This window comes from Taudactylus pleione, unplaced genomic scaffold (genome assembly GCF_031769625.1).
Source record: "Taudactylus pleione unplaced genomic scaffold, aTauple2 ptg000518l, whole genome shotgun sequence".
Classification (NCBI taxonomy): Eukaryota; Metazoa; Chordata; class Amphibia; order Anura; family Myobatrachidae; genus Taudactylus; species Taudactylus pleione.
Genome location: NW_028284920.1, coordinates 6,720,205 through 6,792,293, shown reverse-complemented (window position 1 = coordinate 6,792,293; position 72,089 = coordinate 6,720,205). Strand labels below are relative to the sequence as shown.

General features: G+C 44.5%; 1 protein-coding gene across 1 annotated transcript; it reads right to left on the bottom strand.

Moving 5' to 3' along the window:
• Positions 1–12,810: 12,810 nt before the first annotated feature.
• LOC148501445 (uncharacterized) lies at positions 12,811–33,298 on the bottom strand. The gene is made up of 2 exons (XM_088450415.1): positions 33,238–33,298; positions 12,811–16,765 (listed from the first exon to the last, which is right to left on the bottom strand). The coding sequence occupies exons 1-2, from the start codon at positions 33,296–33,298 to the stop codon at positions 13,368–13,370; spliced, it is 3,459 nt and encodes a 1,152-aa protein (XP_088306541.1). The 3' UTR covers positions 12,811–13,367.
• Between the last annotated feature and the right edge of the window lie 38,791 nt (positions 33,299–72,089).

Sequence of the window (72,089 nt, the reverse complement as noted above, 5' to 3'; positions counted from 1 at the left end):
GTATTATTTAACTCAATAACATTAATTTCTAATAATTTCTAGTCAATTTTAACACCTCACAGCTCATAATATTGTTGTTACCAATATGGGCCAAAGGCTACAGCGAGCTGGCTGGATAAACTAAGCGACAGAGCACCGGCACAAATGCACAGCAGTATAAAATAATATAGGGCATATATGAAACATTGCCACACAGCAGTAGCAGACAGGATGCCAGTTTAAAAACTATAAAAATGTTTGTCGTCTATGGAAAAAGACAGCAATGCCCCAAACAGCACATAATGCAAAGAATAGAGGTGTCTTTGGGTCTCCCACTCAACTTTATGCACAGTTTAACAAACCAAGCACTTCAGCTACAGGGACTGACACTCTTGTGGCTGCAGTGATTGGTTTGTTTGGGCCCCCACAAAAAAAGCTACCAATGGGCTTAAGGCAGCTAACAGTCTTGTTGTTAATGATCAGCTTAGGGCAGCTAACAGTGCTGTTAATGTATTCTACTATGGCAATATGCCATCTTTCTCCTCCTCCTCCTCCTCCTCCTCCTCCTCCTCATTAGTGTTACCATTATCTTCACACAATATTAACTCATCCTTGCTGGAATCCACCATTACAGAAATCTCTGTGAGTACTTTGTTGTAATTAGTGGATAAGGTCTACCTCATGGAATTTGCAGTTCATTTTGATGAACATCATGTTTTCCACATTTTAAAAAAGTAGCCTCTTATGATGATTGCTGACAAGGTTCTTGGCTGTGCTGAAAACTCTTTCCAAGTACTCACTGGAGGGTGGGCAGCTTAAGAAAAGCAAAGCAAGTTTGTATAAAATCCTCCAAATTGCTATTTTTTCCTCCCAGTAGACAAAGGGACTGTCTGATATGTCTATTTGTACACTGTCATTAAAATAATCCTTCAACATTATATGGATGGTGACCATATCAGATTGAGTTGTAGTAGAGGTGTCACTAATTTTGTGCAATTCTTTTAGACCTGACCAGATTTTAAAATGTTGTGTTGACTCAACTGCATCACCAGTGGCTCTCTTGGGAAAATTATTTTTCTTCCTAGCAGCAGCAGTTGCCAGAGAACCTGAAGGAGGAGATGTTGTCATGTTATGAGCCACTTGACCTGACAACTTGCTCGCCAGAAGCTATTTTTATTTCTTAAGATCTGAGTGTTATGTTCTGGGTTGTTTGTGGACCCGGGGTGGTAGCAGGAGCGATCACAGAGGCAGATTTGAAAATAAAACTAGGATTTTTAATAAGTGCTTGAGTAGACATAAAATATGGCAGTAAATAAAAGTCCAGGTATATATAAATGTACACAAGAGTTCTGTGGTGGGAGTAAAAGGGTTAATGTCCAAGTAGAAACAATTAGAGCTGTCCAGGTGTGCAGGTAGTGAAACTGAAAATAATCAAACCAGATATGCAGGTAGTGAACTGAAAATAATCAAGCCAGGAATGCGGGTAGTGAACTGAAGCATAGGACGTCAGCAGGCTCAGGCACTCAGGTATGGGCAAGGGTGATGGAGGAAGCGGGGTAGTCCAGTGGGAGCTAGGAGCTGACAGGCAGACTGGCAGACAGAGAATTCACAGGAACAGGATAAGCACAAAGAACTCCCTCTCAGCTAGGCTGAGATACACGTTGCACTGGCAAAGAAGGAAGGCACTGACCCTTCCTAAATACCCCATGCCGTGCTGTTACAGGCCGGAGGGAACATGTGACTCACCAGGATTGGCCAGCCGTATCACATGGCCAGAAGGCAAGATGGCGGCGCCCATGCCAAATGGAATGGAGACGCAGCCAGGCCTTACCAGAGCAGAGTGACAACAGGCCTGCACAACAACGCGCGCAGCCAAAGCCCCCCACCAGACACCAGCTCCACCACCAGACAGCCCGTGCCACAATGATCTAACAGGTAACACTCGCCTAGCGCCATGCTGAAATACCCTGGCCGTGACAGTACCCCCCCCTTTTGGGGTGGCCTCAGGACACTCACCAGGCTTCTCCGGATGGGCAGAATGGAATCTCCCGATGAGCGTGGGAGCGTGGACATCACGAGCATCGGTCCAGCAATGTTCCTCTGGACCGTAACCTTTCCAGTCCAGCAAATACTGTAGATGACCTCTGCGTAGACGAGAGTCCAAGATCTGGGTGACCTCAAACTCAACTCCTCTCTCCGTCTGGACTCGAGGAGAAGCAGGTAGAGCACTATGGAATTTATTCAGGACCAGGGGCTTCAATAAGGAAATATGGAAGGAGTTAGGGATTTTTAGGTATGGGGGTAACTGTAGACGATAGGCCACTGGATTAATGACTTCTGTTATGGAGAAGGGACCAATGAAGCATGGTGCAAATTTCATAGAAGGAACCTTCAGACGAAGATTCCGGGTGGATAACCAGACCTGGCTTCCAACTTGCATGCATGGAACTATTCTACGCTTTCTATCAGCTTGGGTCTTATAGCAAGAGGATGCCTTCAACAAATCAGACCGTACTTGAGTCCAGATGGCAGCAAAATTCCGCACCGTGTCCTCCACGGTCGGAACATCGAAAACAGGCAGGCTTCGGAATTCGGGAACACGAGGATGAAGGCCATATGCAACCTGAAATGGCGTTTGGTTAGTTGACGAGTGGTAGGAAGCATTATGTGCAAACTCAGCCAACGGCAGCAAGGCAGCCCAATTGTCCTGGGAAGATGACATAAAAATTCTTAAGAAAGTCTCTAGATCTTGATTAAATCTCTCGGTGGAGCCATTGCTTTGCGGATGGTAGGCCGTGGAAAAGTTTAACTTCACTTGAAGAACAGAATACAAAGCCCTCCAGAATTTTGCAGTAAACTGCACACCACGGTCAGAGACAATTTCAGCAGGAAGGCCATGTAGACGAAATATGTGTTGGACAAACAACTGTGCCAGGTCAGGGGCAGAAGGTAACTTCTTCAACGGTATATAGTGGACCATCTTAGAAAATCGGTCTATTACAACCCAGATAGTGTTGAAACCTTGAGAGACTGGCAGGTCTGTGATGAAATCCATGGAGAGATGCGTCCATGGATGTGATGGAGTAGGTAATGGAAGCAATTCCCCAGCTGGAGCTTGTCGTGATGATTTATGCTGGGCACAGGAGGAGCAGGAAGAGATGAACTCCATTATATCTGCCTTCATAGAAGGCCACCAATAGTGTCTTTTCAGGAACTCCAAGGTTTTCCGAGTGCCTGAGTGCCCTGCGAAGCGAGAGGAATGTGCCCAAGTGAGAAGCTGCTTCCTTAATTCCGGGGCCACAAATGATTTTCCCGTAGGAGGCTGAAGTTGTAATGCGGCGAAAACTCTTGATTCCAAGACAGGGGTATTGCTTTGATTTTCAGATTGATCATCACAGAGGAGAGATCTCGATAGGGCATCAGCCTTCTGATTAAGTGCTCCAGACCAGAAGGTCAGGGTGAACTGAAACCTGGCAAAGAATATTGCCCAGCGGGCCAAACGAGGACTCACACATTGGAGGTTTTTGAGAAATAGGAGATTTCTATGGTCCGTAAATACAGTAAATGGAAACTTAGCACCTTCTAGTAAATATCTCCATTACTTCAACGCCAACTTTACAGCTAGTAGTTATTGCTCACCTATGGCGTAGTTCCTTTCGGCAGGTGAGAATTTTTTAGAAAAAAACCCACACGGGTGGATTCGGTTGTCCTCATAATGTTGAGACAAGACTGCTCCCACAGCTTCAGATGATGCGTCTACTTCCAACAAAAAAGGCCTGTCCAGATCTGGTTGTCGAAGAACTGGTGCTGAGATAAAGGCCTGTTTTAGAAGATGAAAGGCAGACTCTGCCTCAGGTGACCATTGGGCAGGATTAGCATCTTTGCGGGTTAAGGCTGTAATGGGAGCCAGCAGTTTAGAAAATCCCTTAATGAAGCGTCTATAATAATTGGCAAAGCCCAACAATCTCTGGATGGCTTTCAGTGTCTGAGGTCAGGTCCAATCCAGAATTGCTTGTACCTTCTTGGGGTCCATTTCTAAACTGGAGCCAGATATTACATAGCCAAGAAAAGGTACACTGGGCACTCCAAAGACGCACTTCTCCAGTTTGCAGTAAAGGTGGTTTTCTCTCAAATGGGTCAGAACTTCTTTAACATGTTCTTGATGTTTAGTCACAGAGGGTGAAAAAATCAGTATGTCATCCAGATAGACAACAACCGAAACATATAACAGATCCCGGAAAATCTCATTAACGAAACTTTGAAAGACAGCAGGGGTGTTACACAATCCAAAAGGCATTACTAAATACTCAAAATGTCCATCTCTGGTATTAAAAGCGGCCTTCCATTCATTGCCAGCTCGGATACGAATGAGGTTGTAAGCCCCTCTCAGATCTAATTTAGAAAAAATGACAGAGCCCTTGACCCTATCAAACAACTCAGTAATCAGGGGAAGAGGGTATCGATTCTTTACAGTAATGTCATGAAGGCCTCGATACTCGATACATGGTCTTAGACCACCGTCCTTCTTGCCAACGAAGAAAAACCCAGCTCCGGCAGGTGAAGTAGAGGGGCGAATGAACCCCTTTTCCAAGTTGTCCCGGATGTACTCGGTCATGGCTTGAGTCTCAGGCAAGGACAGTGGATAGGTACGACCACGAGGTGGTATCTTATCAGGTATCAATTCAATTGGACAGTCCCATTCCCTATGAGGGGGTAAGATATTTGCTTGTTGTTCAGAGAAAACATCGGCGAACATCTGATATTCCTTGGGAATGGCAGAAGAAACTAATGGAACTGTCTTTCTCACAGGTCAAATTTTTGGAAGACAGGATTTCTGACAGTCCATACCCCATGACAGAATCTGCATAGAACTCCAATCAATCCTGGGATTATGTTGACGTAACCAGGGTAGACCAAGAACAATTTCTTGAGAGACCTCTGATATCACCAGGAATTTGAAGGACTCAGAATGAAGTGCCCCAATTCGGACCAATACTGGTTGAGTCTCTTTGGTGACTATCCCGTTAGTTAGAGGGCGTCCATCTATAGAGGTCAGAGAGATGGCATGGTTGAGAGACAAACAAGGAATCTGAAATTTATCTATGAAACTAGATGTTATGAAATTTCCGGCTGCTCCTGAGTCGAGTAGAGCAGTAGCAAAGACAGGTTTGGGTTTAAGATCAAAGGCTAGGGTAATCGTGAAATCTTTAATTTTTGGAGACAGGTTCATAACTCCTAACTTGATGTCTCCAGGGTCAGTTAGGATTTGGCATTTCCCGGTTTACGGGGGCAGGAGATCAGCAGGTGACCGGACTCTCCGCAGTACAGACATAGGTTCTTTTGCATTCTTCTCTGACATTCTTCTTTGGAGAGGTGTGTATGATTCACCTGCATAGGCTCCTCTTCAGTAGGAGAAGGAATAGGATGGGTAGAAATGGAGTGTGTAAATGACCTTTGCCGGTCAGTTCTGTTTTTTTCAGCCTGACATTCCCTGAAGCGTAGGTCAACTTTGATACACAACGAAATCATGTCGTTCAGATTAGTAGGAAGCTCTCGAGTGACTAGATCATCCTTTAGTCGGTCTGACAACCCATGCCAGAATGCCGAGGTGAGGGCTTCCTCATTCCATTTGAGCTCTGATGCTAAAATTTGAAATTGCACGGCATATTGACTGACAGGACGGACCCCTTGTCTCAGTGACATGATGTTTGATGATGCTGATACAGTACGCCCAGGATCATCGAAAATCCTCCTGAAAGATGACACAAAGCCTGCGTAATTATCCAGCAGCAGATCTGAGCGCTCCCAGAGTGGGGAAGCCCATTCTAAGGCCTGGCCGGATAACAGAGAGACTATATAAGCCACTTTAGTTCTTGCAGTTAGAAAGTTGTCAGGCTGCAGGGTAAAATGTATGTCACACTGATTTAGGAATCCTCGGCAGAGTTTAGGATTGCCGTCAAATTTATTTGGTAAAGGAAGATGTAAGCGGGGAGATGATCTGCCTCCTGTATTCCCAGACACTGATGCGGATGTAGATGCTGGTACTTCAGGGGTAGAAAAGGAAGTTTGCAAACTATCCTGTCGCTTGGACATCTCTTGCAGAAATTGAGCCATCTGATGCTGCATGTTTTCCAGATTTTCTAAACGACCAGAAATGCACCAGAACAAATCCACTCCTGACTCCTGATCCATGGCCGGCTCCATGGGGCCAGTGCAAACTGTTATGTTCTGGGTTGTTTGTGGACCCGGGGTGGTAGCAGGAGCGATCACAGAGGCAGATTTGAAAATAAAACTAGGATTTTTAATAAGTGCTTGAGTAGACATAAAATATGGCAGTAAATAAAAGTCCAGGTATATATAAATGTGCACAAGAGTTCTGTGGTGGAGTAAAAGGGTTAATGTCCAAGTAGAAACAATTAGAGCTGTCCAGGTGTGCAGGTAGTGAAACTGAAAATAATCTAACCAGATATGCAGGTAGTGAACTGAAAATAATCAAGCCAGGTATGCAGGTAGTGAACTGAAGCGCAGGATGTCAGCAGGCTCAGGCACTCAGGTATGGGCAAGGGTGATGGAGGAAGCGGGGTAGTCCAGTGGGAGCTAGGAGCTGACAGGCAGACTGGCAGACAGCGAATTCACAGGAACAGGGTAAGCACAGAGTGCTCCCTCTCAGCTAAGCTGAGATACACGTTGCACTGGCAAAGAAGGAAGGCACTGACCCTTCCTAAATACCCCATGCCGTGCTGTTACTGGTCGGAGGGAACATGTGACTCACCAGGATTGGCCAGCTGCATCACATGGCCAGAAGGCAAGATGGCAGCGCCCATGCCAAATGGAATGGAGACGCAGCCAGGCCTTACCAGCGCAGAGTGACAACAGGCCTGCACAACAACGCGCGCAGCCAAAGCCTCCCGCCAGACACCAGCTCTGCCACCAGACAGCCCGCGCCACAATGACCTCACAGGTAAGACTCGCCTAGCGCCATGCTGAAATACCTTGGCCATGATACTGAGTTAGTGGGAAACAAAGATGTGATGTACAACTTAAACCTAGGATCAAGCGTGGTCGACAAAATGTTGTGATCCAATTTCAAGATGTTGACAACCCTTGGATCCTGGCGAAGTGAATAAAAGACTGGACCTACAAGTCTGAGATACTTAGCGGAATCATCTCATTTCATCTCCTCCTTCAGTTTCTCAAGCTGCTTTTCCAAAAATCTAATTAGGGGAATCACCTAACTCAAGCAGGCACTATCTGAACCCACTTCATAGTTGACTACTTCAAATGGTTTCAGCACCTTGAACAACACAGAAATTATTCACCACTACACTGGCCTAAAGTACATTACCCTCCCTTCCTTATGTCATGGCTTGTTGTGTAGGTTTGGATGCTTATTGCTGTTCCTCCATTCGCAGAAGCATGCAAAGGGTGGGATTTCACCTTGTTACTACCCCTTGTTCAGTTGGTGGCATGGCACATTAAACTCTTCTTGCAGGTGCTATAATCTTCTACACGCAGTTGCTAAATGGTGAAAATGTCCCAAAAAATGTTCAGGTCACAAGCAGCATGCACTTGACATTTAAAAAAAAAAATCTGTACCACCAAATTGATTGTGTGAGCAAAACATGGGATGTGTTCAAATGCACCCAGCTGTAATGCTCTCACAATATTTGTAGCGTTATCAGAAATAAAAAAATCCTGAGGAGAGTCCAAGTGGGTTAAGCCATTTTGCTATGACATCCCTTAATTTTTCTAGCAATTTGACATTGGTATCTTTGCTTCTTAGTGAAGCCAATGATACAGAGAGTAGTCTGCCTGTGAATGAGCTGGCATTTTGTGTTACCTACTGCTGCTACTGCTGAAGGTGATACACCCACCCAGTCAGCGGTCACAGTCATGCAGTCTTTAGTTTGACCAGTACCGCTTTTTCACATATCTGTGGTTAAGTGGACAGGGCGTACAATGGCAATTTGTAGGCCAAGTATTCATTTATTTTTAACGTCCTGGTACAGACAAGGAATTGCTTTTCTGGTAAACTAGAATTAGGATGGAATTTGGTAGCCGGGACACAAAACCTCAACTGTCTAAAACCAGATGCATTAATAAGAGATATTGGATGCAGATCTAATACTAGCATAGCTGTCATGTCTAAGTGATCTGTTGTGCAACTGGATAGCAGCTGTCATACTTGCTTCATCTTGCAAAGGGTTATTTCACAGCCAATTATTTTTTAAAGTTCTAGTAGTCTTCTTGGTCCACTTCTGGGATGAATATTCTCCCCCAGCAGCTGCAGGTCTAGTGCTCAAGGATTCTTTTGAGGAATCCTGGAGAGAGGAGGAGTCAATTAGTCTTAGCAAATTGGATGCAGGACTACCTCCGAATATTAATCAGAAGATTGATGATGATGATGAAGGTGTTGGTGGTGAAGATTGCAGGTGCTGGTAGCTAGTTGACAGAAGGGAGCTTGCTGATGCTGGACTGCTTGTTATTACATTAGCATTATTTTCAGATTTTGCCAAAAACTTTTCATGAAATCGCTGCAAATTATGTAACAGGGAGAAGGTTGTTAGATGGTTAACGTCCCTACCTATACTTATTTTGGTTTTACAGATGGCTTGACAATTTTCAGGAGTTGGGTAAAAATTATTTCACACATAAGAGGTGGATTTTTTGGTCTTATGTCCAAACATGACAATGGTCTTCTTCTTATCATGGGCAAGAACTGTTTTTACTGGTGCCTGACAAACCACATAATTAACATCCACATTAGCACCAACATCAACTACACATATACCCCCCTCATCCTGTTGTACTTCCTCAGTAGATCCTCAATTTCTATGTCACCATCTTTGTATGTACTGCTCATCTCCACATTGGCAGTGGGTGCAGAAATGGTGGAATGAGGCTTCTCTTTGAGTACAGTATTCTAAAAGTCAGACTCACTCGTGGACACCCTTATACTCTCCTCAGTGATTTGTGACATTCTGAACACATAGTTTGTTCTTCAGCCTGAGTGGTTTTTGCACTGATTTGCCTGTTTTAAGTTCAACACCTCTTCTAGACTGTGAGTGAGAAGGTGTTGCATCGTCACATGAGGTTACAGAATAATATGCCTGACTGCAGTTGCAGAACCACAACTCACAAATAAAGACCAAGGCCTGAGCCTTTCCTTGCCACTACTTGTGGTGTATGGCATGTTGGCAATTTTATATTTTTCGGCAAGAAACTTTTCCTTTATTAAAGGTAGTGTTATTTTCTTTAACAATGTCAAAATATTATTTTGATTTCAGATGCCATGACTTAAACCCTCATGTCATTGAGCACTGGCTTTTGTAAATGTTGAATGCCTAGTATCTTCATGACTGGTGACAGCAGCTGCAGCGCTAGTACTTGGTTGCTTCTCCTGCCCTTCCATCGACTGATCATGATGCATATCAACTCACATCACTGATATTAACAGTGGACTGCACCCATTATACATTATTTTATAATGTTTTCAAAGCACTGGTCAGTGAACACACACACATGTTAAAAAATACTTTTATGGTTTCTTTAAAACTTTGGCAAGAAATGACAACTACACAACACTGATATAAATGGTGGATGCACCTATGTTATTTTATAACATTTATAATACACTGTCCAGTGAACACACATTTTACAAAATAAAACTTTTTCTGTTTTTTAACAATTGACAAAAACTTCTCACTGTTACTCAGACAGTGCTTATATTATTAATGTGGTGGCACAGCCTGGTCCTGAACACACACAAGTTTTTGTAATATTTTTTTAATTTAAAAAATATATATATATGTATATATATTTGTTTTTTACACACTGCTGTGAATCACTATGCTTATATTTATAACAATGGTGGCACACACCAAAATCTTTTGTGGGCACCAGTGTGCACCAATAAAGGGTTAATGCTGTCCTGTATTAGGAGCTCTGGGCTGCACTGTGGGCAGTGACCAAAAACAACACCATTGTGCACCAAGGGTTAATGTTGCCCCTGTATTAGGACTCAGGACCTCTCGGTTGCACTGTGGGCAGTTAAGTTACAGCACTTGTGCAGTGCAGGAGCGCCAAGAGGGGGGGAGTGGGTACAGATTACCTGGGCCCAGGTTTCCTGAGGGGCCCGGCAGGGGCCTGGGTTCGGCGCCGCACCCCCCTCCCTCACAGCAGCTCAGCACACAGTGGTCTCCTATGCCTGTGGGGGGGAGCAATCACACTGATTGTGCCCCCCCTGGCTTTGCGCAGGGCTGAGGGGGCTGAGAGCACCCCCTTCGCCAGCGCTCAGTGCCGCTTCATGTAGCTTAAAATCTGTCTTGTGTTTTTTCTCGAAGGGGGCATGGCCACACCTCCCATGATTAGGCCACACCCCGTTACATGGACCCTGCTGCGGCTCCTGGCGGGCCTGGTGCAGAGCACTAGTAAAAGGTGAATGCCAATGAATGCTGCCTGTATATTAGCAGGAGCTCTGGGAGCTGTGTGCACCAATAAAGAAAAAAAATAATGTTGGCTGCCCTGTATAATGCTACTTGCTGCCCAGTATGGAAACTGAACATTCTCATCTCTACCATACATATAGAATTAAAATATATATATATGATCTCTATATAGATGCAAGGGATACATTCCTGCTTCCTGTTGTTGGGCAAGGTAGCAGTGGACAGCAAGTGAGTGATATTTCCTGCATACAGTGATCAGAGTTAAAGAAAAGTGATAATATACCCAGGACCTAGGTTCAAATTCTGTGTGGACCTTGTTGAAAATTCAGCGCAGGGTCTCACTTTGCCAGCACGGGATCTTGCGTAACATCTTTTGGCCAATTTATAGCAGGGAGGGAGAGGAGACTGTTTATGCACAGCAGACCCTCCACAGCCATGTGCTGGGCTACGGAGGGAGACTGATGTGTTGAGCAGCAGCAGTATCCTCTCTCTCTCTGTCCCTGCTATACAGCGGCCATTTATCAAAAGTGAGGCTCTGTCACTGGACACCGGGCGGCAGGTGCCCAAGGTGGCCAGGAACAGCAGAGAGCAGCAGCAGCTGGCCTGGCGCATTGAAAATTTAACTCATTTTGGAGAAGCAAGGTTGATCTTCTGGAACTTCGCCGGGACAGGCCTTTACCGCAAGGTTTGTCCCGGCATCCACTTTAAACTAAATAGAGCAAAAATAGTGAAGAAATATGCAGTATATTTGAAACTATTTTCATTATTTCACTACATAGAGCCCTAGGTGTGAAGACAGGGGCATATCTATAATAGGTGCAAGCTGTGTGGTGCACACGGGCCCCTAGGTCTAGGGGGACACACACCATGCACCCATTTATTAAATACTTACCTCTCAGGAGTCCCACGCCTGCAGTAGCATCCCTGTACAAATCGCCTGGAAAATGGCTGCTGTGCCATTTCCCCGGTGACCTGCACATGCACAGTAGACTCTGGCATGGAACTGGAGGCTACTCTAATGCCCGAAGTCGGCTGCGCTCTAGTGCACAGCAGGCCACCAGGGAGAGAGGAGGGGGCCCCCGGACAAAGACTGCTCACGGCCCTCTCCTCTCTTAAAACACCCATGTGTGAAGAGCAATATTCTGGTAACCATCTCTTGCCAGGGGAAGGGTTTTACAGGCACAGGATTCAATCCTGCCAACCTGCCAAGTGATGTATAAGAATCAAGAATAATTTATCAGGAGAGATACCATAAGCTGAGGATAACACAGACAGTATCTGAGGAGAATATAGCCCAGCGATTCTTGTCTACAGACAAAGGGCCTGATACAGTTAGGATCACTACTGTGATCGCAATAGCGATTACGCATGCAGTCTCACTACGAAGATATGCTAATTATTACAATTGCAATGCTGTCACAGCCTAACATAAGGACGCCCACTTTACCTTAAACACACATCTCTAATACGCAGAACACAGCAATCGGCCGATTGCATGCGTAATTGCAGTAGCAATCAGTAATGAATTAGGTCCAAAGTTATAACCCCACTGTTTGCATTCGTACCCTAAATACACAAAAAAAATATTTATTTCAAGATATCTATAACTGTTTTAGCATTTCTTAGCTATAACATTTACTCAGCACAGAAAACCCTTTTGGCACCACCCTTTGTGGGATATAGTTATGATCCCGGCGGTCGGGATGCCGGCACTCAGAATGCCGGCGCCGGAACCTCAAGTCATGCGAATTCAGTTGCATCTCTACATGTGACTGAAGATGCGTACATGGGCTGTAATGGGGCATTCTCACATAGGCAATGTTCAGTGATGGCCTTTCAAAGTAATGGGCTATGCAGTGTCGCCTGTATGTGACCTGTTTTCAGAAATATCTATTGCACCAAGGGTAGGTCTGGTGCAAATGTCCTTGATGATGATGAAGGGTATCAAGAGTATATGCATAGGGGGAGGTCCACTCACAGAGATTCGTACAACTCTACATGCAGCTGAACATTTAGTTCCTTCCACGCAATGCAGGAGCCATTACAGCTAACTTGTGCGCAATTCCCCACCAGCCTCTAGATGTGAGAGCATCACATGATGCAACGTGCAACATTATGACAACTTTATATTTTACGCAATCAGGATCATTTCATAAATGTGCCTCTGTTTTGAGCCATGTCCTTTTGGTCTGCAACATTTTTATAAACTATATTAATCATTTGTGCTGACAATGTCACAGTATTATATAATGCAGTTGCGTTGTTTCATCATTATGTGTCAGTAACAAAATGTCTTACCTGTCCATTGAATAAACAGGCGTGAGCAACATTTGTACTTTTATTTATTTAATGTTTATTGCCATTGACATTAACTTGCTGCATTTTTAAATAAATTCTATGATATCTACTTTTGCTATTTTTGGCTTTGCTCGTGTAGCTTTCCTTGTTATGCTATGTCCAGTCCATGCTGTGTAAGAGGTACATCAATGCGTATTTCACTGCACTTTTTGCTGGTGCAGCAAAGAATAAGGAAATCTAATGCATGGAAGGAACTATGTAACCCAGAGGTTCCCAAGCGCGGTCCTCAAGTCTCCCCAACAGTTCAGGTTTTAGAGATATCCATGGCTGAGCACAGGTGGTTAAATCAAATTGACTGAGGTACTAATGAAGTCACCTGTCATCAACCATGGATTTCTTTAAAACTTGAACAGATCATTTATTTATTACCAAAATACCCCTATAATATTTTCTTCTAGTTTTGTCTGGGATGCTTCATTTCCATTTAGCTCTGTCTATGAATTCTTAAATAACATTTAGCTCTGTTTTGGATTCTTCTTTACTTCCGTTTGGCTGAGACTGAGCTTCGTCTTTATTTCCATTTAGTTCTGTCTTGGATTCTCCTTTATTTTTATTTATTTCTGTTTGGGATGCTTCTTAATTTCATTTTATCTCTGTCTGGGATGCTTCTTCATTTCTATTTAGTTCTCCCTGAGATTCTTCTTCATTTTCATTTAGCTTTTTCTGGGATTCTTCTTTATTTCCATTTGGCTTTGTCTGGGATGCTTCTTCACTTTCTTTTAGTTCTGTGTGGGATGTTTCTTTATTTTGATCTAGTTCTGTCTGGGATGCTTCTTCATTTCCATTTAGCTCTGTTTTGAAATCTTTTTTGTTTCCATTTAGCTCTGTCTGGTATGCATCTTCATTTCTGTTTGGCTCTGTCTGGGATTCTTCCTCATTTCCATTTAGTTCTGTCTTGGATTCTTCTTTATTTTCATCAAGCTCTGTCTGGGATTCTTCATTTCTATTTAGCTCTGTCTTGGATTCTATTACATTTCCATTTAGCTTTTTCTGAGCTGCTTCTTCATTTCCATTTAGCTCTGACTGGGATGCTTTTTCATTTCCAATCAGTTCTGTCTTGGATTTTCCTTTATTTTCATCTAGTTCTGTCTGGGATGCGTTTTCATTTCCTATTAGCTCTGTCTGGGATGCTTCTTCATTTCCATTTATCTCTGTCTGGGATCCTTCTTCATTTCTATTTAGCTTTTTCTGGGATGCTTCTTCATTTCCATTGATCTCTGTCTGGGATCCTTCTTCATTTCTGTTTGGCTCTGTCTGGGATTCTACATTTCCATTTAGCTCTGTCTGGGATGCTTCTTCATTTCCATTTAGTTCTGTATTGTATTTTCCTTTATTTTCATCTAGTTCTTTCTGGGATGCTTTTTCATTTCTTTTTATCTCTGTCTGGAATTTTTCTTCATTTCCATTTATCTCTGTCTGGGATCCTTCTTCATTTCCATTTTTCTTTTTCTGGGATGGTTCTTCATTTCCTTTTGGCTCTGTCTGGGATGCTTCTTCATTTACATTTTGTTCTTTCTGGGATTCTTTTTTATTTTCATCTAGTTCTTTCTGTGATTTTTCTTCATTACTGTGCAGCTCTGTTTTGGATTCTTCTTTATGTCCATTTAGTTCTTTTTGGGATTCTTTTTTATTTTCATCTAGTTCTTTCTGGTATTTTGCTTCATTACCATGTAGCTCTATTTTGGAATCTTCTTTAATTCCATTTAGCTCTTTTTGTGATTCTTCTTTATTTCCATTTGGCTCTGTCTGGAATGCTTCTTCACTTTTATTTAGTTCTGTGTGGGATTTTTCTTTATTTTGATCTAGTTCTGTCTGGGATGCTTCTTCATTTCCATTTAGCTCTGTTTCGGAATCTTTTTTGTTTCCATTTAGCTCTGTCTGGTATGCATCTTCATTTCTGTTGGACTCTGGCTGGGATTCTTCTTCATTTCCGTTTAGTTCTATTTTGGATTCTTCTTTATTTTCATCAAGTTCTGTCTGGGATTCTTCATTTCTCTTTAGCTCTGTCTTGGATTCTTTTACATTTCTATTTAGCTTTTTCTGAGATGCTTCTGCATTTCCATTTACCTCTGTCTGGAATGCTTCTTCATTTCCATTTAGTTCTGTCTCTGATTTTCCTTTATTTTCATCTAGTTCTGTCTGGGATGCTTTTTCATTTCCTTTTTTCTCTGTCTGGGATTCTTCTTCATTTCCTTTTATTTCTGTCTGGGATTGTTCTTTATTTTCATATAGTTCTGTCTGGGATTTTTCATTTCCATTTAGCTTTTCCTGGGATGAATCTTCATTTCCATTTGGCTCTGTCTGGGATGCTTTTTCATTTCCATTTAGTTCTTTCTGGGATTCTTTTTTATTTTCATCTTGTTCTTTCTGGGAATTTTCTTCATTACTGTGCAGCTCTGTTTTGGATTCTTCTTTATGTCCATTTAGTTCTTTTTGGGATTCTTCTTTATTTTCACCTAGTTCTTTCTGGGATTTTGCTTCATTACCATGTAGCCCTATTTTGGAATCTTCTTTAATTCCATTTAGCTCTTTTTGAGATTCTTCTTTATTTCCATTTGGCTCTGTCTGGAATGCTTCTTCACTTTTATTTAGTTCTGTGTGGGATTTTTCTTTATTTGGATCTAGTTCTGTCTGGGATGCTTCTTCATTTCCATTTAGCTCTGTTTTGGAATCTTTTTTGTTTCCATTTAGCTCTGTCTGGTATGCATCTTCATTTCTGTTGGACTCTGTCTGGAATTCTTCTCCATTTCTGTTTAGTTCTATTTTGGATTCTTCTTTATTTTCATCAAGTTCTGTCTGGGATTCTTCATTTCTCTTTAGCTCTGTCTTGGATTCTTTTACATTTCTATTTAGCTTTTTCTGAGATGCTTCTGCATTTCCATTTACCTCTGTCTGGAATGCTTCTTCATTTCCATTTAGTTCTGTCTCTGATTTTCCTTTATTTTCATCTAGTTCTGTCTGGGATGCTTTTTCATTTCCTTTTTTCTCTGTCTGGGATTCTTCTTTATTTTCATATAGTTCTGTCTGGGATTTTTTATTTCCATTTAGCTTTTCCTGGGAAGATTCTTCATCTCCATTTGGCTCTGTCTGGGATGCTTCTTCATTTACATTTTGTTCTTTCTGGGATTGTTTTTTATTTTCATCTTGTTCTTTCTGGGATTTTTCTTCATTACTGTGTAGCTCAGTTTTGGATTCTTCATTATTTTCATTTAGTTCCTTTTGGGATTCTTCTTTTTTTTCATCTAGTTCTCTCTGTGATACTTCTTCATTTCCATTTAGCCCTGCCTGGGATTTTTCTTCATTTCTTTTTAGTTCTGGCAGGGAATCTTCTTCATTTCCATTTGGCTCTGTCTGGGATTCTTTTTCATTTCCATTTAGCTCTGTCTTGGATTCTTCTTCATTTCCTTTTGGCTCTGTCTGGGATGCTTCTTCATTTCCATTTGGGTCTGTCTGGGATGCTTCTTCATTTCCTTTTATTTTTGTCTGTGAGTCTTCACTTCCATTTGGCTCTGTCTGGGAGATTTCTTCTTTTCCATTTAAGTCTGTCTGGGATTCTTTTATATTTTCATCTAGTTCAGCCTGGGATTTTTTTTCATTTCCATTTAGCTCTGTCTTGGAGTCTTCTTTATTTTTGTTTGGCTCTGTCAGGAATTTTTCTTCATTTACAATTAAGTCTGTCTGGGATTTTTCTGTTTTTTCATCTAGTTCTGTCTGGGTTTTTTCTTCATTTCCATTTGACTCTGTCTGGAAAATATTTTCATTTCTATTTGGCTCTGATTGGGATTCTTCTTCATTTCCATTTAGTACTGTCTGGGATTCTTCTTCGTTTCCATTTGGCACTGTCAGGGATTCTTCTACATTTCCATTTGGTCCTGCCTGGGATTCTTCAATGCTATCAAACTCTTGATCAAAATTTTCATGGGAATCCGATTTCAACACAGGATCTGTTGCATTATCTCTTAACACTTCATCCTCGTGAACTGCATAGGCAACAAATAAAGTAATATTAGACTGGTTAAAATGTCCATCACTTTATTGTAATTAACCATAATAATAGACCTCTTAACTAATGTATATATTAGTGTATAATAATAAACCTCTTAACTAATGTATATTAACTAAAAATAAAGAAACAAATACAACTGCATTGGGTATTAATTAATTGAAATGACCAGATTGCAATCTCTAAGTGCCTGGCCAAAAAGAAGCTACAACACACTCAACTTTTTGGTGCCCTGTGCCAGAAAAAGCATTGGCACCCCCCCTCCCTTTTTTAAATAGGGACATAAGATAGTGCACCCGAAAAAGGTCATGGCCTCATGGTGAAGGGCCAGGGAAGAGATAGGGGCGGTCAGGAGATGCTGGGGATAAAAGAAGAGGAAGCTACAAGTGAGAATGATAATAAACAGGAAAACTGACAGACCCAAACAGTGCACCCTGCCCTGCTATGCCCTGTGCCATGGCACAGGTCGCACTACCCTAGTTACGGCCCTGACTTTCTTATCATAGAGAGATGCATTTGACACTATAATTCTCCTGATTCACACTACTATTTTCATCTGCTTAGAGTCTATGGGTCTGATTCAGCAAGGATCGCAACTGTGATTATGCACGCAATCGGCCGATTGTTGCATGCATATGCATTACAGTACACAAACCAAGCACTGCAATCAGAGACTACGCAGACCAATAACAGAGTGATTGACAGGAAGTACCATTTGGGGGAGGTGACGTGGGTGGTCGGCAAAACACAGGCGTGCCACTGAGTTTGAATGCCGTTACAGGGGTGTGCATAAATTAGGCACTGCAAAGCCATATGCAGCTTGGGCTTTCACTTCATGCGGTGGGGTTAGCAATTCCCTTGTGCAAGTGTGCATGAGGCTGCGATTGTACTCAATGTTTCGCAGTCTTGCTAAGTATTACGGATGTGTGTAAGGTAAGGTGGGCATCCTGATGTTGTGCTGTGATGGCATAGCGATTGCAGAGGATTAGCTTGTCTTCGCAGTGAGACTATGTGTGTAATCGCTCTTGCAATCACAATTGCGATCCGTACTGAGTGTGCCCTGTGTCCCTTTCAGCTTTCTAACTTATTTATCTATAACCCTTTTTCTTACTGGGTCAATAAAATGTGCCTCCACCCAAGCTTTATTTTATAATGATTCTCAAGAGGATGGCTTGGGTCGTCCACCACCAACACATTAATAAGACACTTTCTTATAATGTTAGGACAACTCACAAAAGAAATATTATGACTACAAGAAATAATAGTTTATTTGTCTGGAACACTTCTCCTCTGCGATTCACCTAGGATTAATAATGGTAACATGCAATACAAGGTTATTGAATAGTACAACAATAATAATAATTCAGATACTTTAAATTAATATAGTTATTCCCCTCTAGTTTTCATCTTACACTGCCACACCTATAATTCTACAGTGCATTGGTGAACTTTATATTAAGTAGGCTTTACAACTCCTGATAGGATCATTTGATCCCCTTAGCGTCTTACTTAGTTATATGATACCCTTCAACTTTTGACATATACAAAAAACAGAGTTGCAGATGCACTATGCGATCATTACTGTATACATTTAAATTTATAATATAGAATTTCAGAGGTAGTTTGCATATCAAGGGCCACTGATACGGGCCTGCCCACCAGTGTCAAGGTCACCTCATTGAGCAGGTCCCTAACACTCTGGGGTTCACATCTGGGACGCAGGGCACCCCAAAAGTCAGATCAGCCAAAGACCTCCCCAGGGCATCACACAAAAAAAAGGATGTCAGTGAAGTGTTAAAGTATCAGGTGTGTAAAGTAATTAACAAGTGTTATAATAATGATAAGGGTAGAATATGTGTGAAAAAATACATAAATATTAAACAAACATGAAAGTGATATACAAAGTGACTATATGTATTAAATGGTGATGCCCTGGAGAGGTCCAGCCAGAACAGCTCAGGGGGCCCCACACCCAAACGCTCACCCCAAATAAACTGACACTAACAATATAAATAGGACTTACTTGTAATTATACCTGTTGCCTTGTGCAGTCAAATGCTAGGTCCCTGCTTAAAAACAAATGAGGGAGTGGGGGAGGGGTGCAAATCTAGACTGGAGCAATCTCAGGCTTCAGATGTGTGTATAAATACTAGGGGTGTGCACCGGCCACTTTTCGTGTTTTGTGTTTTGGTTTTGGATCTGGATCTTTCTTCGTGTTTTGGATCTGGATTGGTTTTGCCAAAACCACCCTTCCGTGTTTTGGGTTCTGGGTTTTGTGTTTTGGATCTGTATTTTTTTGAAAAAAAGCATAAAAACAGCTAAAATCACAGAATTTGTAGGTTTTTCTGCTCCTATGCTATTATTAACCTCAATAACCTTAATTTCCACTCATTTCCAGTCTATTCTGAACACCTCACACCTCACAATAGTGTTTTTATGTCCAAAAGGTTGCACCGAGGTAGCTGGATGACTATGCTAAGCGACACGAGTGGGCGGCACAAACACGTGACCCATCTAGGAGTGACACTGCAGTGGCAGGCAGGATGGCAGTTAGAAAAACTAGGCCCCAAACTGTACATAATGCAAAGAAAAAAAGAGGTGCAAGATGGAATTGTCCTTGGGCCCTCCCACCCACCCTTATGTTGTATAAACAGGACATGCACACTTTAACAAATCAATCATTTCAGCGCCAGGGTCTGCCACACAACTGTGGCTGAAATGATTGGTTCGTTTGGGCCCCCACAAAACAAGCTGGCAATTAATGTGTCCCTGCACAAACTGGCTCTACGGAGGCAAGATGTCATCCTCATCCTCCTCATCCACCGATTCCTCACCCTCTTCAGTGTGTACATCCTCATCCTCACAAAGTATTAACTCGTCCCCACTTGAATCCACCACCACAGGTCCCTCTGTACCTTCTGGAGGCTGGTCTCCCTGGAAGAGCTGATAATTCATTTTGATGAACATCATCTTCTCCACATTCTGTGGAAGCAACCTCCTACGCCTTTCGCTGACAAGGTTCCCGGCTGCACTAAACACTCTTTCGGAGTACACACTGGAGGGGGGGCAACTCAGGTAAAATAGAGCCAGTTTGTACAGGGGCCTCCAAATTGCCTCTTTTTCCTGCCAGTACAGGTATGGACTGTCTGACATGCCTACTTGGATGCTGTCACCGATGTAATCCTCCACCATTCTGTCAATGGTGACAGTATCATATGCAGTGACAGTAGACATGTCAGAAATTGTTGCCAGGTCCTTCAGTCCGGACCAGATGTCCAAACTTGGTCCTGCCTGCCCTGCATCACCGCCAGCGGGTTGCTTAGGATACCTAAGTTTTTTCCTGGCAGCCCCAGTTGCGGGAGAAAATGAAGAAGGAGCCGTTGACGTGTCACGTTCCGCTTCAGCTGACAGTGTGTTCACCAGCAGGTCTTTGCACCTCTGCAGGCTTGTGTCGGCCGGAAAGAGAGACACCACATAGGCTTTAAACCTAGGATCGAGCACGGTGGCCAAAATGTAGTGGTCTGATTTCAACAGATTGACCACCCTGGAATCCTGGCAAAGCGAATGAAGGGCTTCATCCACAAGTCCCACATGCCGAGCGGAATCGCTCCGTCTTAGCTCCTCCTTCACTTTCTCCAGCTGCTTCTGCAAAAGCCTGATGAGGGGAATGACCTGACTCAAGCTGGCAGTGTCTGAACTGACTTCACGTGTGGCAAGTTCGAAGGGCTGAAGAACCTTGCACAACACGGAAATCATTCTCCACTGCGCTTGAGTCAGGTGCATACCCCCTCCTTTGCCTATGTCATAGGTGGATGTATAGGCTTGTATGGCCTTTTGCTGCTCCTCCATCCTCTGAAGCATATAGAGGGTTGAGTTCCACCGCGTCACAACCTCTTGCTTCAGGTGATGGCGGGGCAGGTTCAAGAGTGTTTGCTGGCGCTCCAGTCTTCGGCACGCAGTCGCTGAATGGCGAAAGTGGCCAGAAATTTTTCGGGCCACCCAAAGCGTCTCCTGCACGCCCCTGTCGCTTTTCAGAAAATTCTGCACCACCAAGTTTATTGTGTGAGCAAAACATGGGACGTGCTGGAATTTGCCCAGATGTAATGCCCGCACAATATTGGTGGCGTTGTCAGATATCACAAATCCCCAGGAGAGTCTAAGTGGGGTAAGCCACTGGGCGATGATTTCCCTCAGTTTCTCTAAGAGGTTGTCGGCGGTGTGCCTCTTACTGAAACCGGTGATACACAGCGTAGCCTGCCTTGTAACGAGCTGGCGTTTCTGAGATGCTGCTACTGGTGACGCTGCTGCTGTTGCTGCGTAAGGTGATACATCTACCCAGTGGGCTGTCACAGTCATATAGTCCTTAGTCTGCCCTGTTCCACTTGTCCACATGTCCGTGGTTAAGTGGACATTGTGTACAACGGCATTTTTCAGGACACTGAGGACACTTTTTCTGACGTTTCTGTACAGTCTCGGTATCGCCTGCCTAGTGAAGTGGAATCTAGACGGGATTTGGAACCGGGGACACACTACCTCCATCAATTGTCTAAATCCCACTGCACTAATGGCGGATACCGGACGCACGTCTAACACCAACATAGCAGTCAAGGCCTCAGTTATACGTTTTGCTTCAGGATGACTGCTGTCGTACTTCATCCTCCTCGCTAAGGACTGTTGGAGGGTCAATTGTTTAGTAAAAGTAGTGGTGTTCCTACTTCCTCTCTGGGATGATGAACGACTCCCAGCAGCAGCAGCAACAGCAGCAGCGGCAGCAGTAGGTGTAGCAATGCAGGATCCTCCGGAGGAATCCCGGATAGGAGAGTCAGTCATGCCAGTGATATGGCCTGCAGGACTACTTCCGATCCTGACTAAGGAGGAAATTGACGAGGAGGGAGTTGACGGTGTGGTTTGCAGGCGCTTGGATACAACAGGACAACGGGATTTAGGTGTCCCTGGACTGCTTACGGTCTGAGCCAAAGTTTCTGAACTTGACAGTAACTTTTTATGAACGCGCTGCAGGTGCCGTATAAGGGAGGATGTTCCTAGGTGGTTGACGTCCCTACCCCTACTTATTTCACCTTTACATATGGTACATATGGCAAGACAGTTGTTGTCCGGATTTGGATAGAAATATTGCCAGACCAAAGAGGTGGAATGTTTGGTCTTCTGCCCAGGCATGACCGTGATGGGCTTTTTCATCCCACGGACAACAACTGTCTCCCCCGGAGCCTGATTTAAACAAACCACATCACCATCAGAATCCTCCTCGCCAACTTCCTCCTCAGCGCCAGCTACACCAGTATCCTCATCCTGTTGTACTTCAACAGTGACATCTTCAATTTGCATATCAGCAAGTGGACTGTGGGTGCTCCTTTCAGCACTTGCAGGGGGCGTGCAAATGGTGGAAAGAGCCACCTCTTCCCGTCCAGTGCTGGGAAGGTCAGGCATCGCAACCACCACCACACTTGAACTCTCTTTGGGGATTTGTGATATCTTCTTAGAAAGCACAGTTCTTCGCTGTGCTTTTGCCAGCTTAACTCTTTTGATTTTTTTAGTGGGAGGAGTGCTTCCATCGTCATGTGAAGCTGAACCACTAGTCATGAACATACTAGGGATCGACCTTAGCCGTTCCTTGCCACTCCGTGTCGTAAATGGCATATTGGCAAGTTTACGTTTCTCTTCAGCTGATTTAAATGTCTTTTTCAAGGTCATTTTCCTGAACTTTGCCATTTGGGATTGTATGTGCCCTCTACTATGACATTGGGCATCGGCCTTGGCAGACGACGTTGATGGCATGTTATCGTCTATGTCATGACTAGTGGCAGCAGCTTCAGCACTAGGAGGAAGTGGTTCTTGATCTTTCTCTATTTTATTTTTATCGGAGAAAGTTTGGTCCTCCATTTATGTTATATCGATTTGATATATACGTGCGGCTAAACACAGAAAATAATTTTTTTTTTGGTTTGGACTGGAGTGTACTTTGTGGGTTACAGCACCCTTTAACGGTCAAGCCAGCCGGCCCTTTACTTATGACACAGGCGCACTCTTGGCACTACTTTGTTGATGCACGTGCGGCTACTGCGCACACAATTCACAAACACAGAAAATAATTTTTTTTTGGTTTGGCCTGGAGTGTACTTTCGGGGGTTACAGCACCCTTTAACGGTCAAGCCAGCCGGCCCTTTACTTATGACACAGGCGCACTCTTGGCACTACTTTGTTGATGCACGTGCGGCTACTGCGCACACAATTCACAAACACAGAAAATAATTTTTTTTTGGTTTGGACTGGAGTGTACTTTCGGGGGTTACAGCACCCTTTAACGGTCAAGCCAGCCGGCCCTTTACTTATGACACAGGCGCACGCTTGGCACTACTTTGTTGATGCACGTGCGGCTACTGCGCACACAATTCACAAACACAGAAAATAATTTTTTTTTTGGTTTGGACTGGAGTGTACTTTCGGGGGTTACAGCACCCTTAACGGTCAAGCCAGCCGGCCCTTTACTTATGACACAGGCGCACGCTTGGCACTACTTTGTTGATGCACGTGCGGCTACTGCGCACACAATTCACAAACACAGAAAATAATTTTTTTTTTGGTTTGGACTGGAGTGTACTTTCGGGGGTTACAGCACCCTTAACGGTCAAGCCAGCCGGCCCTTTACTTATGACACAGGCGCACGCTTGGCACTACTTTGTTGATGCACGTGTGGCTACTGCGCACACAATTCACAAACACAGAAAATAATTTTTTTTTTGGTTTGGACTGGAGTGTACTTTCGGGGGTTACAGCACCCTTAACGGTCAAGCCAGCCGGCCCTTTACTTATGACACAGGCGCACGCTTGGCACTACTTTGTTGATGCACGTGCGGCTACTGCGCACACAATTCACAAACACAGAAAATAATTTTTTTTTGGTTTGGACTGGAGTGTACTTTGGGGGTTACAGCACCCTTAACGGTCAAGCCAGCCGGCCCTTTACTTATGACACAGGCGCACGCTTGGCACTACTTTGTTGATGCACGTGCGGCTACTGCGCACACAATTCACAAACACAGAAAATAATTTTTTTTTTGGTTTGGACTGGAGTGTACTTTCGGGGGTTACAGCACCCTTAACGGTCAAGCCAGCCGGCCCTTTACTTATGACACAGGCGCACGCTTGGCACTACTTTGTTGATGCACGTGTGGCTACTGCGCACACAATTCACAAACACAGAAAATAATTTTTTTTTTGGTTTGGACTGGAGTGTACTTTCGGGGGTTACAGCACCCTTAACGGTCAAGCCAGCCGGCCCTTTACTTATGACACAGGCGCACGCTTGGCACTACTTTGTTGATGCACGTGCGGCTACTGCGCACACAATTCACAAACACAGAAAATAATTTTTTTTTGGTTTGGACTGGAGTGTACTTTCGGGGGTTACAGCACCCTTAACGGTCAAGCCAGCCGGCCCTTTACTTATGACACAGGCGCACGCTTGGCACTACTTTGTTGATGCACGTGCGGCTACTGCGCACACAATTCACAAACACAGAAAATAATTTTTTTTTGGTTTGGACTGGAGTGTACTTTGGGGGTTACAGCACCCTTAACGGTCAAGCCAGCCGGCCCTTTACTTATGACACAGGCGCACGCTTGGCACTACTTTGTTGATGCACGTGCGGCTACTGCGCACACAATTCACAAACACAGAAAATAATTTTTTTTTTGGTTTGGACTGGAGTGTACTTTCGGGGGTTACAGCACCCTTAACGGTCAAGCCAGCCGGCCCTTTACTTATGACACAGGCGCACGCTTGGCACTACTTTGTTGATGCACGTGTGGCTACTGCGCACACAATTCACAAACACAGAAAATAATTTTTTTTTTGGTTTGGACTGGAGTGTACTTTCGGGGGTTACAGCACCCTTAACGGTCAAGCCAGCCGGCCCTTTACTTATGACACAGGCGCACGCTTGGCACTACTTTGTTGATGCACGTGCGGCTACTGCGCACACAATTCACAAACACAGAAAATAATTTTTTTTTGGTTTGGACTGGAGTGTACTTTCGGGGGTTACAGCACCCTTAACGGTCAAGCCAGCCGGCCCTTTACTTATGACACAGGCGCACGCTTGGCACTACTTTGTTGATGCACGTGCGGCTACTGCGCACACAATTCACAAACACAGAAAATAATTTTTTTTTTGGTTTGGACTGGAGTGTACTTTCGGGGGTTACAGCACCCTTAACGGTCAAGCCAGCCGGCCCTTTACTTATGACACAGGCGCACTCTTGGCACTACTTTGTTGATGCACGTGCGGCTACTGCGCACACAATTCACAAACACAGAAAATAATTTTTTTTTGGTTAGGACTGGAGTGTACTTTCGGGGGTTACAGCACCCTTTAACGGTCAAGCCAGCCGGCCCTTTACTTATGACACAGGCGCACGCTTGGCACTACTTTGTTGATGCACGTGCGGCTACTGCGCACACAATTCACAAACACAGAAAATAATTTTTTTTTTGGTTTGGACTGGAGTGTACTTTCGGGGGTTACAGCACCCTTAACGGTCAAGCCAGCCGGCCCTTTACTTATGACACAGGCGCACGCTTGGCACTACTTTGTTGATGCACGTGCGGCTACTGCGCACACAATTCACAAACACAGAAAATAATTTTTTTTTTGGTTTGGACTGGAGTGTACTTGGGGGTTACAGCACCCTTTAACGGTCAAGCCAGCCGGCCCTTTACTTATGACACAGGCGCACGCTTGGCACTACTTTGTTGATGCACGTGCGACTACTGCGCACACAATTCACAAACACAGAAAATAATATTTTTTTTGGTTTGGACTGGAGTGTACTTTCGGGGGTTACAGCACCCTTAACGGTCAAGCCAGCCGGCCCTTTACTTATGACACAGGCGCACGCTTGGCACTACTTTGTTGATGCACGTGCGGCTACTGCGCACACAATTCACAAACACAGAAAATAATTTTTTTTTTGGTTTGGACTGGAGTGTACTTTCGGGGGTTACAGCACCCTTAACGGTCAAGCCAGCCGGCCCTTTACTTATGACACAGGCGCACGCTTGGCACTACTTTGTTGATGCACGTGCGGCTACTGCGCACACAATTCACAAACACAGAAAATAATTTTTTTTTTGGTTTGGACTGGAGTGTACTTTCGGGGGTTACAGCACCCTTAACGGTCAAGCCAGCCGGCCCTTTACTTATGACACAGGCGCACGCTTGGCACTACTTTGTTGATGCACGTGCGGCTACTGCGCACACAATTCACAAACACAGAAAATATATTATTTTTTTAGCACTTGGGGGGAGCACCCCTGATGGACAGAGCACCCCCTGGACAACACTACAGCACTCCTTTAGGACTGGGACACTGCACAGGACTTTGGAGTGGACACAGCCCCTATGGAGAACTGACTGCACAACACAGTCCAGCCAGCCCCTATGGACTTTGAAGTAGTGGACACAGCCCCTATTAACAACAGCAGCACAGCACAACACAGCCAGCCCCTATGGACTTTGAAGTAGTGGACAACAGCAGCACTACACTACACTACACTACACAGCCCTAACTCCCACCCTCCCTCTTCACTGTCCACAGCCGAGTGAGAAAATGGCGCCGACGTGTGTACCTTATATAGGATCCAAAACCCGCGAGACTCGGAAGGCGGGAAGATGACGTTTTGCCTCGATTTCAGATCCGAGTCAGGCGGGAAAAGTCGAGCCTGACTCGGATCGGACTCGGATCGGGGGGGCTCGGGGGGGTTCGGATTTCAGAAATCCGAACCCGCTCACCCCTAATAAATACACAATATGGAGTATAAGGAGGGGCTCTAGACTGCACACCCTAATAGTAATGAAAGGTGCCATCATGCTGAGATTTCAAAGTGACGTATACAAAAAACAGAGTTGCAGATGCACTATGCGATCATTACTGTATACGTTTAAATTTATAATATAGAATTTCAGAGGTAGTTTGCATATCAATGGCCACTGATACGGGCCTGCCCACCAGCGTCAAGGTCACCTCATTGAGCAGGTCCCTAACACTCTGGGGTTCACATCTGGGACGCAGGGCACCCCAAAAGTCAGCTCAGCCAAAGATCTCCCAAGGGCATCACACGAAATAAAGGGTGACAGTGAAGTGTTAAAGTATCAGGTGTGTAAAGTAATTAACAAGTGTTATAATAATGATAATTATCCAGTGCGCATGCGCACGAGGGAGCCGGCTCCTTCGTGCGCATGCGTGAGACCCGCTACGACCGACAGCGCCGGTCGTAGCAGGTCTCTTTCCAAAGGGGGCAAGCTGTCGATGTTGATTGACAGCTCGCCCCGTTTGGAAGGCGGGCCGGGGGGGGTGGCAGCCCAAATGGAGGCATTCCCATGGGAACGCCTGCCGTTTGGGGGAGGCCCCACTGACATCACTAGTGATGTCAGTGGAGAGCTTCTGGCTCTGACAGAGCCAAAAGCTCTCCGGGGCTTACGACAAGTGAGACCCTACCCTAGGGTCTCGTCGTAAGCCCCGATGGTCGCGATGGTCTATGACCATCGCGACCATCACCCCAGCGGTCGTTAGAGCTGTGGGTGTAAACCCACAGCCTTACAACCGAAACAGAGGCGGCCGGTCAGGATGCAAGCGGCCGCCCAGTTTCTGAGCGACCGCTTGCATCCTCCTACCGCCTCTGAATGAGGGCCAATGTCTTTCTCTGTATGGGCTTAGTATGTGGGAGTTGGTTTGGTGGAGCTGTGCTTAGTATCATTCCCTCTCCTGAGGTAACTGAGGTCACTATAGTGCGCTACCTGATCGCCCTACGAATATTAGTGAGGTAGTCTGACTTGATGTACTAAACAATCCTGTCACAGAATTATATAAATGACAAAGGGCAGTAAGGGGTCTAGTTACTAAGCAGTGTTAGGAGACAGAGTGAAAAGTGATGAGTCTGTGATAAGGTGCCAGCCAATCAGCTCCCAACTGTCATTTTTCAAACACAGCCTGTGAGATGACAGCTGATTGGCTGGCACCTTATCAAAGACATCACTTTTCACTCATAACACTGCTTAGAAAATAGACCCCTAAGTCTGTTAACACTAGTGACTCATATGTCTATGAATTTGGGGCCTGATTCAGAGCCAGACGCAATTAGCGCTCGCTCGTCCAGAAAATAGGGGTGGCTATTCAAATGAACCGTTCGCTCTTTGCGGTCTGTTCACGCCTCTAGGTCTGAACGAGCGAACAAAACTTGCGGTCGTTTTTTGGAAAAATACGCCCCCTGGCCGCTCGCATCCTACGTCATGTCCGCTATTTATTAGATTAATCGAGTACATCGACCAGCGTATGAACTGCTCGCTATTTTGGGGGTTGGTTTTTGCTACCACAATCTTGCAAGCAGTTCTGGCTATAAAATAACCCAGTGACGTGGTCAATGACGCTGCTGCTTTAATTATGCACACCCATAAAACGCCCGTTTTAACCTTTAAGCACGCCTGCGTTCGGATCTCCACTCCCCGTTTTCAAGCACCTTCCCCTGTTACCACCCACATACGCCTCTTTCTGTCACTCAAATTTTCAGGCATTTGCTATTTTGCGAGCACATGAATTTCGACCACACTGACTGGTTTGCGCATGCCTATAACAATCCGCATGCATGCGCAGTTGGGCAAACATCGCTCGGAGCGAACGAGCGGCCGCTTACGAGTGGCTCTGAATCAGGCCCTTGGTTTGCTGAGGGGCTATATACATATATATAATTTGTTGATGCTATGTCCTAATTTACCAGCAGATAACAGGATGTGCGTGGCTGCTTTAACCACTTAACTGATGAATTATTTTTCCAAAAAACGCTCCAAAATTGTCGGTTTCTTTTATGATTGAATTAGGTCAAGAACATAATTTTAAACTTATCCCTCACTATTTTATTTTTTTTTTTAATTTTAAAACACAGTATACCATAAAAATAGCAATTTTTATGTTATACTGTAGTAATGGCCATTGACGGCTGTACCATCAATGGTTCAACCATCGTTAGAAGCCATCAATTGTTTAGCGATTGGTCGAGATCTGTGTAGACCACAACTGCCGATGTTTCCTAAACATCGATTGACGGCCACCAGCAAAGGCAAACCACTTGTTTTCAGTCAGACCATCGATGGTTTGCAAACCATCGATGGTCAGTTGCCATCCCTAATCAGAGGCTCTGCGATATATATATATACATATACGCATATATATACATATATATATATAAATACGCATATATATATATACACATATATATACACACATACACATATATACACACACTTGTATATATATATATATATATATATACACAGACACACACATATATATATATATATATATATATCTATAGACATACACACATATATCTATAGACATACACACATCTCCTTGCTAAGTTCCCCTGCGTTAATTTCCACACTCCCCATACATTAGTATGGGGATGTGGAAATTATAGTATTCATCAAATTCCGAAAATTAATTTGCTGCAGTTACTATTCGCCACTGTGAGGTGGCAAATAGCAGTGGAAACTTACCTGTATCCGCGTGTGCAGGTCCCCCGACGAGTCCATCCGGCGCTCTGCTCCGTCCTCAGGCTCCGGAGGCTGGTCGGACATGTGTGCTCCCCAGCAGAGCACAAGAAAGTTTAGACAAAAAAAAAAAAAAGTTTTTTTTTTTCTAATCTGTCATGTGGTCTGCTGGGAAACCACATGACAGACCAGCAGGACGGAGCCGGAGGCTGCTGCGCGGACAGGTAAGTCGGGGGGGGGGAGGGGGGGATTGGGGGGGTACACAAACTTAACGCATCTGTAGGCAGTGCTGCGCATGCGCTGGTTTTACAGATGTAACAGCGCATGCGCAGCACTGTTTCCAGATGCGATAAGGTAGTGTAGGCAGGGAAAAGTATCTATTGCCTGAAAAGCTGTCATCGCAAAAATGACAGCTTTTCGGAATAGATACTTATGGAGAGGTGGAATGATGAATTCCACCTATAATTAGGTAGAACTCCATGCAAGTTCTAAAGCTAATTATCTCCAGAGAATTTTTAGGTTTAATGAATAGGCCCCTGAAACAGTTATTTTCTGCTAATGCTCTTTCTCATAACGTGACTCACTGCTAATGTCACTTGCTAATGTCTCTGTCCCCACAGACACTTCCACCCTGTCATCCATCACACCTGTCCCTGTAGACTCTCTGACCCTGTCACCTACCACACCTGTCCCCGCAGGATTTCTCACCCTCTCACCCACCACACCTGAATCAGCAGGATCTCTCACCCTGTCACCCACCATACCTGTCCCCACAGACTCCCTCATCCTATCACCAACAAGATGTGCCCCACAGACTTTATCACCCTATCACCCACAACACCAGTTCTTGCAGACTCTCTGACCCTGTCACCTACCACACCTGTCCCCACAGGCTGTCGCCCCCTCACCCACCACATCTGTCTCTGCAGACTCTCTCACCCTGTCACCCACCACACCTGTCCCCACAGGCTGTCGCCCCCTCACCCACCACATCTGTCTCTGCAGACTCTCTCACCCTGTCACCCACCACACCTGTCCCCACAGACACCGAGGCTGCAACTGCTGCCGGTGCTGGTGCCGTCCACGACTGAGTGTAAAGGAGGGACTGGGAGCTCCACTCTTTCTTCCTTTCTGCTACCTATAGGTCAGGTCAGTCTTCTTTGGTGGGCTGGGGCAATTAATGTGTGATTTATCTTTCCTGTGGGGGTCAATGTGTGTTATTTTTTCCTGTAGGGGAAATGTGTTGTTTCTTTCCCTGTGGATACCAATGTGTTTGTTTTCCTATAAGGGCCAATATGTTTGTTTATTTTCTTGTGGGGGCCAATGTGCGTGATTTATTCCTGTGGAGGCCAATGTGCGTGATTTATTCCTGTGGGGCCAATTTGTATGTGTATTTTGTAATATTAAAAATAATAATAATGAAAGTATAAATGATGGATATAGTTGGATGGGGGGGTGCTCCAAAATTTCTCACATAGGGTGCTAGTAGACCTGGGGCCATCCCTGCTGTGATTGACTGCTAATACTCTCTCTGAATCTCTGATTGCTTACTAATGCTCTTTCTTAGAGTCAGTGAAATGGTGCTAATGCTTTTTCTCTGAAATATTTAATACAACAACTTGTAAAAAGCTATTTTGTTGATGTATCTTGGAATACGTATTATGGTTATTATTATTATCATCGTTTATTTATATGGCACCACAAGTGTTCCGCAGCGCCTTACAAGGTACATAACCAAAAAGTGACTTACAGTAAAATACAATACAATGAAGGACAAGGACATGGATAATATACATTGATACATAGGTGGCCATAACACCCACATAAGCAACAAAGCATAGGCACCAAGTGTTAGGTGTCCTAGTGGTGAGTAAGAAGTAGATGAACATAAAGTAGGGAGAAGCACAAGAGGCTAGAGGGCCCTGCTCGCAAGAGCTTACATTCTCAAGGGGAGGGGTAGACAGATGGGCATGATACAGATGGGGAAAACAGGGAGGAGGGAGCATGTAGTAGCAAGATAGGATGAGAGCTGGAAAGCATTGATGAAGTAGTGGGTCTTGAGAGCCCTGTTTGAAGGATTGTAGAGAGGTGGAGAGTCTGATGGGGAGAGGGAGAGAGTTCCAGAGGTGGGGCGCAGCACGGGTAAAGTCTTGGAGGCAGGAGTGGGAGGAAGTAATCAGTTGGCATGAGAGGCGGTGTGCATTTGTTGAACGAAGAGGGCGGACAGGAAAGTGAAGGGAGATGAGGTCAGAGTTGTAAATGGGAGAGGAGTGTGTGTGAGGGCTTTGTAAGCAAGTGTGAGAACCTTGAATTGGGTTCTGAAGGGGAAGGGGAGCCATAGGAGAGGGGAGGCAGATGTAGAGCGTTTGGAGAGGAAGATAAGCTGTGCAGCAGCATTAAGGATAGACTGGAGAGGAGAGAGATGGGATTTGGGGAGGCCAGATATGAGAAGGTTACAGTAATCCAATCTTGAGATGACCAGTGAGTGGTTCTCATATGTCCTAGATTTCCAAAGACAGTTCATATTTTTCATCCAAAATCTGTAACTTACAATGCTCTTTTTCCATCATTTAAAAACTTGAATAACACAAACGAACTAGACATGTTGGAAAAAGTTCCAATATTCCTTTTATCTTTCATTGGATCGTTGGAGGTTTTAAGTGGAATTTATGACCGAAACAAAGGGGTGTATTAAGAAACGAGGGGGCTAATGTGCAAGCTATTATTAATCATAAACCTTCCATCCCCCAAACAGTAAAATTATTTACACACCCAAAACCTATTCTCCAGATAGAATACTCATTAAAACCCCACCTTCAGCACAGTCATTACCCCCTATGAACATATTCATTAACCTCTCCTCCTGATCACTAAACTTAACTCACACTCTGCAGCAGCCATTGCTTAGACCAACACAAAACTTACAGATCTATCACATATGGAGAGAAGGGAATGTGTGAAGCTTCCTTCTGCTTAGTTAGCCTGTCTCTCCACCAATGCTCTTTGAATGGCAGTGTTAAGCCATGCCGCTTGAAAGTGGCTCAAGTGGCTGTTGTAGGACTTCTAAAACTTGGGACATCCTTCCCCAGGCCAGTTTAGGACCTGGTTAGGAGGTATAAATATTGTGGCTGTAATACTGTTGGAGAAGGAAGGGCTTACAAGCCAAGCAGCCCCTTGACTCATGGGCCCATGTGCACTGTACACCCTGCACCCATGTTGTTACCCCACTGATAAAAACTTCTTCTGGAGAAAATATTCAAATATGCCCTTATGGTTGGGGATAAAAAAAAATAAGACCACAGAACTATAAAGTCTTTGAAGGACACATATAAAAGCAGTCAAGCAGGTGTTGTGACGTCTCTGAAATTGCAATCATGTCTCATGTATTGCTAGCAAAGTGTTTTGAAAAATTTTGCAGCCAGATTTTTCACTCCCAATATGAGGTGATGAGTCAATTATCATTCCTGTTTTAAAGCACTGCACCTCCGTGCATAAATATACACTCCCAATGAAAGCATAGGGGTATATTTACTAAAGTGCGGGTTTTTAGAAGTGGAGATTTTGCCTATTTCAAATTCTAGGCATTATCTTCTAGAAGGTGCTAGATAAATGTTAAGTAGAATCTTATTGGTTGCTATGGGCCACATCTCCACTTCTAAAACCCGCCGTTTAGTAAATATACCCCATAATGTGGTTCCCTACCGCGCACTGAAGATGTTGCATATCTGTAGCACTAGGCCAAAAGAGAAATCATACCGTCACTTTTAAGGAACACAGGTTTTTGTACGTCTTATATAATTTAGAAATTAGCATACAATGATCTACTAGTAATAACTTTTATATTCTAATAATTTTGAAGTTTATCTAACAGTGGAAGACTTACCAGCCAGTGAGCCATGTATCAGCGCCAGACCAAGAACAAGAGCAGCAACTTGCCCCTTCATGGTTCCAAGAAACACAGTCCCCTAAAATCTAACTGCCTCTCAGGTACTCAATTATATACTCTAGCCTGGTGACATGCCACATCTACGAAGCCACTTCCCCTTTGTAAAACAATGCTTCAGATTAAGTAGTGAAAAGGATTAGATGTATTTGTATAGCTGGCAGTACCTTGGGTAAAGGAAAAGCGAATTACCTGCTAGTCAAAAGGATAATAAAGGCATATAATTATTGTATATAAATATGTGTTCTATAAATTAAATATCCTCATCAGTTTGTCTTTTTAGGTCCTCATGTAATCCTCCTCAGTGGGTATCCAGTCTGCCTTAAATTGACAAATAGAGTATCCTTCATTTGAATCAGAGGTACAGTGTGGTTTTCTCTTTTTATTCCTCTTATGTGCAATGAATGCATCAATTGATCTCCCTTCTACTAAATGTAAAATCAGCTACCAAAAGAGGTTTATTACTAAAAGTTTAAACTCTTGTGATGTGCAGTTTGCCCAACTACATTTGATCACAAACTTGATCAAAGAGTGTGATATCTCCAAAATGTTGCTGGTGATCCATATGTTCTAAAGAAATCCAGATAAGTCATTTGACTGTCTTCTTGTTATACATATATCTATCTATCTATATATATATATATATATATATATATATATTAGGGATGTGCAGGCTCGGATAGGTTCGAGTTTGCACGTGGAGTTCGGATTTTTCCCTCCAAAAAAACGGAACTCAGAACGAGGCAAAACGTCATCTTACATGGACGAACATCATCATTCCTGGTCTTTTGTCCAGGAATGATGATGTTCGTCCATGTAAGATGACGTTTTGCCTCGTTCTGAGTTCCGTTTTTTTGGAGGGAAAAATCCGAACTCCACGTGCAAACTCGAACCTATCCGAGCCTGCACATCCCTAATATATATATATATATATATATGGTCCAAATGAGACCGGCAGCACACATCTTTTGAATGAAATAAGGAGTGCAAGGCACATAAAGGTATAGGCATGTAGAGAAAGTGCCAGCACATCCAATTTATTCGATAGAAAAAGGTTTATCCATATAAAAAGTGCATTAGTAAGCTTTCGGTGCATCCATATTAAAGTGCATATTCAAAAGGAGGGGCATAGGGTAACCGGGTATATACAATAACATGCATCAAGCCAGAGGGTACTCATTATAGCAGCATGAACCCAGGTCCCTCAGATCAGTGATGCCCGACAGCAGCCGCTTCAGTTAGGGGTGTGCACTGGCCACTTTTTGTGTTTTGGTTTTGGATCTGGATCTTTCTTCATGTTTTGGATCTGGATTGGTTTGCCAAAACCACCCTTCCGTGTTTTGGGTTCTGGGTTTTGTGTTTTGGATCTGTATTTTTTGGAAAAAAGCATAAAAACAGTTAAAATCACAGAATTTGTGAGTTTTCTGTTCCTATGCTATAATTAACCTCAATAACATTAATTTCCACTCATTTCCAGTCTATTCTGAACACCTCACAATATTGTTTTTAGGCCAAAAGGTAGCACCGAGGTAGCTGGATGACTATGCTAAGCGACACAAGTGGGCGGCACAAACACGTGGCCCATCTAGTAGTGACACTACAGTGGCAGACAGGATGGCAGTTTGAAAAACTAGGCCCCAAACAGTACGTAATGCAAAGAAAAAAAATAGGTGCAAGATGGAATTGTCCTTGTGCCCTCCCATCCACTCTTATGTTGTATAAACAGGACATTTCAGTGCCAGGGTCTGCCACATGACTGTGGCTGAAATGATTGGTTCGTTTGGGCCCCCACAAAACAAGCTGGCAATTAATCTGTCCCTACACAAACTGGCTCTACGGAGGCAAGATGTCGTCCTCATCCTCCTCATCCACCGATTCCTCACCCTCTTCAGTGTTGTGTACATCCTCATCCTCCCAGAGTATTAATTTGTCCCTGCTGGAATCCACCACCACAGGTCCCTCTGTACTTTCCGGAGGCTGGTCTTCCTGGAAGAATTGATATGTAATTTTGATGAACATCATCTTCTCCACATTTTGTGGAAGCAACCTCCTACGCCTTTCGCTGACAAGGTTCCCGGCTGCACTAAACACTCTTTCAGAGTACACACTGGAGGGGGGGCAACTTAGGTAAAATAGAGCCAGTTTGTACAGGGGCCTCCAAATTGCCTCTTTTTCCTGCCAGTACAGGTATGGGCTGTCTAACATGCCTACTTGGATGCTGTCACCAATGTAATCCTCCACCATTCTGTCAATGGTGACAGTATCATATGCAGTGACAGTAGACATGTCAGAAATTGTTGCCAGGTCCTTCAGTCCGGACGACATGATGTCCAAACTTGGTCCTGTCTGCCCTGCATCACTGCCAGCGGGTTGCTTAGGATACCTAAGTTGTTTCCTGGCAGCCCCAGTTGCAGGAGCAAATGAAGAAGGAGCTGTTGACATGTCACGTTCCGCTTCAGCTGACAGTGTTTTCACCAGCAGGTCTTTGCACTTCTGCAGGCTTGTGTCGGCCGGAAAGAGAGACACCACATAGGTTTTAAACCTAGGATCAAGCAAGGTTGGCAAAATGTAGAGGTCTGTTTTCAACAGATTGACCACCCTGGAATCCTGGCAAAGTGAATTAAGGGCTTCATCCACAAGTCCCACATACCGAGAGGAATCGCTCCATCTTAGCTCCTTCACTTTCTCCAGCTGCTTCTGCAAAAGCCTGATGAGGGGAATGACCTGACTCAAGCTGGCAGTGTCTGAACTGACTTCACGTGTGGCAAGTTCGAAGGGCTGGAGAACCTTGCACAACACGGAAATCATTTTCAACTGCACTTGAGTCAGGTGCATGCCCCCTCCTTTGCCTATGTCATAGGTGGATGTATAGGCTTGAATGGCCTTTTGCTGCTCCTCCATCCCCTGAAACATATAGAGGGTGAGTTCCACCGCGTCACAACCTCTTGCTTCAAAGTGATGGCAGGGCAAGTTCAAGAGTGTTTGCTGGCGCCCCAGTCTTCACCACGCAGTTTCTGAATGGCAAAGTGGACAGAAATTTTTCGGGCCACCCAAAGCATCTCCAGCACGCCCCTGTCGTTTTTCAGAAAATTCTGCACCACCAAATTTATTGTGTGAGCAAAACATGGGACGTGCTAGAAATTGCCCAGATGTAATGCCGGCACAATATTGGTAGCGTTGTCAGATATCACAAATCCCCAGGAGAGTCTAAGTGGGGTAAGCCATTGGGCAATGATTTCCTTCAGTGTCTCTAAGAGGTTGTTGGCGGTGTGCCTCTTACTGAAACCGGTGATAAACAGCGTAGCCTGCATTGGAATGAGCGTGTCTGAGATGCTGCTACTGGTGACGTTGCTGTTGTTGCTGCATAAGGCGATACATCTACCCAGTGGGCTGTCACAGTCATATAGTCCTTAGTCTGCCCTGTTCCACTTGTCCACATGTCCGTGGGTAAGTGGGCATTGGGTACAATCGCATTTTTTAGGACACTGAGGACACTTTTTTTCTGAAGTCTCTGTACATTATCGGTATCGCCTGCCTAGCGAAGTGGAATCTAGATGGGATTTCGTACTGGGGACATACTACCTCCATCAATTGTCTAAATCCCACTGCACTAATGGCGGATACCACACATCTAACACCAACATAGCTGTCGAGGCCTCAGTTATCCGCTTTGCAACAGATTGACTGCTGTCGTACTTCATCCTCCTCGCTAAGGACTGTTGGAGGGTCAATTGCTTAGAAGTAGTGGTGTTCTTACTTCCTCTCTGGGATGATGAATGACTCCAAGCAGCAACAGCAGCAGCGGCAGCAGGAGGCGTAGCAATGCAGGATCCTCTGGACGAATCCCGGATAGGAGAGTCAGTTATGCCAGTGACATGGCCTGCAGGACTACTTCCGATCCTGACTGAGGAGGAAATTGACGAGGAGGCAGTTGACAGTGTGGTTTGCAGATGCTTGGATACAACAGGACAAAGGGATTTAGGTGTCCCTTGACTGCTTTCGGTCTTAGCCACAGTTTCTGAACTTGACAGTAACTTTTTATGAACACACTGCAGGTGACGTATAAGGGAGGATGTTCCTAGGTGGTTAACATCCCTACCCCTACTTATTCTACCTTTACATATGGTACATATGGCAGATAGTTGTTGTCCAGATTTGGATAGAAATATTTCCAGACCAAAGAGGTGGAATGTTTGGTCTTCTGCCCAGGCATGACCGTGATGGGCTTTTTCATCCCATGGACAACAACTGTCTCCCCCGATGCCTGATTTAAACAAACCACCTCATCATCAGAATCCTCCTCATCAACTTCCTCTTCAGCGCCAGTTACACCAATATCCTCATCCTGTTGTACTTCAACAGTGACATCTTCAATTTGAATATCAGGAAGTGGACTGAGGGTGCTCCTTCTAGCACTTGCAGAGGGTGTGCAAATGGTGGAAGGAGCCACCTCTTCCCGTCCAGTGTTGGGAAGGTCAGGCATCGCAACCGTCGCCACACTTGGACTCTCCATGGGGATTTGTGATATCTTCTTAGAATTAGAAAGCATAGAAAGCACTGTTCTTTGCTGTGCTTTTGCCAGCTTAACTTTGATTTTTGTAGCGGGAGGAGGGCTTCCATCATCATGTGAAGCTGAACCACTAGTCATGAACATAAGGAAGGACCTTAGCCGTTCCTTGCCACTCCGTGTCGTAAATGGCATATTGGCAAGTTTACGTTTCTCCTCCGATGATTTTTTATGGTAATTTTCCTGAACTTTGCCATTTGGGATTTTATATGCCCTCTACTATGACATTGGGCATCGGCCTTGGCAGACAATCTTGATGGCATTTCATCGTCATGACTAGTGGCAGCAGCTTCAGCACTAGGAGGAAGTGGTTATTGACCTTTCCCTATTTTATTTTTAATCGGACAAATTTTTGTCCTCCATTTATGTGATATTGATGCACGTGCGGCTAAGACGCACACAAACACAGAAAAAGATTTTGTTTTTGTGGAGCGCACTTTGGGGATTACACCACCCTTCAACAGACGAGCCAGCTGGCCCTTTACTTATGACACAGGCGCATGCTTGGCGCTACTTTGTTGATGCATGTGCAGCTAAGGTGCACACAAACAGAAAAATATTTTTTTATTATATTTTTCAAGCACTTTGGGGGTTACACCACCCTTCAACAGACGAGCCAGCCGGCCCTTTACTTATGACACAGGTGCACACTTGGCGCTACTTTGTTTATGCATGTGCGGCTACAGCACACACAAACAGAACTTTTTTTTTTTTGCACTTGGAGGGAGCACCCCTGATGGACAGAGCACCCCCTGGACAACACTACAGCACCCATTTAGGACTACAGCCTTTATGGGACACTGCACAACACAGCCCGGCCAGCCCCTATGGACTTTGGAGTGGACACAGCCCCTATGGACAACAGCAGCACAACTCCAACCCTCCCTCTTCACTGTCAACAGCCGGAGTGAAAAATGGCGCAGACGCGGGGACCTTTTATTGAATCCAAAATCTGCGAGAATCCGACACCAGGATGATGACGTTTTGCCTCGATTTCAGATCCGAGTCAGGCGGGAAAACTCGAACTCGAATACAGCTCAGATCGGGGGGGTTCGGATTTCAGAAATCCGAACCCGCTCATCCCTAGTTTCAGTGTTATCCAAACACCTTAGTCAATTCTTTGTAAGAATTTTCACCATGTCCTGATGAAAATTCTTACAAAGAATTGAAACGTTGACTGTGACTAGCGGAGCTTCCGTGTCTTCATTCCATTAACTGTCTGAGTGCCGCCTGATTTTTGTATACTGTTCTTATTTTTCTGGAGGAAGGCACCGACCACTGGTGTACATTGCTAGGTAGTAGTGCCGAGTATCTAGACTGCTAATATATGTATATATATATATATATATATATATATATATAGATTGATATATTTAGATAGATATATATAGAATATAACTCTATATTACATGTGCGAACGGCTCCAGATGGAGTTGAAATGTTGACATTCAATACAATTGTGGGGCTCTTCTGTAACAATTAAGTTCACAATAAATGGATTACTCTGGTGAGTGCCCTCTTCTTCACTGTATGTGTATATATAAATATATATATATATATATATATATATATATATATATATATCCAGGAAAGTGTCTGCACTCACATCTCCATCATAGATGACTTTTTTGGTATGCTCCTCCTACAGCAGCAAAATGATCCAGAGTAATACAGTCAATTTGCAAAAAAAAGGGGCACTCACCAGAGCATTCAGCAGGCAAAAGTAGGTTTAATACTTACATGTATATTCCAAATAGTATGTTGACGTTTTGGTCAGACATGACCTTCTTCAAGACCATCAGCAAATCAGCAATCTAGCAAAGACAGCATATATCAAAGTACAGTAGTTTTGAGACAGATATACTTTTAGGGACTGTTTGACAAAAATATTTTTTATAGGAATTTGCAGAAGCTCCTCAATTCCAAAATGACTATATGTATATAAATATATATACAATATACAGATATTGCACACCCCAGGCGCAGTTATATTTATATATATATATATATATATATATATCTCAAGATCTATTTCGCAGGAAAATCCAACTATATATTAAGCACTGCTCAGGCAGCTTATCTTGACTCATGAATTTGAAGTATACATGTCAATCCAGTAGATGGTGCACCAAGACAAATACTACATATCATAGAGTCGCTGCCCATGTTACTTGCAACCTTTCAGTGTTACTGTAGGTTAAGTAGCAATGGATTTAGGATCTACAATATAGTGCAGCTGGACTTCCAGCGCACAGCATTGCAGTGAAAGTTGGTGTCCGATCATGCTTTTGCTGAACTTGACTCCACTCAAGTTATGCAACTGAACCTGACTTATAGTCACTGCTCTACAAAGGAACCTAATGGGATCTGGTGCAGGTAAGACTGTTTATACCATGTACAGTATACCCCTTATGCCCAACAATTTTCCTTTTCAATTCAAGTGCCTGCAGTTTCCTGTAAGCGTCTGCTTTGCTACGACGATTAGAGGTGCCGAGAGGGGGGGGTACAGATTACCTGGGCCTCCCGCAGCACATCACCATTGTTTTTTCATTTTTTTCAACCTATTTTTTTTCTTCTTTACTAAACCACCAAGGCCGGCGGCGGGCGTCAGTTCGGGGGGTCGGTGTAACCGCACTGTCTGTGTGTCAGTGTCACAGACAGTGCCACTAACTACTCAGTACTCACCCTGCCTCACCTTCCTTGTAATACAGGCAGCAGCCGTGCCGCTGCGGAGCTGATGCTCTCGCGAGATGATGACGTCATCATCTCACAAGGCTCTCTCTCAGCAGGCACCAGTACCAGGCTCTGGGAGGCGGCTGGCAGAGACTTGGAGGGAGGGATTAAATAAAGGTAGGTAACGGTTACAGCGGGCATATATATGTGTCTGTGTGTATGTATGTATATATATATATATATATACTGTACATGTATGTGTGTTCATATATATATATATATATATATATACACACATATGTGTGTGTGTATATATATATATATATATATATATATATACACGCACATACACATTATACATGCAGGGGCATATTAAAAGAGGAGGGGGCCATGTGCATTCAACGTCCGGGGCCCCCTCCTCTCTACCCAGCGGACGCAAGCAGACTGAAGGCTGACCACCGGCGGCCACAGCACCGGTAGACTCTGTGCACTATTCTGTGCCCAAAGTCTATGTGCAGGACGCCGGGGATGTGCACGCCCCTGTATGTGTGTGTGTGTGTATATGTGTATATATATATATATATATATATATATATATGCTCCTGTGGGTGAGTGCTTCTCATATGCTAGGCATGCCCCCAAAGCCCTGCCCCTAACATGCTGTGGCCACACTCACTCTAGGGGGGCACTGGGAAGTTGTTGTACCGGGGCCCAGTATTTCTCTTGGCAGCCCTGATGACGATCAACAAGTCACAGGGACAAACGCTCAGGGCTGCAGGCGTAGATCTCAGGACCAGCTGCTATATACTATATATCTCTCTTTCTCTATCCATCTATCTATATATATATATATATATATTTATATATCGATAAATTTGAATATAAATGTACTGTATAGATCTATATGTGCTTATTAACATTTATTTATATATCACCAGCATATTCTGTTTTGTTTTACAATTGTGAATATCAATCTATGGGTCTGATTCAGACCCTCTCGCGAGTGCACAGCGCTCGCAAGCGGGTCGATGGTGGGGTACTGCGCACGCACGCCGCGCGCATGCGCAAGCCCCGGAGCGAGAGAAAAATTATCTCGCTCCGGGACTCACTACAAAAGGAGCGGTTGTCTATTTTGATCGACAGCTTGCCCCATTTTGTAGGCGGGGCGGGGGTGGCTACACAAACGGAGGCGTTCCCGAAGGAACGCCTGCCATTTGTGGGAGGCACCACTGTGGGGCTTGTGACGGATGAGACCCTACCACAAGGGTCTCGTCGCAAACATCGATGGTCGCGACCATCGCCTGGCCGCCCGCAAGAGCTGTGGGTGGTCACCCATAGCTTAGCGAGCGGCTAGGAGGCCGCAACAACAACAAAAAAAATCAGGCCCTATATCTCTCCCTCTCTACATATAATATACTGCATATATATTGAAGAGTGATAAATTGCGATAAATAAATTGTTACGTTGGTATGTAATGTCAATTGATATGACCTCTGACACCTCCAACAAGTGTCAATTATGTTATATAATATAGACATATACATACATATAATGTGCATGTATACAAATATGATGTGTATGTGTGTATGGGTCTAAATATGATGTGTATGTGTGTATGTATATATGTATTTATAATGTGTGTGTATATATTTATGTGTGTATATATATACCTAGATGTGTGTGTAATATATATATATATATATATGTATGTGTGTGTGTAACGGGAGATTACAGCGCCAATTTAGGTACAAATCCTCGTAGTTTATATTTAAATATATTTTATCTCACACATATATTCTTTGAACATACAGAGATGAACAACGGGTTATCGTGCACTGCCCAGGAATATGGGTGTCAGCTCAACCAGTAAAAACATGTATCAGTGGTAATCTGCTACATACACAAAAATGCGACTATTGGAACTGGAATAGAGTGCCTCATGTGCTTATATACCCTTAAATAAATAAATATATATATATATATATATATATATATATGTAAAAAGTTATGGTATTATAAATCAAAGTGCTTTAAAGTGCTAAGTGCAAAGGAAAAAATATAATTCATTCAGAGAAATCTCAACCGAGAAAACAATTAGCAGCGGTATATATCACACCCACACCCCCAGGACCTATTATCCGGCTTTTACCAAAAGCCGACACTCAAATCTGCTTGGTAAAACAGACTTTTCCTGGGGGGTTTAAAATACATACGACAGGAATCTGGGATATACATACATGCCATCCCCAACTTCTCCAGTGCCTCTATCACATATCCCCCCCCCTTTGTTTTGACCTATGGACGGAACAACTGCAACCCCCAAACAATGGACACATGACAAAGCATCTGTATTGGCAAGCTGGCTTCCTGGCCTGTGTTCTACTGTGAACTTGAAATTTTGCACTGCCAAGAACCACCTTGTTACTAAGCTGTGGCTTTATTAAACCTCTGCCAATGGTGTAAAGATACTTTACTTCTTCCATCTCTAGGCAACATTTCTTTGGGTTGGCTGTCAATCCTGCCCTAAAGATAGAGTCCAAGACTGCTTGTACTCTGGGCAAATGAGACTGCAAATCAGGACTATGAATGACTACATCACCTAGACAAGCAGCAGCATACCGTTTATGGGGTCTTAGAATTCTGTCCATCATCCTTTGGAAGGTAGCTGGTGCCCCACGTAACCCAAAGGGCAACATTTTGTATTGGAACAACCCTTCTGGTGTCAAAAAAGCTGGCACTCTCAGTTAACGACACTTGCCAATACTCTTTGGTTAAGTCTAGAGTGGTTAAATACCTGGCTGTTCCTAGCCCTTCAATTAGTTCATCCACCCTTGGCATTGGGTAGGCATCGAACTTTGGCACACTGTTCAATTTTAGGAAATCATTGCCAAAATGTGCACTCTCGTCACGCTTTGGAATAAGCACAATGGGACTTGACCACTCACTATGCGATTTTTCAAATTACACCCAGTTCCAACATTTTTTTACTTTCTTTAGACACTGATTTTCTTTGGGCTTCTGGTAACCTATAGGGCTTTAGATTAATCTTAACCCCTGGGACAGTGATTATGTCATGTTTAATGACTGTGGTTTTGCCCAGGTACATCTGAGAACAAATCCCTATTTCTGATAAGAAATTACCTAACTTCTTGTTGTTGAATGGTCAACAGGGTTTTAGCTATTGTCACTTCAGGAACCAAAGGCCCTGGGTTTACTGGAGGGGCCGGGACGGCTGACAGAGCTGCTCTATCCTTCCAAGGTTTAATAAGATTTACATGGTATAACTGTTCTGGCTTTCTTTTCCTAGGCTCAATTACAGTTTTATAGGGACTGGACTTCCCCTCCCATGTCTCTTTGGCAATGTCAGGTAATCCCCTTGGACATCTCCCGTACAAAAATCCTGGCGTACTGCCCTGTGAGGATATGGCAATGGACTATCCGGGTCTATGGATTTACCAACAATCATTTTTACGTTTTTCCTGGCTTTTACCAGACTAGGGTCATTGAACTGCTCCACTGCAAAGATCTCTTTTCTGACCTCAAGATCAGACAGATGATCAACTGGCTTAACAACATTTCCCATCAAAGGATTCTCTGGTTCACCAATTGCGCTAGAAAAAAGGAACTTCTCAGTCCTGAAAATAACTTCCCCTGCTACTGCATCAGCAGCCTTCTCAAATGGGTCGGGGTTATTTACCTCGGTAACAAATCGGCTTTCCCACAACTTCCAGAAGTGAGCAAAGTCTCTCCCCAACATTATATCATACCTCAAGCCAAGCACCAAACCCACAGAGACTATAGTAGAACCATACTGTGTTTCTATGTTCACTTCCACAGTACCATGATACCGAGTATCCCCATGTATGCAGGTCACACCAACAGCTCCTACCGACAGTGTTTAACATACATAAAAAATGACTTATTAGCATTAGAACACTTTTTAGTAATCCTTCCAGAAATCATGCCCTGATGTACACAAAGCCCATTCTGGGGACAACCTTGATACCATAACAAACACAGTATACTAGGAAAACAACTAACAATACACCAGAATACTGTGAGCATTTTACATATAGAGTATATGAGCTGTGGCAATTGTAATATAACCCAGACATTGATCTACACAATTGAATTTGTCTGAATCCTAAACAGGTTTTAGTCTCACTATCAGACAGAATGGGGGTCTCCACCCTGTTTGAGAGTGAAGCTCACTGCCCATAACACATTTGCATTGCAGGTTGAAAATGTTAGTAAGAAATTAGAATATATATATATATATATATATTTATTTATATATATTAAATCCATCATAAATAGAATCTTATCCATAAACACTGCACATTACGCACAGTTGCGCTGCTAACATGATGCACATTAGCGAATGCACAATATCCTGCATGCGAATGCTGTTTATTAGCTGCATGCATGCACATCTGCCCCAAATCAGATAAACCTAACTAGCGTCTTTTCCCAAACCCCTAATACTTACATAATGCACACTCACATAAAAGGTTCCATAGCTTTAAAGTGTACGATCCAAGTTTTATTCATTTATTACAAATGCTGTGAAATAAAGACTATTTTGGTATCTAAGGTTTAATACGTGATAAGTAAGCAGTGTTTGGTATTATACTGATATGCACTTTATCCACAGCTTCCCGGTATCATCGTGTGAAGATCGCAACATGCATTCTCAACTTATGGACCGTAGAGATATAAAGCACCAAAATGTATTTTGTGAAACCAACAGCCTAGATTTGCATGCAGGGGGAATAGAGGAGGCAACCAGCTGTTAGAGGCTGTTCTGTGTCCATTTGAATCAACCTGTTTAATATCCTGTAACAGATGCACCTGCACTGGGAACCAGTGGGATCAGCAACAAACCTCTCTATTGTGTTGTCTGTTTCTGTAAGGGTATAAAGGTGTGTGTTGTGACCCCAGTCTGGAGTCTTCTTGCTGATTGACGGAGGTTTCTCGCTGATGCCGGTATCTGGTCCAGAGCGCGTGCGTGTGTATAACTGTATCTTGGGTCTGTATAATTCTTTGTGCTAAATTGTACTTAGATCACAGCGTGTAACTGACTGTACTTTACTTGAATAATACTTTGTGCTTTGGAAACACATGTTCAAGGTCTAAAGTCTTTATTTTACTGTATGACTGCGCATGCAAATAGCATAAATTTTAGAGGTTTATAGGCAGGGTTTAGAAGGTATAGGTAGGTGCGTATAGAGGTTGAAATCCAGGATCCATACTAGTTCAGCTTTCATTAAGTGTAACGAAGCTGCCAGAATCTAACAGAGCCGCTACTTGATTGCCTACTACAGTAACATTACACATTTGCTTATCTGTCTCAGCCTGTCGGTCAGCAGTACAGGCAGGCTGTGCAAAGAAAGACATTCTGCAATGGACATAAGGAGCATCACATTGCATAGGTTCAGAGGTGAGTGGACAATTAGCAGCAATATGGCTATTTCACTACATCGAAAACATTGTATCATACTATTATCTAGTCTCTTATGGGGTAAGAACCTTCCTGGCCTGGCTGGCCTATCCCCAGGTTCCAAACCCACAGTCTTAAGTTCATTCCAATACCCAGAATCCTTTTCCCCTGGAACAGTCTTACCAATAGTAACGGAAGGTCGCCGTTGCGGAATCGGGGCCCGGTGGGACACACTCAACAGTTCCTCAGCCGCCACATAATTCTCCACCAGTTCGACTAAATGGTCTGCAGACTTAGGGTCTGCATGGCTCACCCACTTGCGCAGAGATGCAGGTAGCGATCGCAGATACCGGTCCATCACAACTCTTTCCACGATCTGCGGTTCTGTTAGCGCCTTTGGTTGTAGCTATTTTGTGGTTAGATGGACGAGGTCATGCATCTGTGAGCGTGTAGGCTTTTCTATTTAGAACTCCCAGCGGTGGACTCATTGGGCTCGAACAAATGAGGTGACTCCCAAGCGAGTTAGGATCTTCTGTTTTAGTTTTGCATAGTCCTTGGCATCAGCCAAGCACAAGTCATACTAGGCCTTTTGTGGTTCTCCAGACAGGAAGGGTGCCACAAGACTTGCCCACTGTTCCTTGGGCCAACTCTCCCTTTCTGCGGTTCTCTCAAAGGCCGTAAGATACACTTCCACATCATCACTCTCGGTCATCTTTTGCAGAAAGTGACTGGCCCGTATGGAGTGAGTGTCATTTGGAAGTCCAGTGGAAGCATCTCAAGAGAGGACTACTAGCTGTTGTACCACGTCTTTTAAGGCCTGGTGGATTTCCTCTATGGCAACTTGCTGAGTCCTCTGGGCAGTCTCCAAGGCCAATAATTGCACATTGGTGGATTACTGCTGAGCTCTGGTACTTTCTTGCTGAGCTCTGTTAGTTTCCTGCTGAGCTCTGGTAGCTTCCTACTGGGCTTTAATAGCCTCTTGCAGAGTTTTGTTAGATTGGAGCAAGCCCTTAACAATGTCCTCCATGTTGTCTTTAGGTGTAGGTTTGTAGCAAAACCTGGCTTCTCTAAGCATCTGTCGACGCCACCTTCATGGACTTCACAGAACACGAGTTCATATCCAACACAACAAATTGGTGTCTGTCACTTTAAATTTTAAATGTAGAATTTTTGCTCTTGCTGCAATTTCCAGTGTGCAATGCCCGCATTTTCTACCAATTGTAATATGATCGGGGTATGGGTCCCTCTCCTGGGGTAGACGGACAACTCCTTACACACAGAAGTCAGGAAATGTGGGTTTTCGTGCAAGCTGGTCGGAAACAGTTTTTATTGTGTGACACCAATAATCAAACAAACAAAACATAAAAATAAATCCTAGCCCATCTGGGCTCTATCTAGACAGTTAACTGCCTCTCTACATGTGGCAGGGCCTACTGCCTTACCACAGACATAGTACATACCAATGTCACAGTGTCTCAGAACAAAACCTCAATGTCTGTTCTCCCCAGGGTGTGTAAGACACTGCATGAAAACTCTACACAGCTCTTATTAGCCACTTCCAGGTGTAGTCATTAATTAGCCTGGTCTCAAGCTAAAAAGCCCAACACCTGAAGCGGCCCTGTGGATGGAGCCCTCCCTTCTCTCTCACACCCACACCCCCAGGACCCATTATCCGGCTTTTACCAAAAGCTGACACTCAAATCTGCTTGGTAAAACAGACTTTATCCGGGGGTTTAAAATACATATGACAGAAATCTGGGACACACATATATGCCATCCCCAACTTCTCCAGTGCCTCTATCACTATATATATATATATATATATATATATATGTATTTATGTGTGCTCTATCTATCTATATCTCTCTATGGGCCTGATACAGAGTTGAATAGTAATGCAGTAGGATGAATTTATGCTAATGCTGCAGCCAATGGGCTGCCTACATAGACAACCACCAGCTGCGGCTCTAATACGCTGTGTGTGCACTACTAGACGCACTTTTGAGTGGACATCGGCTACACTAGTGGAAATTAGAGCAACCCTATGGTTGCTCAAAATGTCTAACGATATATGGCCACCGGTGTCAGTGGAATTGCGTCTTTCGATATGCCCACTGATTACAGCCACTCCCCGAGTCACCCCCCAGCAACACCTATTGGAGTTGCATTGATTGCCATGTAATTTCCGATAACCATTGGGACATAAGTGCAGTACATGCGCAGACGTCTGGTGTTTTAAATGCGTCCACCTCTGAATCAGACCCTATTTATCTATTTGTGTATCTATCTATCCATATATATATGAAAATAGTTTTTTGTGCAGAAAAAGAAAAACCTAAAATAGACATATGCACAGTACTCACCGTCATTAAATCACAATGGCCCTGATTCAGAGCCGGACGCTCTGACCAGAGCACTCGCTCTGAATCAGGGCCCACCTCCATAATTATGGAGCGTCCTCCTGGATGTTCGTATAGCTGTGGGTCACCACCCACAGCCTATACGAGCGTGCAGGTTGATGGTCGCGATGGTCTTGACCATCGCGACCATCGCCACTGCGAGCCAGAGCCTGCGGTTGAGTTTCTTAACCGCAAGGCCCGGAGTGATTTTGGCTCTATCAGAGCCAAAATCACTCCCACTGACATCACTAGTGATGTCAGTGGGCCGGCTTCTGACGCTAGGCGTTCCCTTGGGAACGCCCCCGTCTGGGAGGCACGCCCCCAGCACGCCCACCAAAGGGGGCGTGCTGTCAATCAACATCGACAGCACGCCCCCTTTGATCAGACACTCCCTCCGTCGTGCGCATGCTCAGTGCACACCATCGACCCACTTGCGAGCGGACAGCCGCTCGCGAGTGAGTCTGAATCAGGCCCAAAGTCTCTTAACAGTGGCCTCTCCCATGGTGTACAATATGTCATGTTTCTTATAATTAATTTATTTTTATTTTATCATGTGAGGATATGTATGAAATTGGCAATTCCAGGTTAATAATATAGAAAAATTTTTTTATACTTTTTAAATATTTTATCTGTGGCTAATTTAAGATATTAAAATGTATTATAGAATGTATAGTATCTTTGGATGTGTTGGGCGTGGCTTGCATTTGGAGTACTGCTTGGGACATAGCTAAAACCGGGAGAGAGGCACTGGTATGCTCCAGAGACACCAGAGCGGATCCCTGGACTGTGGTTATGTACCATACTCACTGTTATTTTCCTTGATGTAAGTGAGCGAAACTTTTTAGTAAAGTTGTTTTGACAAAAATATTTACCCGTGTGCCCTCCATCTTTTTTCATGTGCTGAATTTAACTGCCTGTGGTTGAGGCATATGGGAAGGAGCGGCACTACATCACTGTTGGGAAATGGACACTATTTCTGGGACTCTTGAGAGTCTGGCACATATTCTTTTCTTGCATGGTATAGATTATTAGAGCAGTGACTCCGATCATGTGACCCTCCAACATACTAGGAATGGTCATCAATGGGGTGTCAATCAAATGGTCATCATCAAAAAAAATCCATCTATAGTGAACCATCGATGGCTTTGCACCCATCGTTGGCCACCGCTATGGGCACAGCGGGCCATGGGTCAATCAAAAAAGGGGGCAAGTCTTAGCGGTCACCGGGGGACAGAGCTATGCTCTGTCCCATAAAAAAAAAAAACATTGGGTCCCACTCGGCTATCGATGACAGAGAACCATTGGCCATCGGCAGTTAACCATCAATGATTAACTATCAATGATCGATGGCCATTCCTACACCATACACACACTAAAAAAATACAATTAAAAAGATACAAAAATTGAGACAAATAGTACTGCTTGCTGATTAGTGATTTGAACCCCTACAGGAAATGTAATGAAGATACTTGTGTACTTTACGGACTCATTGCAGAGAGAACCCAAGTGACCTACACTCATTATTATCAATCCTGGTAATGTCTAAATCCCCTTCAAGGAGAGAACCCTGACGTCATTAGCCAGTGTCCAGCATCATTCCCTACCATCCAAGTGGGCACAGAGGGGGAATATAACCTTGTGGTGAACACAACGAGCTCGCGAGGGGACAACTTTCTTCTTTAGGTGGGGACAACTTTCGGTACTTGTGTACGTAAAGTACTGTACACAAGTACCATTTAAAACATTCATTGGGTTCGCTCTGCAATGAGGGCCTGATTCAGACCCACTCATGAGCGCTATGCGCTCGCAAGCGGGTCGATGGTGGCCCAGTGCGCATGCGCACGACAGAGCCGGCTCCATTGTGCGCATGCGTGAGACCCGGATAGGGACTGGCAAACCGTCGCTCCAGGTCTCGTACCAAAGGGGGCATGCTGTCGATGTTGAGTGACAGCACGCCCCTTTGGTGGGCGGGCCGGGGGAGTGGCTGCCCAAACGGAGGCATTCCCATGTGAACGCCTCCGTTTGGGGGTGGCCCCACTGACATCACGAGTGATGTCAGTGGGAGAGATTTCGGCTCTGTGAGAGCAGAAATCTCTCTGGGGCTTGCGGCAACGAGACCCTACCACAAGGGTCTCGCCACAAGCCCGAGGGTCGCGATGGTCTTGACCATTGCGATCATCTTCCTGGCCGCTCGCTATAGCTGTGGGTGGTCACCCATAGCTATGCGAGCGGCCAGGAGGCCGCTCTAAAAAACAAGAAGGCCGGCCCTGATTCAGAGTGAGTCCATAAAGTACACAAGTACCGTAATGAATATTAAACTGCAAGTCAGAATGTTAGAATAAATCCACTGCAGGGGCGTATCTATAATGGGTGCATGGTGTGTGGAGCACACAGGCCCCTGGGCCCAGGGTGGCCCCGCACCGCACACCCTACATCCATAGTATTACTTACCTCTCCAGAGTCCCATGTCGGGTGGGGGGGTCCGGTGCTGTAAAAATGACTGGAAAGTGGCCGCCGCAGACATTTTCCCGTAGTTTGCGCATGCGCAGTATAGGGAAAATGGCCGCCGTGGCCATTTTCCCGGTGACCTGTGCATACTCTATAGACCCTGGGCGCACTCTAGTGCCCAGAGTCTAAAACTCTGACGCTGGCTGCGCATAGCTCAGTGCGCTGCCGGCCGCCTGACAGAGAGGAGGGGGCCCGTGTCGGAGACTGCACACAAGCCCCCTCCTCTCTAGAAACACCCCTGATCCACTGCATAGTTATAAGCAGTATGAACACATCACAGATATTATCCTAAAAAGAGCGCTATAAATAACATTCAGCAACTCTTCCACTGTAAGAATAATTGCCGGAATTTTTACTATTTATAAATAATTATTCACAATGTATAGGATAGTCTCTGAGAAACTAAACAGAGAACAGCAATGTTTCTTACACTGCAGTTACCAAGAAAGGTATTTTGCGCGTAGCACATCCACTTGTCAGTATAGTCTGTCACCAGAGCCCTAATTTTTCAATTCTCTAGAACACATTGCCAGGAGTATTTGTAAGTGGCAAAATAGCATATAATTAGATGATTAATATATTAAATTTTTTTTATGTTCCAATGTATTCTGCTGGCCTATATAGTCATTTCAGGAACATTACACATATGCTTTATGAAAGATGGACGAAAAGTAAAAGATGAGAATCCTGACACCAGGGTGGTGGATGAATTTGCATTATAACAGACAGATATAGAAGGGCTATAGAATCAAGAGATCTTAATAAATGAACAATTCTCATGGCAGACAGGAAAAATGTATAATAATTAGCAGTGGCGACTCCAGGGGGGGCTGCAGCGCAGTCCAAAATTCAAATAGGGGAGCCACACTAACTAGCCACTGGGTGTGCTGAGGCCAAGGTCTGCATCTTCTGACACAGACTTCCAGGCCTTGCCTATGGAGCTGCGAGAGGCAATCAGATTGCCGATGGTCTCGCAGACAATCCAATTCTGCATCTTAGGATGCAGCACTCCGATCTGCGATGCTGTCAGGAGGCATATTTTTTCCTCAGGTGCCTCCTTCTGCATTAGCATATTAGTTGTACGGTATTGCACAGCCGCTTCCCTGTTAATAGGAATATATTATAACTAATATTTTCAATAAGTCCATGTAGTGTAATACTGTCCTAATTATTTATATGTCCTAATCTTTTCCTAGGTCCTGGTCAACAAATGCCCAACAGTACATAAATATTTATTATTATTATTATTATTCTTTAATTGTAATTATAGTTAGGTCCATATTTTGGTTCCTAGTTAGTCCTATAGTGTTAGTTTATATTCACTTGGTCGCTTGTGAGATATTGTTTCAAAAGTTTCCAGAAGAAGTAACAGACTTAGAGGCCTATTCATCAAACCTAAACTTTCTCTGGAGGTAATTAGGTTTAGAACTGGCATGGAGTTCTACCTAATTACCGGAGGAATTCATCATCCCTCCTCGCCATAACTATCTATTCCGAAAAGCTGTCATTTTTGCGATGACAGCTTTTCAGGAAATAGATAGTTATCTCTATCTACACTAACTTACTGCAGCTGGAATCCGTGTTGCGCATGCGCTGTTTCATTCGTTAACCCAGCGCATGCGAAGCACTACCTACAGCTGCGGTAATTTTGTGTGCACCCCCCCTACCCCCTCCGCTCACCTGCCCCCCTCCCCCCTCTGCTCACCTCCCCCTGTCCCCGACTTACCTGCTCGCTCAGCAGCCTCAGGCTCCATCTGCTATGCTGTCATGTGTTCTCCCCAGCAGAACTCAGTAGTTTAGAAGAAAAAAAAAAGTTTTGTTTTTTTTTTCTAAACTTTATTGTGTTCTGCTGGGGAGAACACATGACAGCATAGCAGACGGAGCCAGGGGAGAGGCCAGAGCGCCGGAGGAAGACGCCGGGGGACCTGCCCAGCTGAAAGCAGGTAAGTGTTACCTACTATACGCCACCTCACAGTGGCTTATGGTAACACCATCAAATTCCAAAAATACATAATTTTTGGAATTTGATGAATAGCCTAATTTCCATATCCCCATACTAATGTATGTGGAAATTAACGCAGGGGGACTTAGCACAGGAGATATCACTAATATCTCCTTGCTAAGTGTGTTCATGAATACTAATATAACATTAATTAAGGAAAATGTTCTTCAAAACGTTATTTTAGTGTTGATGAATAGGCCTCTGGGTTAGAAGTGCAATATTGTAATTATTTTACTTCTTATGATCAATGTTATGATTTATTATTCTCTATTCTTGAGTATAATGGTATTGTACTTGATACACATCACAGTAAATTTTACTCATGCAGAGAACCTCAAGAATCTGTTGCAACTAAAGGGGTATATCATTCATAATTTATAGGAGGAAACCGTAGAGCATACATATTCTATTCTTAATTATTTGAATTTAATTCTGTATATAGAAACCGCCCACTGATTGACTGAGAGTGGTCTGGCTCTTAGCCAATCAGGGCTATAGTGCAGAGGACCACGTGGGAACGGTCATTCAGGTGCTGTACTGTATAGACAGTACATCATGTCTGTGGGCTCAGGACAAGGTGTTTTTCTATTTTACAAAGACTGGATTTCTGCAGGACAAGGAGGCCGATCACTGCCAAGTAGTAGGTGAGTTTGACGTGTGTGAGTGTGAGTGCGAGCGTGTGTAATAAAGGATTAAAACAGTTGGTGTATAAGCCCTGTGTTTGTGTAATATTTTCCTTACAGTAGAACTATAGGTGCCAGCAGGACCTTTATGTCTGGGCATGCTGTCATCAGGGGCGTCTATACCACTTGGCTAGAATGGCACTCGCCAGAGGCAACTTCTGAGGGGGGGTGCCACATGTGCATAGGGTAGACATCTCTTCCCCACTGGGCTGATTCACAGAGGAGTGACATGAGGGTCCCTGGAGGCAGGGCTGTAACTAGGGTGGTACAACTGGTTCCACCCCAGGGCTTTAGGGGTCTATTTACTAAGCTTTGGATGGAGATAAAGTGAACAGAGATAAGGTACCAGCCAATCAGCTCCTAACTGTCATTTTTCAAACACAGCCTGTAACGTGGCAGTTAGGAGCTGATTGGCTGGTAGCTTATCATTGTTCACTTTATCTCCATCCAAGGCTTAGTAAATAGACCCCTTAATCTGTTCTGCAGCAAACGTTGCACTACCCAGCACAGCTGCAATATCTAGGTGCCAGGCACTGAGGGCCTGATTCAGAGCCGCTCGCTAGATGCGATCGCTCACACGATGTTAATGCAAATTGCGGAGGCAATGCTACCGCCCAGCAATGCATTAGCACGCCCAGTATTTCTTAGAGAGCGATCACTTAGTGTATGCATACACCCACCAGCCTGTTTTAAGATGCCCACTTGTGCACATCATGTCCAGGAAGTGTATGCAACCATCGGTACATCGGGTAACATCGGATGCGATCGCAGCGCTTGAGGTTGACCATAACCTTCCGCAAGCACTGCGAGCACTTCAGTGTAAAAATAAGCCAGGTGACGTGTACTATGATGCTGTCTTATAATTATGCACACCTCTAAAACGCCGTTGAGATGCTCAGACACGCCTGCGTTTGCACCTCCACTCCTCCGTTTTTAATGGCCAGCCCGTTATCACCTACAAACGGCTTCCCCTGTCACTCACTCTGCTGGGCTGTCTATGTGCAGCGAGCGAATGCATTGTGATCTTTCGCTAAGGTATACACATGCGCACTGCAATGCATACCATCGGCAGCAGCGAGAGTATGCATCTTAGCGAGCGGGTCTGAATGAGCTCCTGAAGCTCCTTCTCTGCAGTCAGGTTTCTGGACACCAACTTCACCTATCAAAGGACTTTCTATACTTACTAAGAAAGCTTAGCCTTGTTTATATCATATACCATTGAGGAAAATTCAAATATTACACTTAAAATATATAAGCAGCAAAATATTTAGCATATATGCCAATTATTTAGTTGCTAAACATTATACTTGTACATGAAGTAATGTGTGCACTATTTGCTTAGTTAACATTAAAGTATCAAATTATTGGTATATAGCATATGGAAAATATTATTAATGAAAAAATAGATCATTCTTAAAAAATCCTTTGTCTTTCTAATTATATGTGAGATATTGGACCTCATTCAGAGCCGGTCGTTGTGGCCGCACGGTCGTACGCCACCGATGTTCGCTATACTGCGCATACGTAAAGTTCGCAATGCGCGTGCGCAAACTAGCCGCTACGATCAAAAAATTTCTCTCGCCTTGAACACAGCCAGGTCGGTAGTTTGAGAGACAGAATGAGGCGTTTGTGGGTGGTAGCAGGGGAAGCTGCTTGAAAACGGGGGAGTGGAGATCCGAACCCAGGGGTGCCTAATTATGCGAACGGCGTTTTATGGGAGTGCATACGGTTTATGGGATTGCATAATTAACAAAGTAGCGTCATGGCACATGTGACCTGGGAGGTTTTTACACTGACATGATCGTAGAGCTTAAGAGAGGGTATGGTCAACCTTAAGCTCTACGACCAGTTTCGATGGTTCCCGATGGTCTCGATTAATCCTTATATGCCCTGAGATGACGTGCAATGCGTACGAGAAGGGGGCGTATTTTTTTGAATTCCGACCGCTTCCTCCCTTTGGTCGGCCAGCTACCGATCCGAACTTAGGGACGCAACTTGCAAGGGAATCATTTGAATATCCGCCCCTTTTCCCGTACGAACGTGCGGCCGCTTCAACCGACTCTGAATGAGGTCCATTGTTTCAAAAGTTTCCAGGAGAAGTAACAGACTGGGTTAGAAGTACAATGTTGTAGTTCTTTTACTTCTCATGATCAATGTTATGATTTATTATTCTCTATTCTTGAGTATAATGGTATTGTACTTGATACACATCATGGTAAATTTTACTCATGCAGAGAACCTCAAGAATCTGTTGCAACTATAGGGATATATCATTCATAAGTAGGGGTGAGCGGGTTCGGATTTCTGAAATCCGAACCCCCCCGAGCCCCCCCGATCCGAGGCAGATCCGAGTCAGGCTCGACTTTTCCCGCCTGACTTGGATCTGAAATCGAGGCAAAACGTCATCATCCCGCCTTCCGAGTCTCGCGGGTTTTGGAACCTATATAAGGTACCCGCGTCGGCGCCATTTTCTCACTCGGCTGTGGACAGTGAAGAGGGAGGGTGGGAGTTAGGGCTGGCTGGGCTGTGTAGTGTAGTGTAGTGTAGTGCAGAGTAGTGTGCTGTGCTGTGCTGCGCTGTGCTGCTGTTGTCCACTACTTCAAAGTCCATAGGGGCTGGCTGTGTTGTGCTGTGCTGCTGTTGTTAATAGGGGCTGTGTCCACTACTTCAAAGTCCATAGGGGATGGCTGGACTGTGTTGTGCAGTCAGTTCTCCATAGGGGCTGTGTCCACTCCAAAGTCCTGTGCAGTGTCCCAGTCCTAAAGGGGTACTGTAGTGTTGTCCAGGGGGTGCTCTGTCCATCAGGGGTGCTCCCCCCAAGTGCTAAAAAAATAATATTTTTTGTGTGTTTGTGAATTGTGTGCGCAGTAGCCGCACGTGCATCAACAAAGTAGTGCCAAGCGTGCGCCTGTGTCATAAGTAAAGGGCCGGCTGGCTTGACCGTTAAAGGGTGCTGTAACCCCCAAAGTACACTCCAGTCCAAACCAAAAAAAAATTATTTTCTGTGTTTGTGAATTGTGTGCGCAGTAGCCGCACGTGCATCAACAAAGTAGTGCCAAGCGTGCGCCTGTGTCATAAGTAAAGGGCGGCTGGCTTGACCGTTAAAGGGTGCTGTAACCCCCAAAGTACACTCCAGTCCAAACCAAAAAAAAAATTATTTTCTGTGTTTGTGAATTGTGTGCGCAGTAGCCGCACGTGCATCAACAAAGTAGTGCCAAGCGTGCGCCTGTGTCATAAGTAAAGGGCCAGCTGGCTTGACCGTTAAAGGGTGCTGTAACCCCCAAAGTACACTCCAAACCAAAAAAATATATATTTTCTGTGTTTGTGACTTGTGTGCACTGTGGCTGCACGTGCATCAACAAAGGAGCAGCGCCAAGCGTGCGCCTGTGTCCCATAAGTAAAGAGCCGGCTGGCTCATTTCTTAAAGGGTGGTGTAACCCACAAAGTGCACTACTCTCCAGCAAAAATAAAAAAATATTTTCTGTGTTTGTGTGCGCTTTAGCCGCACGTATATATCAATATAACATAAATGGAGGACCAAACTTTCTCCGATAAAAATAAAATAGGGAAAGATCAAGAACCACTTCCTCCTAGTGCTATTGCTGCTGCTGGGAGTTGTTCATCATCCCAGAGAGGAAGTAGGAACATCACTACTTTTACTAAACAATTGACCCTCCAACAGTCCCTAGCGATGAGGATGAAGTACGACAGCAGTCATCCTGAAGCAAAACGTATAACTGAGGCCTTGACTGCTATGTTGGTGTTAGACGTGCGTCCGGTATCCGCCATTAGTGCAGTGGGATTTAGACAATTGATGGAGGTAGTGTGTCCCCGGTTCCAAATCCCGTCTAGATTCCACCTGCATCCTCAAAGCAGCAGCGACAAGCGTGCGTCTGTCTGTTAAAGGGTGGTGACACCCTCAAAGTGTGCTACACAAACAATTAAAATATTGTTCTTTTTTTTTCTGTCTTTGTGAATTGTGTGGGCTGTAGCCGCACCTGCATCCTTAAAGCAGCAGCGACAAGCGTGCGTCTGTCTGTTAAAGGGTGGTGACACCCTCAAAGTGTGCTACACAAACAATAAAAATATTGTTCTTTTTTTTTCTGTCTTTGTGAATTGTGTGGGCTGTAGCCGCACTTGCATCCTCAAAGCAGCAGCGACAAACGTGCGTCTGTCTGTTAAAGGGTGGTGTAACTCTCAAAGTGCTCCAAAAAATAAAAAACTATTTTTTTAATGTGTTTGTGACTTGTGTGTGATGTAGCCGCACTTGCATCCTCAAAGCAGCAGCGACAAGCGTGCGTCCGTCTGTTAAAGGGTGGTGACACCCTCAAAGTGTGCTACACAAACAATAAAAATATTCTTCTTCTTTTTTCTGTCTTTGTGAATTGTGTGGGCTGTAGCCGCACCTGCATCCTTAAAGCAGCAGCGACAAGCGTGCGTCTGTCTGTTAAAGGGTGGTGACACCCTCAAAGTGTGCTACACAAACAATAAAAATATTGTTCTTTTTTTTTCGGTCTTTGTGAAATGTGTGGGCTGTAGCCGCACCTGCATCCTTAAAGCAGCAGCGACAAGCGTGCGTCTGTCTGTTAAAGGGTGGTGACACCATCAAAGTGTGCTACACAAACAATAAAAATATTCTTCTTCTTTTTTCTGTCTTTGTGAATTGTGTGGGCTGTAGCCGCACTTGCATCCTCAAAGCAGCAGCGACAAGCGTGCGTCTGTCTGTTAAAGGATTACATCGGTGACAGCATCCAAGTAGGCATGTCAGACAGTCCGTACCTGTACTGGCAGGAAAAAGAAGCAATTTGGAGGTCCCTGTACAAACTGGCTCTATTTTACCTGAGTTGCCCCCCCTCCAGTGTGTACTCCGAAAGAGTGTTTAGTGCAGCCGGGAACCTTGTCAGCGAAAGGCGTAGGAGGTTGCTTCCACAAAATGTGGAGAAGATGATGTTCATAAAATGAATTATCAACTCTTCCAGGGAGACCAGCCTCCAGAATGTACAGAGGGACCTGTGGTTCCAGCGGGGACGAATTAATACTCTGTGAGGATGAGGATGTACACACTGAAGAGGGTGAGGAATCGGTGGATGAGGAGGATGAGGATGACATCTTGCCTCCGTAGAGCCAGTTTGTGCAGGGACAGATTAATTGCCAGCTTGTTTTGTGGGGGCCCAAACGAACCAATCATTTCAGCCGCAGTTGTGTGGCAGACCCTGGCGCTGAAATGATTGGTTTGTTAAAGTGTGCATGTCCTGTTTATACAACATAAGGGTGGGAGGGAGGACCCAAGGACAATTCCATCTTGCACCTCTTTTTTTTCTTTGCATTATGTACAGTTTGGGGCCTAGTTTTTCAAACTGCCATCCTGTCTGCCACTGCAGTTTCACGCCTAGATGGGTCACGTGTTTGTGCCGCCCACTCGTGTCGCTTAGCATAGTCATCCAGCTACCTCGGTGCAACCTTTTGGACATAAAAACACTATTGTGAGGTGTTAGGTGTTCAGAATAGACTGGAAATGAGTGGAAATTAAGGTTATTGAGGTTAATAATAGCATAGGAGCAGAAAAACCTACAAATTCTGTGATTTTAGCTGTTTTTATGCTTTTTTTCAAAAAAATACAGATCCAAAACACAAAACCCAGAACCCAAAACACGGAAGGGTGGTTTTGGCAAAACCAATCCAGATCCAAAACACGAAGAAAGATCCAGATCCAAAACCAAAACACGAAAAGTGGCCGGTGCACACCCCTATTCATAAGTTATAGGAGGAAACCGTACAGCATACGTATTCTATTCTTAATTATTTGAATGTAATTCAGTATATAGAAACCGCCCACTGATTGACTGAGACTGGTCTGGCTCTTAGCCAATCAGGGCTATAGTGCAGAGGACCACGTGGGAACTGTTTTGCAAAATGTAACAGCGCATGCGCAGCACTGATTACAGCTGCGGTAAGTTAGAGTAGATAGGTAAAAGTATCCATTTCCCAAAAAGCTGCCATCGCAAAAATGACAGTTTTTCGGAATAGATACTTATGAATGATGAATTCCCCCGGTAATTAGGTCCATGCGAGTTCTAAACCTAATAACCTCCATCAAATATTTAGTAATGATGAATAGGCCCCTAAATCTGCTATCTAACACATTTTGGGATCTCTGATGCTCTGGAGATTGTAGTTTAGCACTACACCACTGTCTCTAAAGATATTTCTTCTATATTGGGTGAAGGGAGATTTTTCCACAGTACCAAACAAAAGCTATTGTGTGCAGCATTGTATCTTCATGATTCTGCTGTAGTGAGTTCAGACTGGTAGCTGGGTCACTGGATGTGCTGTGTACTGCATCTGCATGCTTTTGCAAAGGACTAGCTGTTGCCTGCGGCTTCGCCCATAATAAAATTGTGCCTATCAAAAATGTTTATTTATATTTGAGGTGTTCTAGTTGTATTGCTTTGCATAGGGGCCCTGTCATGGAAGTGGCCCTCACTGTGTGCCCTGTGCACAGGCTGCTATGTAGCCTATCCTATTCAAGGAACGTGGGCCCAAAGCACCTCTCCGCCCCCCCATCCCTTACCGGCTGGGCGCATGGTGCCATAACTGTCTCTTGCATTGATGACGTCAATACTTTTTGTTTATGTTATTACTCAGCTTTAACTTAACAGATCAAGATGAAACAAACTGCAGGTTATTTACAGGACTTTTCACTGCAAAATGTTGTAGTTTCATGAAAATAAATTCAGAAGACTTTGTGCCAACTTGGAACAAACAGAAAAAGTGACACAGGGGGACCCTAGAGAGACATAGGGTGGGCCATTAGTGACACAGGGTGGGCCAGAAATGACACAGGGGGAGGCTTGGAGTGACATAGGGGGTGCCTAGATATAAACAGAGGAGGCCTGGAGTGACACAGAGGAAGCCTGGAAATACATATAGGATGCCAGAAGTGACACAGGAGGAGCCTGGAGAGACACAGAGAAAGGCAAAAGTGACATAGGGTGAGTCTGGTGAGACACAGAGGAGGTCTGTAGTGACACAGGGGGAGCCTAGAGTGACACAGGGGGGGTCCTGGAGTGACACAGGGGATCCTGGAGTGACATAGGGGGCAACAGTCCCTTACTATGCCAGGGGCTCTCTGATCCCTTAATAAACCAAGGATGGCAAGGAACTTGTGATTCTCCAAGTTCCTTGCCATGCTGTGGCAGGCTTTGAGGAACTAGTTGGGAACTAGTAGTTCCACTGTAAAGAAAAATATGAATTCTATATTTTACACCATTACCTCAGCAACCAAAGCCACCAGGGGTGTGACGAAGAGCCCTGATCCTCGGGAGGTGGGACCCCATTTTATTTTTGGGTTCCTCATGTCTGAGGATTTTCAGCCCTGGGATGGCCAGTTTGGGGTTGGTTTACATTATGACAGGGGGACCCCATGTTATGTGTTTCACTGCTATAGTGTAAGCCCCCTGTCTGGTTCATCCTGGAGCTGGTTACTGGAAAATAAGGGGGAGCCACGCTGGTTATTCACCTGAATTCCAGTATCTATCCAGCGTCAGAGGTGCGGGACTGGTTATGCTTTTTTTTTTCTTTAATTAGACCTTTTAACATCAAAGCCTGCACAGATCATACTGATCTGTGATGTGTTTCAGTCAAACACGCTGCTCACAGGAAGGTCTATTTATTTTGTGCGTTGTGCTGCAATTTTAGTGTGATTTTGATCATGTTTCACAACACAATTCTTAGTAAATTCGTAATTTCTATTTCAGTCAGTGTTTATGATGCAATGTTTGGTCCGACAGTGTATTGTGCCAAATTGGTGTGTTAAGCCACATTTAACCTGCGAGTTGCTGTCGATTTGGGCTTTAGTAAATCTCCAATTTGCAAAATCATACCCAAATGGCACAAAAAATCCAAATCAACCAAAAACGAATCTTAGTAAATTTAACCCCTAAGTATATTCTGTACAAAATCTACAGCAAATATTATATATACATCCTTTTCTGGAAAAGCATACAAATACCTTGCAGTAAGCGGTCCTTCTCCTCCTTGGTTCTACTTTATATAAGATGTTTAGCACTAATAGTACAAGGAAAACTATACATATGTTTTAGGCATTTTCTGCAAACAATAATGTTCTCACATTTGGCAAATCTGATATTTACTGTCCCTGTAACACTGAATAACAGCTAGCAATGTCAGATGTCCAGGTCACTTCATAGTTTGTTTCTATGAAATCCTATCCTATAATCAACATTATTTCTTATCTGTGATATTTTACTAACATTTATACTGTGGTACACTATATTATAATAACCTTTCTGGAATTAAGTCTGATTTGAGGAGATATAACAATGGGAGACCTTTAGTTTTTATCAACTTAAGCAAATCTTAGAAACTTTATAGCCTCCATGGTGGCTTTCCATGTATTTTGTTCTATGATAGGACATATTATTATTATTATTATTATTATTATTATTATTATTATTATTAGTTATTTAGTTACAATCATATTGCAGCCTTAACCTATAGTATATTTTGGATTGTGTTTTGGAATTGGAACACATGTAGGAAACCCTGCCCCAGATAAGAAGCAAACTTATGACCTAAATACTAGTAGTTAGCAATGCTAACCACTGTGGCATAATGTTGTCCTAGAACTTGTAATCTCATATCAAATGTAGACTATGGATGACCTATCCCTACAATATAGCAAGCTTATATTTATAGAGAGAGAGAGAGATGTGCACACTGGAATTGCTATAATCCTCAAATACCTGTTCTTTTTGGGGTTTCTGAGTGGATCAGAGACCCAGCTCGGGTCTTCTCAACCTAGTTCAGGTTTCAGAAAGAGGCAAAATGTAATTGTCCCAGAAATGCCAGATCTTCGAGTTTTGGATTGCATGTAAGAGTCCCTCCCCCGTGATCAGGCGCCATTACACACAGGAGTGTGTAGAGGGAGGGTGTGGCCTGTAGGTATGGGATGGAGTCAGGATGCTGGCGACCGGAATGCTGACACTGAAAGCCCGGCATGGGACTAAAGATTGGTGTCTAAATACCGATGCCTATCATTAGCCCCACAGCGAAATCCCGACACCCGGCATACCGAATGTAGGTAAGCCAGGCGTCGGGAGCTGTTAGCTGCGGGGGGAGAGTTAGGTTTTGGCACCCCCAGGGGGACTTAGGGTTAGGCACCCCCTTGGGAGCATTTGGGTTAGGCTAGGGGAAGGGGGGTTTGTCACCACCGGGGGGGAGGTTAGGGTTAGGCAGCCCCCCCGGGAGGGTTAGGCTGCGGGGAGGGGGGGTTAGGTTTAGGCACCGCCGGGGGGGTTAGGGTTAGGCACCACCCCCAGAGTCTTAGGGATAGGCACACCCAAGGAAGGGTTAGGGGGGGAGAGGGGAGGGTTAACTATAATTACCAGCCGGCATTGGGATTTTCTGCTGTCAGGCTTCCAGGGTTGGGATTTGAACCGGCGGCTTTTAAGATGTCAGTGTTTCACACCCAACGCATAGTTACTCATAACACCATTAGGACACTATTAGGATGCTATAGTGGGTAGGAAGGGTGACTGCAGGCATCTTTATATGTATGTGACAGTCCATCACTGCCGGGCTGCCCCTGTCACCTGGGACCCCTGGCATTGGTGGCAGCGGTGGAGTGGGAGTAGGATCAGGGGAAGGCTGTGGCAGTCCATCACTGCCAGGCTGCGGCTGTCACCCAGGGACCCCTGCAGTGGTGGAGCGGGAGTAGGATCAGGGGCAGGCTGTGGCTGTCAGCTCGCTAATGCTGTGCATGGCTTTGTTTCCCACTTCCTTATACACTTTCCCATCTGTTACTTCCTAGTTCTCCTTCCTCCCTATTCTTCCCTCTGTATCATCATCGCCCCCTATTTTTCATAGGTTTCTCCCAGCTTGCTCTATTCTTTCCTACCATATCCCTTTATTCTTATCCTGTTGCTCCCATTACCCCATCACCTCTATACTTCCACTTTTTTCCTTGTCTCACCTATTCCTTCCGACTACCCCTATTTCTAGCGGTGCCCTATTTATCCCCCTATTCATATCTCTCCCACTTTTTCTTGCATTTCCCACTATTCTTCTACCTATTTCTCCCATCATCCCCTAGTCTACTATATATTTTTCTTGTCTCCCCCTATTGCTCCCATCACCCCATTTTCATATTTTAAAATAATGGGTCCAGATCACCATCATCCTTTTTATGGTCACATTTATCTTATTAAATACACATAAATGACTAGCCACATGGCTCACTATAAGAATATTTGGGGAAAATGCCACCAGCAGTCTTCACAACCAGGAGAATCCCAGGCAAGATTAGCCTGTAGCTGTCTATGCTTCTGTATCCTTACCTTGCTATAGAATCTACAGTTCCTAGACAAAAGTGCAAATACCTTGAGAGGCAGGCGGCCTGTGCTATCCAGTAGAAGTACCCCTTTTGCAATATCCACAGAAGTAGCTCCCCTTATGCAATGCCCACAGTAGTAGCACCCCTATACAATACCCACAGTATTAGCAGCCACTATACAATGCCCACAGTAGTAGTGCTCCCTATACAATGCCCACAGTAGTACTGTCCCATATACAATGTCCACAGTAGTAGTGCCCCTTACACATAATGGCCACAGAAGTAGTGCCCCTATGCAGTGCCCACAGCAGTAGCACCCCTATACAATGCCCACAGTAGTAGTGCTCCTTAGCATTGCCCACAGTAGTAGTGCCCCTTATAAATAATAACCATAGTAGTAGTGCCCCCTATGCAATGCCTACAGTAGTAGTGCCCCTATACAATGTGCCCCTATACAATGCCCACAGCAGTAGTGTCCTTATACAATGCCCACTGCAGTAGTGCCCTTATACAATGCCCACAGTAGTAGTGCCCTTTATACAATGCCCACAGTAGTAGTGCCCCTATACAATGCCCACAGCAGTAGTGCCCTTACACAATGCCCACAGTAGTAGTTCCCTTACACAATGTCCACACTTGTAGTGCACTTTATACAATGCCCAAAGTAGTAGTGCCCCCATACAATGCCCACAGTAGTAGCACCCCTTATACAATCCACACAGTAGTAGTGCCCCCTATACAATCCTTATAGTAGCAGCGCCCCCTAAACAATGCCCACAGTAGTAGTGCCCCTATAGTGCCCACAGTAGTAGTGCCCCTATACAATGCCCACAGTAGTAGTTCCCCTATACAATGGCCACAGTAGCAGTGTCCCCTATACAATGGCCACAGTAGTAGTGCCCCTTACACAATGCCCACAGTAGTAGTGCCCCTTATACATAACCACAGTAGTAGTGCCCCCTATGCAATGCCCACAGTAGTAGTGCCCCTATACAATGTGCCCCCTATACAATGCCCACAGCAGTAGTGCCCTTATACAATGCCCAAAGTAGTAGTGCCCCTATACAATGCCCACACTAGTAGTGCATTTTATACAATGGCCACAGTAGTAGTGCCCCTTACACAATGCCCACAGTAGTAGTGCCCCTTATACATAACCACAATAGTAGTGCCCCCTATGCAATGCCCACAGTAGTAGTGCCCCTATACAATGTGCCCCCTATACAATGCCCACAGCAGTAGTGCCCTTATACAATGCCCAAAGTAGTAGTGCCCCTATACAATGCCCACAGTAGTAGTTCCCTTATACAATGCCCACACTAGTAGTGCACTTTATACAATGCCCACAGTAGTAGCACCCCTTATACAATCCACACAGTAGTAGTGCCCCCTATACAATCCTTTTAGTAGCAGCGCCCCTAAACAATGCCCACAGTAATAGTTCCCCTATATAGTGCCCACAGTAGTAGTGCCCCTATACAATGCCCACAGTAGTAGTTCCCCTATACAATGCCCACAGTAGTAGTGACCCTTACACAATGCCCACAGTAGTAGTGCCCCTTATACATAATAACCACAGTAGTAGTGCCCCCTATGCAATGCCTACAGTAGTAGTGCCCCTATACAATGTGCCTCCTATACAATGCCCACAGCAGTAGTGCCCTTATACAATGCCCACAGTAGTAGTGCCCTTTATACAATGCCCACAGTAGTAGTGCCCCTATACAATGCCCACAGCAGTAGTGCCCTTATACAATACTCACACTAGTAGTGCACTTTATACAATGCCCACAGTAGTAGTACCCCAATACAATTCCCACAGTAGTAGCACCCCTTATACAATCCACACAGTAGTAGTGCCCCCTATACAATCCTTATAGTAGCAGCACCCCCTAAACAATGCTCACAGTAGTAGTGCCCCAATACAATCCCCACAGTAGTAATGCCCCTATACAATGCCCACAGTAGAAGTGCCCCTTATACAATGACCACAGTAGAAGTGCTCCTTACGCATAAAGACACACACAACACTGTACTTACCTGAATCCTCGCTCCTGTGCCCGCCGCTGTCCAACAGCTCCTCTCGCTCGGCCCTGTGGGAGAGATGTCATGACATCTCTTCCTGCACCCACTTCAGGAGCTGGAAGGTGGAGCTAAGGAGTGAGCTCCAACTTCCAGCTGCAGGGAGGGAGCTGCCAGGTGCCTGCTAGTAACAAAATCTCAGCGGGCACTCAGGAAAATGAGTAGGTGGCAGCCCGGGTCCCAATTAAAACTTTTGGGCTCCTAACTCACTTTTTCTGGGACCCATGAGAACTTACCTCTACACATGCCTTTTAAATGTCCCTCAGACATCCCCACTTGGCCATTAGTCTCCTCCACATGTACCTTTTGTGCCATTAGACCTTTCCACATACCTCTTATGTGCCAAAAGCCACTTCACATGCACCTTATGTGCCATCAGTCCTCTCCACAGGGCACTTTATAAGCAGCTTTCCTTGAAAAATTGTCCTACAGTGGATGACAGGCTGAGCATTAGCACAGACAATAAGTTAATAAAACTTTTAATTATGGACACAGGGCTTGATTCAGAGATGGACAGAATTGCAGAGCCACACACAAGCAGCTGTGCAATCCAGCCGTCTAAAATGCTAATGCAGCATGATGGGTCTGTAGGAAACAGACACCTCCTTCCAGCATCTGCTATCCCAGAGCTGCGAATTAAGGGCCTGATTCAGAGTCGGTCGCTCTGAATCAGGGCCGGGCATTTTTTTTTTCATAACGGCCTCCTGGCCGCTCGCATAGCTGTGGATGACCACCCACAGCTATAGCGAGCAGCCATGATGATGGTCGCGATGGTCAAGACCATCGCGACAATCATGCTTGCGACGAGGCCCTTGTGGTAGGGTCTCGTGGCCGCAAGCCCCAGAGAGCTTTCGGCTCTAACAGAGCTGAAAGCTCTCCCACTGACATCATTTGTGATGTCAGTGGGGCCGCCCCCAAACGGAGGCGTTCACATAGGAACGCCTCCGTTTGGGCAGCCACTCGCCCGGCCACCAAAGGGGGCGTGCTGTCACTCAACATCGACAGCATGCCCCCTTTGGTACGAGACTCGGAGCGACGGATAGCCCGTCGCTATCCAGGTCTCGCGCATGCGCACGACGGAGCCGACTCCGTTGAGCACATGTGCTGTGGGCCACCATCGACCCGGTTGCGAGCGCTTAGCGCTTGCGACTGGGTCTGAATCAGGCCGAAGTCACAGCTTGGGATAACCATCACAACCGGTCGCGATGGTTGCTCCTTTGGCTAGGCTGTGGAAGCTGAAGCTTACCACAACCTGACTGGGTCCTGGTCACTTGCAAAGCCAGGAAATATACATCCACCGATGCAAACCCTGGCCAGCCCATGCTAAGTTCCTCAAATGCCACAGCAAGATTGCAGGATCCGTTTTGCACATGCGCAGACCCCAAAGCACATGGAGATGTGCGCTAACCATCGGGTTAATGTACATCTCTGAATCAGGCTAATAGTTGGATAGGGGGGTGCTCCAAAAATACTTGCCCTGCATTTGAAATGTCCTTTTGATTCAATTCTTGTATTTTTTTTTAATAATTATCTTTCAAAGATTTAATTGGCTAGTTAAAACCACACCCCCACCAGAAAAGCCACATCCACAGTTTTTGGCCTCACCCATGTAGTTCTGGGTTTTACCAGTCCAAATTGATGTTTTGCTATTAACATTTCTTTAGAATGAGATATTTAGGAATATGTATTATGGTATGGTCATCTAGGATTGGTAACAACCATAAACATCAGAGCTAATGTTTATTTATGCTTTATGTGCAGTTTATGCCAATCATTTGATCTGCGGATTAAACATATACAATTTGAGATGCATGATTGGGTTAATTATTCAAATATCATGTGTAGTGCTTCATAGTGTGAAATGCTGCACTGTTGCTTTATAGAATACAGGTGTGAGTTAATAACAAACCATAAAGTGTCCAGTATCAGATATCTGCAGCATAGATGCAAAGCAATGTGTAATAATGTAATGCAGTACTGCCATCTAGTGGATCATTTTGTACTTACATTTTCTATAGTGTAAAGTCAGTGGGAGGGAAATACATTATTTTATTTCAAATAAAACAGAAATAGCAAACTGCCGCAACTCTATGAGAAAGTGAAGAAATGAAGGAAGTTATTATTACTGCTTTTAGCATTACTGTACTTTATAGCTCAGCGCTGGGCTGACATGATTTATGGTATCAGCATTGCTCTACAAAAATAATAGATTATGGTGACATACTGTAATCTGCCGAAAAGTGTATTGAGGACAGAAAAGTCAATAAAACTAAATAAAATAATAAAATGTTTATTACTCTTATTTAATAACATTTATTAAGATGATTATAATTATAATTATTATTATTTCTATTAATTAAAATCAGACATGACTTAACAAACCGGCACAAGGAGATAGCTGGGGCTCATGACTCTGTATAACAGCTTTGGGAATTATATTGTGAAACTATATTGCATGACTCCTGTGATTTGCCCTGTCAGAGAAAGAGTGGCGGAGTGATACAGTTCCGTGTGATTTGCCCTGTTGGAGAAAGAGGGGCAGAGTGATACATGTCTGTCTGATTTACCCTGTCGGAGAAGAGGGGTGGAGTGATACAGCGCTATCTGATTTGTCCTGTCAGAGAAAGAGGGGCAGAGTGATACAGCTCTGTGTGATTTGTTCTGTCAGAGAAAGAGGAGCGGAGTGATACAGCTATGTGTGATTTGTCCTGTCAGAGAAAGAGGGGCGGAGTGATACAGCTCTGTGCAATTTGCCGTCAGAGAAAGGGGGCGGAGTGGTATAGCTATGTGATTTTTCCTGTCAGGGAAAGAGGGGCGGAGTGAGAAACAGGGAGAAATGTGGTGCTTCCGGTAGGGATGGGCAGAGCGACTCACAGTACTGAGTGGAGCCACATGGCTCAACTCAGTGGAGTGTCTCGAGACAGTGTCTCGGGACATGACTTTTTAGATACAGCAGAGCTGTAGCAAAAAAAGGGGTGCTGGTGATTCTGAGTGAGTCGCTGACAGCTCCGCCCTAGCAGCCCAGCACTGATGGTCATGCTTCTGCACTGAGTCTCCCGAGTCAGAGCACACCCCCCAAGCCTTGGCAGTAGCAGTGGGACTCCGAGTGAGTCGCTGACAGCTCCGCCCCCTGCACTCGGGAGAGTCAGTGCACACACACTCCAGCCCCAGCAGTAGCATCTCCCAGTGACAGACACTAGAGAGGTGGGTGTCTTGACACACCAAACATTGAGTGACTCGAATCATTGTGTTGAAACACTCACACAGTAGCCATCTCTAGCTTCCGGTCTGTGAAGCAGAGCAGCAGTCTGAGTGGGAGAGCCATCACCAGTGAAGATAGACTGTAGAAGCAGCAGCCAGCTCAGGAGAACAACCCTGTGGCGACGCCCGAACCGGGGAGTAGCAGAAGGCTGATTTGCCAAATCACATCCCTGGATTTATACAGCTGGAAAGGAATGAGCTGTCAGGTGTGGAGCAGAATGGAGATTCCTATGTGTGAGAGCGGGGTCCTTGAAGGAGCAAGTCAGTTGTTACTATCGGCGCAATGCAACAGTTATGGTGCATAGACACTAGACGATAATTTAGAGGATATGAACAATATCGTTATCATTCATCGCATTCAATATCGTTCAGTGTGAATTCAAGACACCATAATGATGCACGCTCCCATTGATCTTTAACAATCTCTTTCATCGCCCGTACTTGCAGGGCAACCTGACGATATCATAGTCAGGTTGTGCAACTACGGGGATGAGGGAGGGTGACATCGTTAACGATATCGTTCATTGTGTGTGCTCAATGTCATTAACGACATAGAGCCCGGCAGTGCAGGGGAAACACTTAACGATATCATTCATGGAGCATATCATCACGTGTGTATGAGCCTTTACTCCCATTTCACAGATAGTAAGGCAGCCACTGAGGAGAGAGAAAGTGTACAGGCTAAACGGAGCTAACTGATGCCATCATTCTAAGCGCTGGCATCCCGACCACCTGGATCATAACTACATCCCAAGGAAGGGTGACGCAAATTTTGCTATCATACAGTTACTTATGTATTCAAAAATAGTTACTTCTTTAATTTCTGTATCACCTAGAATGTGTGCTCTAATGTTAAACACATTTCATTGTTGTTTTCTGAACCATACTTACAGACAAACAGGGTTTACTGCTAAAGAAATGATCCAGTAACATAAAACTTTCTTGTGACTGGGGTCTGGCTGCCTTCACCTTTCTGTCGAGGGAGAAAGAGAAAACACCCTTGTTGCCATGTAAACGGTTCTTCAAACATACAAATACACTGTGGGGAGTGTTACACTACTACCACAGAGTACAGCATACCTTCCCTTTAATGCCAGAAACAATGTCCCCAATACATAGATTAAAAGGACTGATCCAAGAATGCATTCTCGGGGTACTCCACTCGTCACCTCTTTTTTACTGAACTTACTCACCTGAATGCATTTAATTTACTACAACTCTCTATCACCTATCCTCATACTACTCTCCTGGAACATCCCGGAGCCTCCCGAATCCTGGATGGACTTCCCAGACTTTGGGAAGAGTAGGCAAGGAGGGCGCAGTCAGCAAAGGTGCTACCCATCCACTTCCTGAGTCAAGTTAGTGGTCCAGGCAGCTGTATGATTCGATTTGTGCTGAAACGCGTCATCGTGGCCCCGTCCCTGCATTGCAAGGTCAGAAATTGTGGCACTGTATAGCGGGGACAGGCTCACAAAGATGCAATTACTGCACCACACTTCCTCTGAACCTCCCACCTGACTGCCCCCTCCCACATCTTATGTCATATCTTCTCAAAATCGCAAGACTTCCATGTCAAATATAATGTATTACTTTGCAGTCAATTCTGGCATTATTCCTAATGTACCTTATTCACCTATATATTTTGCATTCAAGCACTCAGCATCATAACATCTTTCATGTAGACTAAAGTAGGGTCCTGCTTACACAACAATTACATATCACAGCAGGGGACTGTAAGACTTATCAACGGTCACTATTTCGACAATTACTAGTGGATAAAGAGCTTTATTGACAAAACGATGATCTTGTTTAGTAAGTTTAATTGGACATTGGTATAGTATATAAGAGATGGGGGAATCTTACAATTTTATATAAATGAGAGCGTCCTAGGTAGGAAGGAGGTAGGTTCTCCCATTTCTTAAAATTGGCTAACATTTGTTGAATAAATGTGGGAATATTTGCTAAATACATCTGGGAAGGGTGGGATGGGATATGGAGACACAAGTATTTAGTGGAACCTCAGCCCACGTGAAGGGAAAGGAGGGTACCCCAGCCTACTTGCATGCAATGTTAAGAACTCAGTCTTGGACATGTTAACTAAGAAGCCAGAAACCTGGTGAAATGTATGTAATGTATCTAGTAGCGAAGGAATAGCTACATTCGGTTCACTGAAATAATGCAGTAAATTATCTGCAAAAGCAGACACTGAGCACCTATGGCCACTCCCTTCCACCTAGTATCTGTAATAAAGGATCAAGGGCTAGCAGAGGTGATAGCGGGCAGCCTTGCCGAATACCCCTATTGAATGAAAAAGAAGGAGTATTCAAACCATTGACGGTTAAAAAAGCAGTCAGCTGTTGATAGAGCATCTGAAACATTGTTATAAAATCCACCCTAAAAAAACGCTGTAAATGTAGGACTCTCAGGAGATGTGACCAGGAGGCGCAGTTGAATGCTTTGTCAGCATTGCAAATAACAATAACAGCAGTTTTATTGCCATCTATATGTAATATAGTCATGGCAGCTACTATGAGTTGAACATTATGCACTGACATACAGCCTTTAACAAATCCATGGGAAAGATTCCTGGACTGCACACTCTGAATATATATAATGGGAGGTGCTACCTGATGAGACTAATTGCAGGCACAGAGGTTTTTAGCATAATCATGGCCAAGGTTATGGGCCTACCAACCTTATCCAGGTAACCTCTTTAGGGTAGGTCCCTAACATACTAGGGTTCAAATCCAGAGTGCAGGACCCCCCCAAACCGGCCCAGCTAAGCTGCCCCAGGGCACCACCATAGTAAGAAAAGTGCAGTGT

Bases quoted from the DNA above. Each gene is read 5' to 3' on its own strand.
- LOC148501445 (XM_088450415.1), bottom strand. From the start codon at position 33,298: ATGAAGGGGCAAGTTGCTGCTCTTGTTCTTGGTCTGGCGCTGATACAT. The intron at 16,766-33,237 runs GTAAGTCTTCCA...TTGCCTATGCAG, and splicing joins GATACATGGCTCACTGGCTG to TTCACGAGGATGAAGTGTTA.